This window comes from Dendrobates tinctorius, unplaced genomic scaffold (assembly GCF_039654945.1).
Source record: "Dendrobates tinctorius isolate UK_male_01 unplaced genomic scaffold, ASM3965494v1 ptg000079l, whole genome shotgun sequence".
NCBI lineage: Eukaryota > Metazoa > Chordata > Amphibia > Anura > Dendrobatidae > Dendrobates > Dendrobates tinctorius.
In genome coordinates this window covers 19,333,806-19,405,138 of record NW_027361747.1, presented here as the reverse complement: position 1 = coordinate 19,405,138, position 71,333 = coordinate 19,333,806, and the positions used below count along the sequence as shown (strand labels likewise).

Sequence of the window (71,333 nt, the reverse complement as noted above, 5' to 3'; positions counted from 1 at the left end):
GTGTGGCCCCCGGCCCCGCCACCTGCGTTTGTGTGTGTGTGTCGTCTGGCCCCCGGCCCCGCCCCCTGCGTGTGTGTGTGGCACCCGCCCCCGCCCCCTGCATGTGTGTCGTGTGTTGTGTGGCCCCGGGCCCGCCCCCTGCGTGTGTGTGTGTTGTGTGGCCCCCGGCCCTGCCCCATGCGTGTCTGTGTGTCGTGTGTCCCCCGGCCCCGCCCCCTGCGTGTGTGTGTGTTATGTGGCCCCCGGCCCCTCCCCCTGCATGTGTGTATGTCGTGTGGCCCCCGGCCACGCTCCCTGCGCGTGTGTTTCGTGTGGCCCTCGGCCCCGCCCCCTGCGTTTGTGTGTGTGTGTCGTGTGGTCCCCGGCCCCGCCCCCTGCGTGTGTGTTTGTCGTGTGGCACCCGGCCCCGCCCCCTGCATGTGTGTGTATGTCGTGTGGCCCCCGGCCCCGCCCCCTGTGTGTGTGTGTCGTGTGGCCCCCGGCCCCGCCCCCTGCATGTGTGTGTATGTCGTGTGGCCCCCGGCCCCGCCCCCTGTGTGTGTGTGTGTGGCCCCCGGCCCCGCCCTCTGCGTGTGCCGTGTGTGTCGTATGGCCCCCGGCTCCGCCCCTGCCTTTGTGTGTGTTGTGTGGCCCCCAGCCCCGCCCCCTGCATGTGTATGTCGTCTGGCTCCTGGCCCCACCCCCTGTGTGTGTGTGTGTGGCTCCCGCCCCCGCCCCCTGCGTGTCTGTCGTGTGCCCCCGGCCCCGCCCCCTGCGCGTGTGTGTGTGTCGTGTGGCCCCCGGCCCCTCCCCTTGCATATGTGTATGTCGTGTGGCCCCCGGCCCCGCCCCCTGTGTGTGTCGTGTGGCCCCCGGCCCCGCCCCCTGTGTGTGTCGTGTGTGTTGTGTGGCACCCGGCCCCGCCCCATACATTTGTGCGTGTGGCCTCCAGCCCCGCCCCCTTCATTTGTGTGTGTATGTCGTGTGGCCCCCGTTCCCGTCCCCTGCGTTTGTGTGTGTGTGTCGTGTGGCCCCCGTCCCCGCCCCCTGCGCGTGTGTTTCATGTGGCCCTCGGCCCCGCCCCCTGCGTTTGTGTGTGTGTGTGTGTCGTGTGGCCCCCGGCCCCGCCCCCTGCATGTGTGTATATTGTCTGGCCCCCAGCCCCACCCCCTGTGTGTGTGTGGCACGCGACCCCGCCCCCTGCATGTGTGTCGTGTGCCCCCGGCCCCGCCCCCTGCGTGTGTGTGTCGTGTGGCCCCCGGCCCCTCCCCCTGCATATGTGTGTGTCGTGTGGCCCCCGGCCCCGCCCCCTGCGTTTGTGTGTGTGTCTTGTGGCCCCCGGCCCCGCCCCCTGCGTGTGTGTATGTCATCTGGCCCCCGGCCCTGCCCCCTGCGTGTGTCATGTGTGCTGTGTGGCAAACGGCCCCGCCCCTGCATGTGTGTGTGTGTCGTTTGGCCCCCGGCCCCTCCCCCTGCATATGTGTATGTCGTGTGGCCCCCGGCCCCGTCCCCTGCGTTTGTGTGTGTGTGCCGTGTGGCACCCGGCCCTGCCCCCTGCGTGTGTCATGTGTGCTGTGTGGCAAACGGCCCCGCCCCCTGCATGTGTGTGTGTGTGTCGTGTGGCCCCGGCCCCCTGCGTGTCTGTGTGTCGTGTGGCCCCCGGCCCCGCCCCCTGTGTGTCTCGTGTGGCCCCCAGCCCCGCCCCCTGCGTTTGTGTGTGTGTGTCGTGTGGCCCTCGGCCCCGCCTTCTGTATGTGTCGTGTGTGTCATGTGGCCCCCAGCCATGCCTCCTGCGTTTGTGTGTGTGTGTCGTGTGGCCCTCGGCCCTGCCCCTGTATGTGTCGTGTGGCCCCCAGCCACGCACCCTGCGTTTGTGTGTGTGTGTGTCGTGTGGCCCCCGGCCCCGCCCCCTGCATGTGTGTATGTCGTGTGGCACCCGGCCCCGCCCCCTGTGTGTGTGGCCCCTGGCCCCGCCCCCTGCGTGTGTCGTGTGGGTCGTGTGGCCCCCGGCCCGCCCCCTGCGTTTCTGTGTGTGTGTGTCGTGTGGCCCCCGGCCTCATCCCCTGCTTATGTGTATGTCGTGTGGCCCCCGGCCCCGCCCCCTGTATGTGTCGTGTGTGTCGTGTGGGCCCTAGCCACGCCCCCTGCGTTTGTGTGTGTGTGTGGCCCCCGGCCCCGCCCCCTGCGTGTGTCGTGTGGCCCCCGGCCCCGCCCCCTGCGAGTGTGTTTCGTGTGGCCCTCGGCCCCGCCCCCTGCGTTTGTGTGTGTGTGTGGCCCCCGGCCCCACCCCCTGCATGTTTGTATGTCGTGTGGCACCCGGCCCCGCCCCCTGTGTGTGTGTGGCCCCCGGCCCCGCCCCCTGCGTGTGTCGTGTGTTTCGTGTGGCCCCCGGCCCCGTCCCCTGCGTTTGTGTGTGTGTGTCGTGTGGCCCTCGGCCCCGCCCCCTGCTTGTGTGACGTGTGGCTCCCGGCCCCGCCCCCTGCGTGTGTGTGTCGTGTGGCCCTCAGCCCCGCCCTTTGCGTGTGTCTTGTGTGTCGTGTGGCCCCCGGCCCCGCCCCCTGCATGTGTGTGTGTGTGTTGTGTGGCCCCCGGACCCGCCCCCTGCGCGTGTGTTTCGTGTGGCCCTCGGCCCCGCCCCCTGCGTGTGTGTTGTGTGGCCCCTGCGTTTGTGTGTGTGTGTCGTGTGGCCCTCGGCCCCGCCCCCTGCTTTTGTGTCGTTTGGCTCCCGGCCCCGCCCCCTGCGTGTGTGTGTCGTGTGGCCCTCAGCCCCGCCCTTTGCGTGTGTCTTGTGTGTCGTGTGGCCCCCGGCCCCGCCCCCTGCATGAGTGTGTGTGTGTTGTGTGGCCCCCGGACCCGCCCCATGCGCGTGTGTTTTGTGTGGCCCTCGGCCCCGCCCCCTGCGTTTGTGTGTGTGTGTCGTGTGGCCCCCAACCCCGCCCCCTGCATGTGTGTTGTGTGGCCCCCGGCCCCACCCCCTGCGTTTGTCATGTGGCCCCCAGCCACGCCCCCTGCGTTTTTGTGTGTGTGTCGTGTGGCCCCCCGGCCCCGCCCCCTGCATTTCTGTGTGTGGCCCCCGGCCCTGCCCCCTGCGTGTGTGTGTGTCGTGTGTGGCCCCCAGCCCCTCCCCCTGCTTGTGTGTATGTCATGTGGCCCCCGGCCCCGCCCCCTGTGTCTGTCATGTGGCCCCAGCCCCGCCCCCTGCGTTTGTCATGTGTGGCCCCCGGCCCCGCCCCCTGCATGTGTGGCTTGTGGCCCCCGGCCCCACCCCCTGCATTTGTGTGTGTGTGGCCCCTGTCCCCGCCCACTGCCTGTGTGGCTTGTGGCCCCCGCCCCCGCCCCCTACATTTGTGTGTGTGGCCTCCCAGCCACGCCCCCTGCGTTTGTGTGTGTGTGTCGTGTGGCCCCCAGCCCCGCCCCTGTATGTGTCGTGTGTGTCGTGTGGCCCCCAGCCACGCCCCCTCCATTTGTGTGTGTCATGTGACCCCCGCCCCCGCCCCCTGCGTGTGTGTATGTCGTGTGGCCCCCGGCCCCGCCCCCTGTGTGTGTGTGTGGTCCCTGACCACGCCCCCTGCGTGTGTCGTGTGTGTCGTGTGGCCCCCGGCCCCGCCCCCTGCGTGTGTGTGTGTTGTGTGGCCCTTGGCCCCGCCCCCTGTATGTGTCGTGTGTGTCGTGTGGCCCCCAGCCACGCCCCCTGCGTGTGTGTGTGGCACCCGCCCCCGCCCCCTGCATGTGTGTCGTGTGTTGTGTGGCCCCGGGCCCGCCCCCTGCGTGTGTGTGTGTTGTGTGGCCCCCGGCCCTGCCCCATGCGTGTCTGTGTGTCGTGTGTCCCCCGGCCCCGCCCCCTGCGTGTGTGTGTGTTATGTGGCCCCCGGCCCCTCCCCCTGCATGTGTGTATGTCGTGTGGCCCCCGGCCACGCTCCCTGCGCGTGTGTTTCGTGTGGCCCTCGGCCCCGCCCCCTGCGTTTGTGTGTGTGTGTCGTGTGGCCCCCGGCCCCGCCCCCTGCGTGTGTGTTTGTCGTGTGGCACCCGGCCCCGCCCCCTGCATGTGTGTGTATGTCGTGTGGCCCCCGGCCCCGCCCCCTGTGTGTGTGTGTTGTGTGGCCCTTGGCCCCGCCCCCTGTATGTGTCGTGTGTGTCGTGTGGCCCCCAGCCACGCCCCCTGCGTGTGTGTGTGTCGTGTGGCTCTCCGCCCCGCCCCCTGTATGTATCGTGTGTGTCGTGTGGCCCCCAGCCACGCCCCCTGCGTGTGTATGTCGTGTGGCCCCCGGCCCCGCCCCCTGCGTGTGTGTATGTCGTGTGGCCCCCGGACCCGCCCCCTGTGTGTGTGTGTGGCCCCTGGCCCCGCTCCCTGCGTGTGTCGAGTGTGTCGTGTGGCCCCCAGCCCCGCCCCCTGCGTGTGTGTGTGTTGTGTGGCCCCCGGCCCTGCCCCCTGCGTGTGTCATGTGTGCTGTGAGGCAAACGGCCCCGCCCCCTGCGTGTGTGAGTGTGTGTGTCGTGTGGCCCCGGCCCTGCCCCCTGCGTGTCTGTGTGTCGTGTGGCCCCCGCCCCCGCCCCCTGTGTGTGTGTGTTATGTGGCCCCCGGCCCCTCCCCCTGCATGTGTGTATGTCGTGTAGCCCCCAGCCCTGCCCCCTGTGTGTCTTGTGTGGCCCCCAGCCCCGCCCCCTGCATGCGTGTATGTCGTGTGGCCTCCGGCCCTGCCCTCTGTGTGTGTCGTGTGGCCCCCGGCCCCGCCACCTGCGTTTGTGTGTGTGTGTCGTCTGGCCCCCGGCCCCGCCCCCTGCGTGTGTGTGTGGCACCCGCCCCCGCCCCCTGCATGTGTGTCGTGTGTTGTGTGGCCCCGGCCCCGCCCCCTGCGTGTGTGTGTGTTGTGTGGCCCCCGGCCCTGCCCCATGCGTGTCTGTGTGTCGTGTGTCCCCCGGCCCCGCCCCCTGCGTGTGTGTGTGTTATGTGGCCCCTGGCCCCTCCCCCTGCATGTGTGTATGTCGTGTGGCCCCCGGCCACGCTCCCTGCGCGTGTGTTTCGTGTGGCCCTCGGCCCCGCCCCCTGCGTTTGTGTGTGTGTGTCGTGTGGCCCCCGGCCCCGCCCCCTGCGTGTGTGTATGTCGTGTGGCACCCGGCCCCGCCCCCTGCATGTGTGTGTATGTCGTGTGGCCCCTGGCCCCGCCCCCTGTGTGTGTGTGTCGTGTGGCCCCCGGCCCCGCCCCCTGCATGTGTGTGTATGTCGTGTGGCCCCCGGCCCCGCCCCCTGTGTGTGTGTGTGTGGCCCCCGGCCCCGCCCTCTGTGTGTGCCGTGTGTGTCGTATGGCCCCCGGCTCCGCCCCTGCCTTTGTGTGTGTTGTGTGGCCCCCAGTCCCGCCCCCTGCATGTGTATGTCGTCTGGCTCCTGGCCCCACCCCCTGTGTGTGTGTGTGTGGCTCCCGCCCCCGCCCCCTGCGTGTCTGTCGTGTGCCCCCGGCCCCGCCCCCTGCGCGTGTGTGTGTGTCGTGTGGCCCCCGGCCCCTCCCCTTGCATATGTGTATGTCGTGTGGCCCCCGGCCCCGCCCCCTGTGTGTGTCGTGTGGCCCCCGGCCCCGCCCCCTGTGTGTGTCGTGTGTGTTGTGTGGCACCCGGCCCCGCCCCATACATTTGTGCGTGTGGCCTCCAGCCCCGCCCCCTTCATTTGTGTGTGTATGTCGTGTGGCCCCCGTCCCCGTCCCCTGCGTTTGTGTGTGTGTGTCGTGTGGCCCCCGTCCCCGCCCCCTGCGCGTGTGTTTCATGTGGCCCTCGGCCCCGCCTCCTGCGTTTGTGTGTGTGTCGTGTGGCCCCCGGCCCCGCCCCCTGCATGTGTGTATATTGTCTGGCCCCCAGCCCCGCCCCCTGTGTGTGTGTGTGGCACGCGACCCCGCCCCCTGCATGTGTGTCGTGTGCCCCCGGCCCCGCCCCCTGCGTGTGTGTGTCGTGTGGCCCCCGGCCCCTCCCCCTGCATATGTGTGTGTTGTGTGGCACCCGGCCCCGCCCCCTGCGTGTATGTGTGTCGTGTGTGGCCCCTGGCCCCGCCCACTGCCTGTGTGGCTTGTGGCCCCCGCCCCTGCCCCCTAAATTTGTGTGTGTGGCCCCCAGCCACGCCCCCTGCATTTGTGTGTGTGTCGTGTGGCCCCCAGCCCCGCCCCCTGTATGTGTCGTGTGTGTCGTGTGGCCCCCAGCCACGCCCCCTGCGTTTGTGTGTGTCGTGTGGCCCCCGCCCCCTGCGTGTGTGTATGTTGTGTGGCCCCCGGCCCCGCCCCCTGTGTGTGTGTGGTCCCTGGCCCCGCCCCCTGCGTTTGTGTGTGTGTGTCATGTGGCCCCCGGCCCCGCCCCCTGCATTTGTGTGTGTGGCCCCCGGCCCCACCCCCTGCGTGTGTGTGTGTCGTGTGACCCTCGGACCCGCCCCCTGTATGTGTCGTGTGTGTCGTGTGGCCCCCAGCCACGCCCCCTGCGTGTGTGTGTGTCGTGTGGCCCTCGGCCCCTGCCCCCTGCGTGTGTCATGTGTGCCGTGTGGCAAACGGCCCCGCCCCCTGTGTGTGTGTGTGTGTCGTGTGGCCCCGGCCCTGCCCCCTGCGTGTCTGTGTGTCGTGTGGCCCCCGGCCCCGCCCCCTGCGTGTGTGTGTGTGTCGTGTGGCCCCCGGCCCCTCCCCCTGCATATGTGTATGTCGTGTGGCCCCCGGCCCCGCCCCCTGTATGTGTCGTGTGTGCCGTGTGGCCCCCAGCCCCGCCCCCTGCGTTTGTGTGTGTGTGTCGTGTGGCCCCCGGCCCCCTGCGTGTGTCGTGTGTGTCGTGTGGCCCCCGGCCCCGCCCTCTGCGTTTGTGTGTGTGTGTCGTGTGGCCCTCGGACCCACCCCCTGCGCGTGTGTTTCGTGTGGCCCTCGGCCCCGCCCCCTGCATTTGTGTGTGTGGGTCGTGTCGCCCCCGGCCCCGCCCCCTGCGTGTGTGTATGTCGTCTGGCCCCCGGCCCCACCCCCTGTGTGTGTGTGTGTGGCACCCGACCCCGCCCCCTGCGTGTGTCGTGTGCCCCCAGCCCCGCCCCCTGCGTGAGTGTGTGTCGTGTTGCCCCCGGCCCCGCCCCCTGTGCTTGTGTGTGTGTGTAGTGGCCCCTGGTCCCGCCCCCTGCGTTTGTGTGTGTGTCGTGTGGACCCCAGCCCCGCCCCCTGTTTGTGTCGTGTGGACCCCAGCCACGCCCCCTGCGTGTGTCGTGCGTGTTGTGTGGCCCCCGGCCCCGCCCCCTGCGAGTGTGTGTGTCGCGTGGCCCCCGGACCCTCCCCCTGCGCGTGTGTTTCGTGTGGTCCTCGGCTCCGCCCCCTGCGTTTGTGTGTGTGTTGTGTGGCCCCTGGCACCGCCCTCTGCATGTGTGTGTGTGTTGCGTGGCCCCCGGCACCGCCCCCTGCGTTTGTGTGTATCGTGTGGCCCCGCCCCCTGCGTGTGTGTGTGTCGTGTGTCCCCCGGCCCCGCCCCCTGCATGTGTGTATGTCGTGTGGCCCCCGGCCCCGCCCCCTGTATGTGTCGTGTGGCCCCCAGCCACGCCCCCTGCATTTGTGTGTGTGTGTCGTGTGGCCCCCGGCCCCGCCCCCTGCATGTGTGTATGTCGTGTGGCAACCGGCCCCGCCCCCTGTGTGTGTGTGTGGCCCCCGGCCCCGCCCCCTGCGTGTGTGTGTGTGTCGTGTCGCCCCCGGCCCCGCCCCCTGCGTGTGTGTATGTCGTCTGGCCCCCGGCCCCACCCCCTGTGTGTGTGTGGCACCCGACCCCGCCCCCTGCGTGTGTGTCGTGTGCCCCCAGCCCCGCCCCCTGCGTGAGTGTGTGTCGTGTCGCCCCCGCCCCCTGTGCTTGTGTGTGTGTGTCGTGTGGCCCCCGGTCCCGCCCCCTGCGTTTGTGTGTGTGTCGTGTGGCCCCCGGCCCCACCCCCTGCGTGTGTGTATGTGTCGTGTGGCCCCCGGCCCCGCCCCCTGTGTGTGTCGTGTGGCCCCTGGCCCCGCCCCCTGCGTGTCTGTGTGTTGTGTGGCCCCTGGCCCCACCCCCTGCGTGTGTGTCGTGTGGTCCCCGGCCACACCCCCTGCATGTGTGTGTGTCGTGTGGCCCCCGGCAACGCCCCCTGCATTTGTGTGTGTGTGTCGTGTGGCCCCCGGCCCCGCCCCCTATGTGTGTCATGTGGCCCCCAGCCCCACCCCCTGCGTGTGACGTGTGTGGCCCCCGGCCCCGACCCCTGCATGTGTACCTTGTGGCCACCGGCCCCGCCCCCTGCGTTTGTGTGTGTGTCCCCCAGGCCCCGCCCCCTGTGTGTGTCATGTGTGGCCCCCGGCCCCGCCCGCTGCGTGTGTGGCTTGTGGCCCCCGACCCCGCCCCCTACATTTGTGTGTGTGGCCCCCAGCCACGCCCCCTCCGTTTGTGTGTGTGTCGTGTGTCGTGTGGCCCCCAGCCCCGCCCCCTGTGTGTGTCGTGTGTGTTGTGTTGCACCCGGCCCCGCCCCCTGTGTGTGTCATGTGGCCCCCGCCCCCTGCGTGTGTGTGTCTTGTGGCCCTCGGCCCTGCCCCCTCCTTTTGTGTGTGTGTGTCGTGTGCCCCTCGGCCCCGCTCCCTGCGTGTGTGTGTATCATGTGGCCCTTGGCCCCGCCCCCTGCATTTGTGTGTGTGTCGTGTGGCCCTCGGCCCCGCTCACTGCGTGTGTGTATGTCGTGTGGCCCCCGACCCCGCCCCCGTGTGTGTATGGTGTCCCCCGGCCCCGCCCCTTGTGTGTGTCGTGTGGCCCCCGGCCCCACCCCCTGTGTGTGTCGTGTGGCCCCAAGCCCCACCCCCTGCGTGTGTCGTGTGTGGCCCCCGGCCCCGCCCCCTGCATGTGTGTTGTGTGGCCCCTGGCCCCGCCCCTGTGTGTGTCGTGTGTCTGTGTACCCCGGCCCCGCCCCCTGTGTGTATCGTGTGGCCCCCAGCCCCGCCCCCTGCATGTGTGTGTGTTTCGTGTGGCCCCCGGCCCTGCCTCCTGCGTGTGTGACGTGTGGCCCCCGGCCCCGCCCCCTGCGTGTGTCGTGTGGCCCGTGGCCCATGGCCCCGCCCCCTGCGTGTGTGTGTGTTGTGTGGCCCGGCCCCGCCCCCTGTGTGTGTGTGTGGCCCCCGACCCCTCCCCCTGTGTGTGTCGTGTGGCTCCCGGCCCCACCCCCTGTGTGTGTCGTGTGGCCCCCGGCCCCGCCCCCTGCATGTCGTGTGTGTTGTGTGACCCCCGGCCCCGCCCCGTGTGTGTGTCGTGTGGCCCCCGCCCCCGCCCCCGCCCCGTGTGTGTGTGTCGTGTGGCCCCCGGCCCCACCCCCTGTGTGTGTGGCCCCCCAGGCCCCGCCCCCTGCATATGTGTGTGTGTGGCCCCCGGCCTTGCCCCTGCGTGTCGTGTGGCCCCGGCCCCGCCCCCTGCGTGTATGTGTCGTGTAGCCCCCGGCCCCGCCCCCTGCGTGTGTGTGTGTGTCGTGTGGCCTCCGGCCCCGCCCCCTGTGTGTGTGTGTCGTGTGTCCCTGCGTGTGTGCCCCCCGGCCCCGCGCCCTGCATGTGTCGTGTGTGTCGTGTGGCCCCCGGCCCCGCCCCCTACATGTGTGTGTGTTGTGTGGCCCGGCCCCGCCCCCTGTGTGTGTCGTGTGGCCCCCGGCCCCGCCCCCTGTGTGTGTCATGTGGCCCTCGGCCCTGCCCCCTGTGTGTGTCGTGTGGCCCCTGGCCATGCCCCCTGCATGTGTCGTGTGTGTTGTGTGGCCCCCGGCCTTGCCCCCTGTGTGTGTCGTGTGGCCCCCGGCCCCACCCCCTGTGTGTGTGTGTCGTGTGGCCCCCGGCCACTCCCCCTGTGTGTGTGTATGTGTCGTGTGGGCCCCTCCCCCTGCATGTGTGTGTGTGGCCCCTGGCCCCTCCCCCTGCGTGTGTGTATGTGTGTGTGGCCCCCGGCCCAACCCCCTGCATGTGTGTGTGTGTCGTGTGGCCCCCAGCCCCTCCCCCTGCATGTGTGTATGTCGTGTGGCCCCTGGCCCCGCCCTCTGTGTGTGTCGTGTGGCCCCCAGCCCCGCAGCCTGCGTGTGTCGTTTTCATGTGCCCTGGGCGAAAGAGCGCCCCTTTAACACATACCACAACTCATCATGCTCCGATACGGCAGAGAAATAGCGGTATAGTACAATGAAAAATACTACACTTTTTACATCTCATGACGAGGCCCATCTATTTCTCCATACAGAATCATTGGTCCCATATAATGTTTGAAACAGTATATGATGCGCTCCACATAATGCTACAGTATATGTTGGTCCCCATGGATGAAGCTCCACTGTCTTATGGGCCCAAATAATGCTCCAAACATAATGGGCCCCATTTCTAATGCTCTAGTGTATAATGGGCCCTGTAAATGCTGCTCCAGTGTCTGATGTCCACCTTTGGAATGTTCCAGTGTATGGTGGGCCCCATCTATCATTCTCCAGAGTATAGTGCTCCCCAAAAATTGCTGTCCCAACATTGAAAACAATCAAATAAGTCTCCTCGCTAGGGAATCCCTGTACTAGTCTGGACTCCTCATCATCCCCATCTTCCATCTCACTGCACAGTATTTCAACCTTGCAAGTGCTGTGATCCTGAGCAAGCAGGGGGGGCCCACTCGTTGGCGACGGCACTGGCACAGGGCCCATGATAGTACGGTGGTGTGTCTGATGGCGGGTGGGCCGAACCTGCACTTTCATCTGCAGCTTCCTCTTTGTCACCGTGTAAGATGGAACTGTATATGGGAAGGGTAACCTGAGTTTCATCAGGGTCAGATTCAGGCCGTGTAGCGTGCGAGGGGAATGTAGTGGTCTGGGTCAATGTACCAGCAGATTCATCGAGCAGTGGCTGGGCATCAGTGCACTTGTGTCGCCCCCAGGAGTACGGTCGCCACAGTGGCATTACCTTCCTCCTAGGGAGTGTGATGTCATGCTTGGGAGCAACGAAGGATCTCTCTAGCAGGTTAACTGATTGGGCGGCGTTATTCCCACGAGTCATGACCCTCCAAACAGCGTTCATGAAGGCAAAGTGTTTGTTTTACGTGGGCAGTATGGTTGCAAAGCTGAACCTTAAAGGAATGTCCAGAAGGGCACCACCAGGAGTGGAGCCAATGGCGTAATTTGACTCAACACGGGCAACCTCAACCATGCCAGCTACAGAACAGATGCACACATTGCAAGCTTAATTCCGTTAACGAACGAGACTCCGTCATGCCCCGCGGTCCGAGTCCGGTTTACTAGAGGGACACGTGAGGCTCTGGCACATGAGATTGGCCAATAACTGGTGTGTCATGCCCTTACATGTCCGTGGCTGCATGTGCGCTACACTGAAAAGGCCAGCGTTTGTCGCTTACAGGTGCAGATAACCCGCTGAACAACGTTACTCGCGAACGATGATTTCCCAGTAAGTGCAGGTCAACCGCAGTTCCGGAATTAGGCCTAACCGACATTCCTGAAAAAATGAAAAACTTACGTGTGCAAACCACAGGTGCTGTAGCTTGCTTAACAGCTTGCCAGCCGTTCTCAGGCCCAGTATGGATTACACGTGATTGCACAAAGGTGAGAAAGGGTACCGTATCCCCGGATAACATGTATGGATAGCGTACACATTCAAAATATATGTCTATACATCAGGAGGCAGGCTCAGACGGTGTCAGGCACTGTATGGCTTGCACGTGATTGCACAAAGGTGAGAAAGGGTACCGTATCCCCGGATAACATGTATGGATAGCGTACAGATTCAAAAGATATGTCTATACATCAGGAGGCAGGCTCAGACGGTGTTAGGCCCAGTATGGATTGCACGTGATTGCACAAAGGTGAGAAAGGGTACCGTATCCCCGGATAACATGTATGGATAGCGTACACATTCAAAAGATATGTCTATACATCAGGAGGCAGGCTCAGACGGTGTTAGGCCCAGTATGGCTTGCAAGTGATTGCACAAAGGTGAGAAAGGGTACCGTATCCCTGGATAACATGTATGGATAGCGTACACATTCAAAAGATATGTCTATACATCAGGAGGCAGGCTCAGACGGTGTCAGGCACAGTATGGATTTGACGTCCCAGACTACACAGCGGAGGAGCAGGGAGAGGTAAAGATTGCAAATGCTGGGGCCCTGCCCAAGCAAGGGGGGCCCACTCGTGGGCATCGGTACTGGCACTGGGCCCCTCATAGTACGGCGGTGTGTCTGACGGCGGGTGTGCACCACCACCGTCAGAGACACTTGATTGCACTATGAGGGACCCTGTGCCAGTGCCTGCGCCCAAGAGTCAGCCTACCCACCTGTCCAGGGCAACGGCACTCGCACGGTGTCGTGCGCTAGGTGGTGACCCCCGGCCATGGGGGGGGGGGAGGCTGCACAGTTAGGGAGTTTTAGAAAGTGGCATATGTTGATGTTGGACATTCAGCTGATGCAAAAGGCGAAATAGGTCAAGTCCCAGGAAGAGGTGGACCAAAGCAAGCCATTTTTCTGTCACCCTATGTGTCATCAGGGGAAGGTGGGACAAAATCCTTGGAAACCCATGCATGGTTCATTTTAATGAAGGTTAGATCATCCACATTTTGGGTTGACAGACGGGTCCTTTTTTCTGTCAGGATTGATCCAGCTGCACTGAAGACTCTTTCCGATAGCACACTTGCAGCTGGGCAAGCGAGCTCCTGTAAGGCATATTGTGCCAATTCAGGCCAGGTGTCCAGTTTAGCGGCCCAATAGTCAAAGGGGAATGACCTGTGTGGGAGAACATCGATATGGGAGGAAAAGTAGTTTGTAACCATAGTTGACAACTGCTGTCTCCTGTCACTTTCCATCGATGCTGTATTACCAGTTGTGTGAGCGGTACTTGAAAAATCAGTCCACAACATTGTCATGAAACCTCTGTCTCCAACGCCACTTCTGCTGTGTGCACCATGAACACCTCTGCCAAGCTGCCCCTGGCCCGTACGGCTCGTGTGAGAACCATCACCGCTGCTGTGTGCTGGGAATGCCTCAAGCAACCGATTTACCAGAGTTGCTTGTTTATTAGCCAATATTAGGTCAAGGTTCTCCTGTGGCATGATGTTTTGTAATTTGCCTTTATAGCGTGGATCCAGGATGCTGGCCAACCAGTAGTCGTCATCGTTCATCATTTTGGCAATGCGGGGGTCCCTTTTTAGGATCCGCAAGGCATAATCTGACATGTGGGCCAATGTTCCCGGAGTCAATGATGCACTGCGAGTGCTGGTTGGAGGAGCACTTTCTGGCAAATCCACATCCCTCCAGTCACGCACAAACCCTGTACCAGACCTTGCCACGCCAACATTTTCACTTGCCCCACAAGATGCATCCTCCTCCCCTAAGTAATCATCCCCATCATCATCCTCCTCCTCCTCTTCTTCCTCCAACTCGTCCAGGAGAGGTCCCTGAGCAGACAATGGCTGAATGTCATCAAGGATTCCCTCCACCTCTTCCTCCTCGTCAACATTGGCTGCAGACGCCTGCTCCTTAAGGTGCGTCAAAGTTTGCATGAGCAGACGCATAAGTGGGATGCTCATGCTTAGGATGGCGTCGTCTGCGCTTACCAGCCGTGTGCATTCCTCAAAACACTGAAGGACTTTACAGAGGTCTTTCAGCTTCGACCACTGCACACCTGTCAACTCCATGTCTGCTCTCAAAGTGCCTGGCCGTGTATCCTCCCACAAATGCATTATGGCCTGCCTCTGCTCGCACAGCCGCTCCACCATGTGCAGGGTGGAGTTCCACCTTGTTGCAATGTCGATAATGAGGCGGTGGTTGGGAAGGTGGAGCAATCGCTGCAGCTTCTGCATACGAACGGAGTGTACAGGCGACCGGCGGATGTGCGCGCACAGTCTTCGCACCTTATGGAGCAGGGCTGTTAACTCCGGATAATTTTTGAGGAAGCACTGCACCACCAGGTTCAAGGTGTGAGCCAAGCAAGGTATGTGGCTGAGTTTTGAAAGGGCTATGGCTGCCACAAAATTACGGCCGTTATCACTAACTACCTTGCCTGCCTCAAGATGTACACTGCCCAGCCATGACTCAGTTTGTCGCTTCAAGTACTCGGCCAGCACCTCGGCGGTGTGTCTGTCGCCCAAACACATCATCTGCAACACATCCTGTTGACGCTTTCCACTAGCTGCTCGATAGGGGGACACCTCGTGTGCAACAGTGGCAGCTGCAGATGGATTGCTCGTACGACTGCGCTCTGTGGACGAGCTTTCGCTTCTGGAGGAGGAGGAGGAGGGTGGAACGCCTACAGCCAACTGTTTCCTATACCGTGGGCTAGGCAGCACTGTCCCACCACCGCTGTCTGTGGACCCTGCATCCACCACATTAACCCAGTGCGCAGTGATGGACACGTAACTGCCCTGGCCATGCCGACTGGACCATGCATCAGTTGTGAGGTGCACCTTTCCACTCACTGACTGCTTGAGTGCATGGACAATGCGGTCTTTCACATGATGTTGGAGGGCTGGGATGGCTTTGCGAGAGAAGAAGTGGCGACTGGGTAGGTCATAGCGTGGTACTGCATAGGCCATGAGTTCGCGGAAAGCTGCGCTTTCCACCAACCGATAGGGCATCATCTCAAACGAGATTAGTTTGGCAATGTGGGCGTTCAAACCCAGTGTACGCGGATGAGAGACTGAGTACTTTCTTGACCTACTCATAGTGTCTGGGAGGGTGAGCTGGACTTGAGAGCTGCATATGGTGGAAGTAGCGGTGGACAGGGCGGACTGAGAGAGGGTTGATGATGGTGATTGAGTTGGTGTTCTTTCTGATGGCCTAGATTCAGTATTTCGTTGATATAACAGTGGGATTCCCTGACTGCTGTGGCCTTGCAACGACACCTCAACATTTGCTGCTGTGCTAACCGGTGGGCTTACAGTGGGGGAAACAATGTAGCGTTGCTGACTACCTTCTTTGTGATCAGTTGCACATGTGGCACTTGAGGTTTGGTGTTGTGTCCATGCTTGCAAGTGCATGCTGGTTAAATGTCTAAGCATGCAACTGGTATTCAAATTTTTCAGATTTTTCCCTCGGCTAAAGGTCTTTGCGCACTTCTAAGGGTGGTTTCGCATTAGCGCTTTTTAAGCGCACGCACGGCCGGGGTAGCTCCGCCCCCGAGTCGGCTCTCTGCCCGGCGTGCCCGCCCCTTGCTTGTAGCGCCGCCTCCTAGCGCACAGCGGCGCCTGCGATCGGCGCACCCTATCTTTAGCACAGGGTGCGCAGATCGTGCGCAGGCCGTGCGCTAGTTGCGCTTTGACCTGCGCTGCGCACTTTTGACGGTGCGCCGTGCGCGCCAAAATCCGAAAAGTTTGATTTTGGCGCGCACGGCGCACCGTCAAAAGTGCGCAGCGCAGGTCAAAGCGCAACTAGCGCACGGCCTGCGCACGATCTGCGCACCCTATGCTAAAGATAGGGTGCGCCGATCGCAGGCGCCGCTGTGCGCTAGGAGGCGGCGCTACAAGCAAGGGGCGGGCACGCCGGGCAGAGAGCCGGCTCGGGGGCAGAGCTACCCCCGGCCGTGCGTGCGCTTAAAAAGCGCTAATGTGAAACCACCCTTACAGATAACCTTGGCCTGATCATGAGGATTTTGTTCAAAAAAGTGCCACACTGCACTCTTCCTACTTTGGCAGACATTTTGCGGCCTAGCACGCTGTGATGTTTTGACCCTCTGGACAAGCTGTCCAGCAACTCTTTTGATTTTTGGAACCTGTCTTTGGAGTGCTCCGGGCCTGCCAGATAACAGCTGTTGCGATGTTGATGTCTGCTGTGGATGCTCCTCATCTGAGCTATTGGAAGCAGCACCCTCTCCCCCAATGGATGCCAATCTGGGTCAACAACTGGGTCATCCATCACCTCCTCTTCAATGTCATGTGCACCTTCCTCTGTGTCACCGTGTATGGTGGTATAGTGTGCGGGAAGGGGCACCTGAGTCTCATCAGGGTCAGAATCTGGCTCTGTACACTGCGAGGACAATGTAGTGCTCTGAGTGAATGTACCAGCAGAATCATCTATCAGCGGCTGTGCATCAGTGCACTCCATGTCAGATTCATCTTGGCCTGGGTAATTCACCATTTCACTTGATAATCCAGGCATGGTATGTGAAAACAGCTCCATGGAGTAATCAGTAGTATGGCCTGCGTCATCCTTCAATCTTGGTTGGGGTGAAGGACACAAGGAAAGGTGTGGTTCATGAACATGAGCCTCCAATGATGACTCAGTGCTTTTACTTTTTACAACTTCAGAAGAGGAGGCGATAGAGCTGGAGGCTGAGTCAGCAATGTAAGACAAAACTTTTTCCTGATGCTCTGGCGTTAAAAGCGGTTTGCCAACTCCTAGAAAACTAAGCCTTCGAAGCCTTATGGAGCCAGACGATGACGCAGGCTCAACACCTCCTGCATTCGGTCCTATTTTGCTTTTGCCACTTCCATCAGATCCACCACCAACACCATCATTACCAGCTGCCAACCCCCGCCCAATTCCACGGCCTCTTCCACCAGCCTTCCTCATTTTTGGTAGAAATGTAGACAAAATCCAACAAACTATATAGTAATGTAAAACAAGGTACAAGGTGTCTATAGGACAGGGGAGATTTAGATTTTCTGCAGACACTTGTGGACACTGGACACTTGGATTGTGTGAGGCCCACTGAATATCACAGCGCTATGTCACAGGCTCAATGGCACAGGTGTGAAAAAAGTGACTACAGGATAAGGGAGATTTTGAATTTCTGCAGACACTTGTGGACACTGGACACTTTTGGATTGTGTGAGGCCCACTGAATATCACAGCGCTATGTCACAGGCTCGATGGCACAGGTGTGAAAAAAGTGACTACAGGATAAGGGAGATTTTGAATTTCTGCAGACACTTGTGGACACTGGACACTTTTGGATTGTGTGAGGCCCACTGAATATCACAGCGCTATGTCACAGGCTCGATGGCACAGGTGTGAAAAAAGTGACTACAGGATAAGGGAGATTTTGAATTTCTGCAGACACTTGTGGACACTGGACACTTGGATTGTGTGAGGCCCACTGAATATCACAGCGCTATGTCACAGGCTCGATGGCACAGGTGTGAAAAAAGTGAATTGTAGAATTGGGCAGAATAGGAATCTCCCTAGAGTGTAGGTCTGTAAGAACGGAACAAGTCCTCCACTTATCCTTCCACAGTGACACACAGATAGCTTCACTGTGGCTGTGATAACAGCCGTTACACGGTACTGTGTGAGGAGCGTACACTGCTGTATGGTGTGAATAAATGCACGCTCAGTACCTTAGCAGGACAAAAAAAAAATTGGGATTGCTTTTAAAAAAGCAGTTTGCAGAGCAGTGGGGAAATAGCAATGCAGCTGTCAGGAAGCCTTAGAAGGCAGCCTAACAACCAACACCGCTGATCCACCACAATATAGCCTCCCCTTGCACTGCACACACAGTGACTGGTGTGTTGTACAGGCAAAATCGCTAGCAGCAGAAGCAGTTTTTTTGTCTTCTTCCCTGCCTAACGCTCTCCCTACAGAATCAGCAACCTCTCCCTATGCTAAGATCGGCAGAAGTAAGATGGCGGTCGGCGTGCACGCCCTTTTATAACCCCTGTGACGCCCACCAAAGCAAGCCAATCACTTGCATGCCCTTCTGAAAGATGGTGGTGACCCCTGCCTATGTCATCACATTGCCCACAGTGTTCGTGGATCCTGATTGGCTGAAAAAGAGCGCTAAACAAACTTTTGAAACGCGACTTTGGCGCGTAACTCGCCGACCTCGTGGCCGACCTCATCCTAGGGTCGTGTTTCGTTTCATGAAACCCGACTTTGCCAAAAGTCGGCGACTTTTGAAATTGTTCGACCCGTTTCGCTCAACTCTAGTGGTGACTCTTTAAAGGCAATCCGGTTCCATGAAGAAATGGAGAATTTGGTTGGTGGATCTGTGCCGGGACTTTTAGAAGTTGTCCTCAGTGATACGTTCCTGGACATTCACAGATGCCTTCTTAAATGTACCTCTCCTGTTCTGGAAAAATTACAGGATTACACCAGTGTAACAGACATAGAAAGGCATGAACATCACAGTTTAGATATGAGCGAGAAGCACCCAACAAAGCGAAGATCTGAAGCTCCGAGATCACAGATGGATGCTGCTTCTTTTGTATCCTTGAGCCAAGGCAACAGGCTGTTCATAAATGATGGCTCTGGAGTAGTCAATCAGCAGTGTAAAGTAACACATGGGTTAAGTACAGATCCGGTGTGGAATTTACAAGGGTCTAAACGGACAAAGCAAACTCCATCTTCTGAGAAGCTAATGACCCTACAGGAAAGATGGGCATCAGACACGGGTAAATGTGTAGACGCATCACCTCTCCTTGTTGTATCATCTGACAAAGACTCGGCAAGGACTGTGTACATTGGCTCCCATTCACATAGACTGCAAGCTCTTCAGCTGGACACTGGGGCAATTGTGTGGGAGAGAATCCTTGGAGATCGTATTGAATCTTCGGCCGCTGTGTCTAAATGTGGAAATTTTATCCTTGTAGGTGAGAATAGGATGAAGCTTGCCATTAAGATTAGTCAACACCGGCAGGGTACTTTATTATATTCACAGCTCTGGAATTGAATGTCTGTAGTGTATAAAGCCATTTATTTAATTGTATAGAATTTAAAGGGCATCTGCAGCTTCAGAAAACTTTTCACTTGTCAGAAGTCGTGATCGGTGGAGGATTGGTTGCTGAGACCCCTGCTAGTCGCTAAAGCTAAGGGGCAGAAGCACTCACAATGAGTATTGCCCTCATCCAACACAGAACATGGGCTAATAGAGGAATATATATTACACTGTCTAGAAGGAAAGTCTGTTTTCCCATGATGGCCAAAAAGAGCACAGTAAAGGTTACATGGCGGCCATTTGTCTTTAGATTTTGGACTGGCTTTTAAAGGGGTCCAGTGCTGAGGACCCACTTCTGTATGGATTAATAGGCGATATGGACACAGGTGGTCTTAATGTGATACAATAAAAAGGGCTATCTGTTTCTAAGGAAGTCATGGAGCAGCCAAAATGGGAACCATTAGACACTCCCTTAGGGGTTGTAGTCCAGCTCCCCCTGGTGATACGCCTCCATATTCCTTCAGTTATACAGAAATATCTCTTGTTTCCATTTGACATTCTAGGAAAGAGGAGTGATATTTAGTAAAATCCACATTGGTTGTCCTCTTGTTTTGATGGGAAATAAACTAAAGGTATGTTCACATCACGTTTTAGCCACACATTCATGCCTCCATTGTGGGTTCTGTCTGAACTCCAAAAATCAAGACTCTGATGTGCCCCCAATGAAGCCATAACGTTGTATGTTTTTTCTGTCATGTCCATCTTTAAAGGGGCATTCCCATCTTATACATTAATCACTTCTCCATAGGATATGCCGTGAGTGTAATAGATGCTTCACCACAAGGACCTTCTCCTATCTTCAGGACCTTCCCCTATTGAGGGGTGCTATCAGGTGGTCTGGTTCCCATTCAGTTGAAGCATGTCACGGGCCACCTACTCAAGAAAGACAGGAGAAGGTCCTGATGGTGAGCTCCACATCTATTACACATTCATGTCCTAACCTGTGGACATATCGTTAATGTGTGAGATGTGAATACCCCTTTGAAGGGAGTATCTCTGTGTAATAACCCCTCCCCCAAACTGTTCATATGGTCATGTTTCTTTCTGAAAATTTAGTTTCATTCACTGATGAAATCTGTTGCTCCCTGGCTGCAAAATCATTGTTTTAATTTATTTGTAAATGAGGCTTAAGTGCCCTGGGAGTATGAAAGCACTTCCCAAGGTCCTGCCTCCCTGTTATGTATTTCCCACCCAGGCCCACCTTCCTCTGCTGACTTACCGCTCATATAGCTCTGTAGTCAAGCTCGTGGGCTGTCAGTCAATCAGAGGAAGGAGGTGGGGCTATGTGGGGAATAGAGCTAATGAGGCAGAGGCTTGGGAGGTGCTTTTATATTCCCAGAGCAGTTAAGTCTTATTCGCGTTTGAATTGAAACAACAGCTATTTTAAAATAATATATATATTTTTAGGGCAGATCCGCTTAAAAAAAAAAAAAAAAAAAAGTCACAATAGTCCTCTAAAACACTTGGCGTTTTCCACTATAGGTCTTCAGAAACACAAACTCCTGGTAGAGACAAAGAAAGTGCATATCCCTTCTTTGAAGCAAATCCTGATGTAATCTTCTTCAAGCAAGGCACTGTTCAATCAGAAGGCTGCAAAAAAACCCCACAATTTATGAAAATCTTAAAAAATGGCCAGTTTATAAAGCAATTTCACAAGAAATTGCTTTGAAAATCTGCAACAACTCGTGGAAAAAAATTGCAAGTTTTGACTTTTTCACACTGGCTGCTCCCAGCGGAGCTGGAGTTGGATGAGGATGTGACTCCACGGCTTGTCTAATTCATGACAGGTTCCTGACAGGAGTAAGACTTCTGCCATGGTGAACGGAGCCGCATGCTTCTTAATTACAGTAATCAAGAGTGTTTGACAAATGGCGTGTACCTCCATGTGATATGCCGGAGGTCTTACAGTCAGGGACTGGAGTAGGATTTCTGACATAATTTACGCTACAGCTCATCATGAATTAGACAAGCCGCCTCTTAATGAATCCGGAGCGCCTGACTGACCAACTACTGCCGGTCTTGATACGCAGAGGTCTCTGTCTGCACATAGACTAATATTCCCAGCTGTGACTATATAGGAAATAATGGCTGCTGATACTTTGAGTAGGGGACCGCACCTAAAATGTACAGTTTTTTTCCTACTGGTCTTTTCATGATAATATTACGCGTTTTTATTTTTAAGGAAGAGATGAAGTGTTGGTTATTAGTAAGTAGCTGTGGTCTCTTTGCAGGCTGCTATGACGGCCGTTTCTATGTGCTGAGGAGGAGAACTGGGGACATGCACTGGATCTTTACCACCGGCAATGCTGTGAAGAGCTCCCCTGCCGTAGATCCCACGTCCGGGCTGGCATTTATCGGGTCCCATGATCAGTACTTGTATGCCCTGGACGTTGAGGTAGGGATTGATGAATAGTTCTTCTGAAATAGTTTTATTTAAGTTTAATTATTGTCATGATGACACAAGAGCTGTCCTGTAAGGGATCTGTAGATTTACTGGTTTTTATTCGTATGTGTTGTATACAGTGGATAGCACTGTTGTTTTGCACCACGGTGACTCGCAGGATAGCAGTGAACTCTAGATAGGGCGGCATGGTGGCTCGGTGGTTAGCCCTGTTGTTTTGCAGCATGCTGGCTCAGTGGTTAGCCCTGCCGCTTTGCAGCATGCTAGCTCAGTGGTTAGCCCGGTTGCGTTGAAACATGATGGCTCAGTGGTTAGCCCGGTTGCGTTGAAACAGGGCTGCTTTGTTTTGGGTTTAAGAAAACCCCACAAATGTCAGTGAAATAACTTGCTGCTGCCAAATTTAATTTTCAGTTTTCTGAATATCAATATGTGGGTTTTTCTTGCTTTAACAGAAGGGTGCCAACAATTTTGTCAGTATGTGTAAATATTATCAATACTACTTTGTACTTTATTAGTTATTAAAAATTAATACGCTTAAAAAAAATGTCCTTTTTTTGTTTGTGGCTCAGTGCCTGGGATTCTGGCCACTACTGCATTCTATCATCAGTGGACAGACTCCAAGGAAAGGAGCACAGCGCTTGCAAGATCTTTGCTATAAGCCTTGTAAGTGGAGCTCTCAACCTGCCCTGACCCCTGGATCTCCCCAGCTTAAGTGCCCCCTTCACTCCTCCGATGCTTCAGAGGCAACTGTGCCCTCCTTGAAGCATGGAGAGTATGTAGCTCAGACCAGTGGCTCAACTATACTGCCGGTCCGAACCGTAAATCTTCTGGAACAAGCAGGAGGCAGAGCAGCGGTGGAATCTGGAAGATCAATGATGAGAAAACTCCTGAAAGTGATGACTATGAGTTGTTTTATTGCAGGTAAAGCAGTGTGCCTGGAAAGTTCATTGTGAGGGGGGAGCCGTGTTTTCTTCTCCTTGTCTGAGTACCAAGCCACATCACTTATACGTAGCAACACTCGGAGGACGACTGCTGGCACTTAACGCAGTGAGTACATGATTGTATCTAACATTTTCTTCTGGTTTTCTGGTAGGTGTGGGTAGACAAATTCCCTTACCTGGAAAATTGTGTTTAATTTTGTTCAAACCCAGTTATAAAAGTAATCTTAGTTGTGGCCAACTAGAATGAGAGCGCCCAGATACAGTGGGGAAAATAAGTATTTGAAACTCTGCCGATTTTGCAAGTTTTCCCACCTGCAGAGAATGGAGAGATCTGTAAGAGACCGAATCTAAAAATCAGAAAATCACATAGAATGATTTTTTAATAATTAAATTGCATTTTATTGCATGAAATAAGTATTTGATCACCTACAACCAGCAAGAATTCTGGGTCTCTCAGACCTGTTAGTTTTTCTTTAAGAAGCCTGCTGTGGCCAAGACCAAAGAGCTGTCTCTTTGTAGACTTGCACAAAGCTGGGATGGGCTATGGGACAATAGCAGCTTGGTGAGAGGGCAACAACTGTTGACACAATTATTACATAATTGAAGATACACAAGATGACTGTCAATTTTCCTCAGTCTGGGGCTCCATACAAGATCTCGCCTTGTGGGGTAAGAATGATTCTGATAAAGGCCAGGAATCAGCCCCGAACTACACACAAGGACCTGGTCAACGACTTGAAAAGAGAGACCACAGTCTCAAAGTTTACCGTTACTAAGATATTATGCTGTCATGGATTAAATCCTGCAGGGCACGCAAGGTCCCCCTTGCTCATGCCAGCACATGGCCAGGTCTGTTTGAAGTTCACCATTGACTATCTGAATGATCCAGAGAAGGCATGGGAGAAGGTTATGTGGTCAAAAGAGACCAAAATAAAACTTTTTGGTATTAACTCCTCATGCCGTGTTTTGAGGAAGATGAAGAATGCGTACAACTCCAAGAACTCCATCCCAACTGTGAAGCATGATGGGACAAACATCATACTTTGGGGGTGCTTTTCTGCAAAGGAGACAGGAATACTGCACCGAATTGAAGGGAGGATGGGTGAGTGTTGTGAATTCACTTTCTGGTCTACCTCTGGTTGCTGGTGAGGGTGGTGGTGCTGGTTTTATTGACAGAGGAGTCATGAGTTCTCTTTCCAGGCTCCCTCTGGTGGTTGCAGGAGGTAATGAAGCTGATCTAATTAACAGAGACCTGCCACCTGATAATGAGGACGACGACTGGACATCTGGAGTCTCTGACTGGATTTAAGACAGCCGACTCCCTCTGTCCATGCTGGTGATAGTTCCTGCCTCCTGAGGTTTTAGTTTACAGTTCAGTCCCTGCATTCTCAAGCTAAGTGTTCTTTGCTATTGTTCACATTTGATTTGGTTTTGTCTATTCAGTTTTGTGCGCTCAGCCAGCCCCGGCTGGGGCTGTGCTGAATTTCCATCTTTATGTTACTGTTTGTGCCAGGTTGCTTTTTGTCCCTTATTAGATTGGCCTCTTTTTGCTCTGTTTTCAGAATATGCCAGAGTGCTGATATAGTGGGTGAAGTCTAGTGACTTCAGGGTTTTTTTTGCTATCAGAAGTGTTGGACATTTTTGCAGGGTTTTTTGGCATGATTGCAAACAGCATCTTTCTTTTCCTGTCCTTTCTAGTTAGTGTGGGCCCCATCGTTTGCTCAGCCTATTTTCCTACCTGTGTTCGTGTTTTCATGTTGTCTCACCGACAATATATGTTTGGGGGCTGTCTATTCCTTTGGGGTCTGCTCTTGGGCAGTTTAGATTTCCCCTTTTCTTGCTTTAGGCTTATTTAGTCCTCCGGCTGTGTCGAGGTGTCTAGAATCATCGTAGGTACGCTCCACGGCTACTGCTAGTTGTGTGGATAGGATCAGGGGTCTGCAATCCGCTTAGTTACCAACCTCTCTGGCTTTCTGTGGCTTAGCTTGGTCTTGTTTTCCTCCTCGGTGACCCAATCATAACAGAATCACCAATCTAAACCGCAGACTCTAGGGTACTCAAAAGCAAGAAAGAATTGTAAAAAAAAAACAAAAAGTGTCAGAATTTTTATTTTTTTTATATATATGTATTTTTTCCTCTTTTTCTCTGGGGCCGTAAGAGGATTTTTTCTTTAATGGAGATTAAGCAATTGTCTGATCGTGTTGAGCAGCTTGCTGCTGAAGTGCGGGGAATTTCCGCCTATCTCGCGCAATCATCTGCTGTTGAACCAAAAATCCCTACTCCTGATGTGTTTTCTGGGGATCGGTCTAAATTTTTGAATTTTAAGAATAATTGTAAATTATTTCTTGCCTTGAAGCCTAACACATCGGGGAGCTCTGTGCAGCAGGTTAAAATTGTCATCTCCTTGCTGCGCGGCGATCCCCAGGATTAGGCTTTTTCTCTGACACCTGAAAATCTTAGTCTGACTAATGTGGACGCATTTTTTCAAGCCTTGGGGTTGTTGTATGATGAACCTAATGCTATTGATCAAGCTGAGAAAACCCTATTGGCATTGAACCAGGGTCAGGATTCTGCAGAGGTACACTGTCAAAAATTCCGAAAGTAGGCAGTCCTTACTACATGGAATTGATGGTGCCTTGGCAGCTCTCTTTCGGAAGGGTTTTTCAGAAACCGTAAAAGATGTTATGGTGGGATTTCCTGTTCCCTCTGGTCTTGATGATTCTATGTCATTAGCCATTCAAGTTGATAGGCGTTTACGTGAACGTAAAACTACACGAGAGGTGTTGCCGCCTTTTAAACAAACGTCTGAACCCATGCAATGTGATAGGGTTTTGTCTAGGGCGCAACATCAGGAGTTTAGAAGGCGTAATAAGCTGTGTTTTTTCTGTGGAGACGCTTCTCATATTATTTCTGTCTGCCCTAACCAAGAGAAACGTTTTGCACACACATTTGCTGTGGGCAGTGTATAACCTAAGTTCCTTTTGGCAATTACTCTGATCTGCTCCTTATCCACATTTTCCGCTAAGGCTTTTGTAGATTCAGGAGCAGCTTTGAATCTGATGGATTTGGATTTTGCTAAACATTGTGGTTTTTCCATGATATCTCTGTGGAAGCCTATTCCTTTGAGGAGTATTGATGCTACTCCTTTGGCGGAGAATAAACCTCAGTTTTGGACCCAGGTGATAATGCGGGTCGCCCCAGACCACCAAGAAAATTGTAAATTTTTGGTGCTGCACAATTTGCATGATACTAATGTTCTGGGTTTTCCCTGGTTGCAAACTCATAATCCAGTTTTGGATTGGAAATCTGTGTCTGTGGTGAGTTAGGGTTGTCAGTGTGTTCTTAGTGACACTCCTGTTTTCTCCACCTCTCCTCAGTCTCATGATATTCCTGATTATTTGGCTGATTTTTCTGATGTATTTAGTGAGAGTAAGTCTGCGTCTTTGCCTCCTCATAGGAGTTATGACTGTGCAATTGAGTTGATGCCCGGGTGTAAATTTCCCAAGGGTCGGCTTTTCAACTTCAATCGGTACCCGAACATGATGCTATGCGATCTTATATCAAGGAGTCGTTGGAGAAGGGTCATATTAGACCATCCTCTTCACCCTTAGGTGCTGTTTTTTTTTTTTGTGACCAAGAATGATGGTTCATTAAGGCCTTGTATTAACTATTGTTCCCTTAACAAAATTACGGTTAAATATCAGTACCTGTTACCCCTGATTTCTGATTAATTTTCCAGAGGTAAAAGTGCCTGCTGGTTTACCAAGCTTGACCTCGGGGGCGTATAATCTTATTCACATCAAGCACGCGGATGAATGGAAGACGGCGTTTAATACTCCGGAGGGACATTTTGAGTACCTGGTGATGCCTTTTGGGCTCACTAATGCCCCTTCTGTCTTTCAATCCTTTATGAATATTTTCCAGGACTTTGTGGATAAGTTTTTGATCATCTATCAGGATGATATTTTGATCTTTTCCAGTGATTGGGATTCTCATGTGGAACATGTCCGGACTGTGTTCCGGATTTTGAGGGAAAATTCCCTGTAAAGGGATCGAAATGCCTCTTTAGTGTACAGAGGATTTCATTTTTGGGATTTATTTTGTCTCCGTCGGCTATTGAAATGGACCCATGCAAGGTACAGGCCATTTATGATTGGGTTCAGCCCACTTCTTTGAAGGCTCTCCAGAAGTTTTTGGGTTTTGCTAATTTTTATCATAAATTTATAGGTAATTTTTCTAGTATTGTCAAACCACTGACTGATCTGACCAAGAAGGGCGCTGATGTGCTGAATTGGTCTCCAGATGCTGTCTCAGCATTTCAGGAGCTTAAGCGGAGATTCACTTCTGCTCCGATTCTGCGGCAGCCTGATGTCTCACTTCCATTTCAGGTGGAGGTAGATGCTTCTGTGATTGGTGCAGGAGCTGTTTTGCCCCAAAAAGATCCGGTGACTTCTAAAATGAATCCCTGTGCCTTCTTTTCTGGAAAATTCTCCCCATCTGAACGTAACTATGACGTGGGGAATCGGGAATTGTTGGCCATGAAATGGGCATTTGAAGAGTGGAGACACTGGTTGGCGGGAGCTAGACATCAAGTTGTGGTCCTCACCGACCACAAGAATTTGATTATCTTGAATCGGCCAAACGCTTGAATAGTAGACAGGCTAGGTGGACCTTGTTTTTCACGCTTTTTAATTTTGTGGTCTCTTTTCTTCCGGGCACTAAGAATGTTAAGGCAGACGCTCTTTCTAGGAGTTTCTTTGCTGATTCTCTTATTGTGACCGAGCCTACTGCCATCCTAGGTGAGGGGGTAGTTCTTTCTGCCATCTCGCCCGATTTGAGGCGCGCCCTGGAGGAATTTCAGGAGGACAAACCTGAGCGTTGTCCTATGGGAAAGTTGTATGTTCCTGACCAGTGGAGGAAGAGAGTGATGTCTGAAGTTCATTGCTCCGCATTGGCTAATCATCCAGGTATTTTTGGTACCAGAGATTTGGTGAGTCTGTCTTTTTGGTGGCCTGCCTTATCTCGTGATGTCAGGAATTTTGTGCAGTCCTGTGGGACTTGTTCTCGGTCTAAACCCTGTTCTTCTAGTGGGTTGTTGATGCCCCTGCCGGTGCTCAAGAGGCCATGGACCCATATCTCAATGGATTTTATTTCTGATCTTCCTGTCTCTCAGAGAATGACTGTTATCTGGGTGATTTGTGATAGATTTTCTAAGATGGTCCATCTTGTACCACTCCCAAAGTTGCCATCTTCTTCAGAGTTGGTGTCCTTGTTTTTACAACAGGTGGTTCGGTTGCTTGGGATTCTTGAGAACATTGTGTCGGACAGAGGAGTCCAGTTTGTTTCCAGATTCTGGAAAGCTTTTTGTTCCAATCTGGGAATTCAGTTATCTTTCTCCTCTGCGTTTCATCCTCAGACCAATGGGCAGACTTGGCCGAATTCGCGCTAAACAATAGAGCTAGTTCTGCCACTTTGATGTCGCTCTTTTTCTGTAACTTTGGGTTTCATCCTCGATTTTCTTCAGGGCAAGTGGAATCTTCAGCCTGCCCAGGTGTGGACACTGTGGTAGAGAGAATGCAGCAGATTTGGGACCAAGTGGTGGATAAGTTGTCCCTCTCTCAGGAAAAGGCCCAGCGGTTTTCCAACCGGCATAGGACCATTGGTCCCCAGTTTAAAGTGGGTGATATGGTTTGGTTGTCGTCAAAGAATATTTCTATGAAGGTGGCGTCTCCAAAGTTCAAACCAAGATTTATTGGACCTTATAAGATTTTGGAGATTCTTAATCCTTTTTCTTTTCGATTGGCTCTTCCAGTTACATTTAAGATCCATAACGTGTTTCAGAAATCTCTGTTGAAGAGGTTTGTTGAGCCAGTAGTTCCTATGGCGGCACCTCCTGACCCTGTATTGGTTAAAGGCAATGTGGAATATGAGGTAGAGAAAATATTGGATTCTCGTTTGGCTAGACGGAGACTCCAGTACTTGGTCAAATGGAAGGGTTATGGCCAGGAAGATAATTCTTGGGTCTCTGCTTCTGACATTCATGCCGATAGATTGGTTTGTGCTTTTCACCGGGCCCATCCTGATCTGCCTGGTGGCGTGGATGAGGGTTCGGTGACCCCTCCTCAAGGGGGGGTACTGTTGTGAATTCACTTTCTGGTCTACCTCTTGATGCTGGTGAGGGTGGTGGAGCTGGTTGTATTGACAGAGGAGTCGCGAGTTCTCTTTCCGGGCTCCCTCTGGTGGTTGCAGGAGGTAATGAAGCTGATCTAATTAACAGAGACCTGCCACCTGATAATGAGGACGACGAATGGACATCTGGAGTCTCTGACTGGATTTAAGACAGCCGACTCCCTCTGTCCATGCTGGTGATTTTTCCTGCCTCCTGAGGTCTTAGTTTCCAGTTCAGTCACTGCATTCTCAAGCTAAGTGTTCTTTGCTATTGTTCACATTTGATTTGGTTTTGTCTATTCAGTTTTGTGTGCTCAGCCAGCCCCGGCTGGGGCTGTGCTGAATTTCCGTCTTTATGTTACTGTTTGTGCCAGGTTGCTTTTTGTCCCTTATTAGATTGGCTTCTTTTTGCTCTGTTTTCAGAATATGCCAGAGTGCTGATAAAGTGGGTGAAGTCTAGTGACTTCAGGGTTTTTTTTGCTATCAGAAGTGTTGGATATTTTTGCAGGGTTTTTTCGCGTGATTGCAGACAGCATCTTTCCTTTCCTGTCCTTTCTAGTTAGTGTGGGCCCCATCGTTTGCTCGGCCTATTTTCCTACATGTGTTCGTGTTTTCATGTTGTCTCACCGACAATATATGTTTGGGGGCTGTCTATTCCTTTGGGGTCTGCTCTTGGGCAGTTTAGATTTCCCCTTTTCTTGCTTTAGGCTTATTTAGTCCTCCGGCTGTGTCGAGGCGTCTAGAATCATCGTAGGTACACTCCACGGCTACTGATAGTTGTGTGGATAGGATCAGGGGTCTGCAATCCGCTTAGTTACCAACCTCTCTGGTTTTCTGTGGCTTAGCTTGGTCTTGTTTTCCTCCTCGGTGACCCAATCATAACAGGTGAGGTCATGCATTGTGAGATTCTGTCAAGCAACCTCCTTCCCTCAGTAAGAGCATTGAAGATGGGTCGTGGTTGGGTCGTCCAGCAGGACAATGACTAAAAACACAGCCAGGATAACTAAGGAGTGGCTCCATAAAAAACATTGCGAGGTCCTGGAGTGGCCTAGCCAGTCTCCAGACCTGAACCCAATAGAAAATCTTTGGAGGGAGCTGAAACTCAATGTTGCCCAGTGACGGTCCAGAACCCTGAAAGGTCTGGAAAAGATCTGTATGGAGGAGGGGGCCAAAATCCCTGCTGCAGAGTGTGCAAACTTGCTCAAGAACTACAGAAAAGTCTGATCTCTAATTTCAAACAAAGGTTTCTGTGCCAAATATTAAGTTCTATTTTTCTATTGTATCAAATACTTATTTCATGCAATAAAATGCAAATTAATTCTATAAAAAATCATACAATGTAATTTTCTGGATTTTTTTAAGATTCTGTCTCTCACAGTTCTAGTGTACCTGTGATAACAATTACTGACCTCTCCATTCTTTGTAGGTGGGAAAACTGGCAAAATCTGCAGTGTATCAAATACTACTTTTTCTCACTGTAAGTATTTGATGCAAATACAGATTCTACTTTCTGTCCTCCTCCTCACCCGCCCAGCTACCCCGGAGCACCGCAGAGGCATCTGTCCTTTCACTAGTGCACTACTCTTCACACAGCATGTTTTATCATTCTCCGCTGCATCTTCCCCCATAAATCACTGTAAGAGAGGGGAACATGGTTTTGTGGACCCTACTGTGCTCTGCATTTTCAGCATTACAAGCAGGTCGTAAAAGGAATGGATCAATGGTCAGCACTGTTGCGTTGTAGCGACCACTGGGTCCTGGGTTCAAATCCCACCAAGGAAAACATCTGAAAGGAATTTGTATGTTCTTCCTGTGTTTTCATGGGTTTCCTCCCACACTGCAAAGACATGACAGTGAAAATAATGTAAAGCGCTGTGGAATATGATGGCTCTATAGATGCAAGTACGATAAAATAAAAAAGCACTTAAGAAACTCACCAATAGCATGTTATAACTTGACCCTCTGAAGTGCACTGACAAATCTAGGTCTTCCCGTAACAAAGCAGCACATATGCGTTCAGCTGGCTGTAGAAATACTGTACAAATTTTAATAAGAATATTATTTTTATTTCTATGGCACTTACATTAATGTGGGTGAACCATGCAGGGGAGCATATATAAAGCTTCACGTGTCATCCACTGGTTATTACTCACTCTACTAAGGCACAGATGATGCTTCACTCACAAGAAGAACTGTTCCAAAAATATTCACAATGATGTTAGTTCAGTAATACACACTCTCATATTTGTATGAGGGTGTATATGTATATACAGTCATGTCCGAAAGTGTTGGCACCCTTGAAATTGTTCCAGAAGATTAATTTTCTCCTTCGCCTCATTGGGGGACACAGACCATGTGGTGTTAGGCTGCTGCCACCAGGAGGCTGACACTAAGTAATGCAAAGAAAGTTAGCTCCTCCTCTGCAGTATACACCCTCATGCTGGCTCCCAGAGAACCAGTTCTTGCTTAGTGTCCGTAGGAGGCACACGGGTCTGGTCTTCAGACCAAAAGCTCTTTTTAACATCATTTTTCAGTTTTCAACCGTTTACATTTTGCTTTTGATTTTTTCCATCAGACGAATGGGGCGATGGATGTTTTCAAGGGTTCGATCTCCCTGAACCATCAACAGGCGAGCACGGGGAGTGTCACCTTCCCGTAATCTTTCCTGCGACGTGGGATGCCATGCCTGGGCTTCTTTTTAGGGGTGACGGGTCCCTTAAAGGGCACCAATCTCCCCACACCCTTAATGGACGAGCACATGGAGTGTCGCCTCCACGTAACCTCTTCCGCAGCCAGGCCTAATGCCGGACAATCAGCCCTGTCCCATCCTAGGGGATTTAACAAACCCCTTGGATGTACAGAGACCCCCTTTTGGCGTCCACTGCAAAAATGGGAAAGGGGAATGGATTTGTGCTCACCAAAAATAGTCCTGTAAGCCGGTCGTGCCGATGGATCAAATGGCTGACCACCATGTGTAGCAAATGTAAGAAGAGAAGGAAGATCCGGCACTGAAGACTTGATAAAATCCACAGGAAACTGCACCACCACTGTTAAAGCCGATGATGCAAGGAGGCGGACAGCGAGGGCGCACGTTTGGAATCTTTTTGCATCGACGCCGAAAAAATTTAGCCCCCAACTTCGCCCACTGTGTAGGCTGCAACCCAGAAGCCGCACCCACACTATGGCGGCTCCGCCCACTTTTCTGGCGCTTCTCGGTCCCCCTCCCCTGGGTAACGCTCCCACTGGCTGCAAAGATTTAGGCCCCGGCTTGGGCCTATTCATGGAACAATCCAAGAGGCTTTGCCCACTAGATGACATCATGGCCGTGGCCCCCCCTGAACTGGCGCCTCTCACTCATTGCGAGACTTCGCCGCCCCAGCCCTCCCGGTGGCCATCTTGGTCCACCCGGCCGGCTTACACAGGGGCGACGGCCTTGCACATGACGCGGCACCAGGCAGTACCGGTGGCGTTTTTTTAAAGGGACACAACGAATCTGCAGAAGCGGCTGCTACATAAAGATAGCGATAATACAATGCGGCCTCCAGGAACCTCAGGGTCCGGGTAAGGAAGTTCTGCTCCCTTCCCCCTACAGTATCCCCCTGTAGTATTCCCCGGTCTTAAAGGCGCCATGACACCATGTCCCGGTCCAAGCTCCCAAAGGGTCTAATAAGACTATTAGTCTTCTTTACTTTGCAATGCCCGTGACCCCAAATGCGCTCATGAGCCCTCTGCCGCCACCAGTCCCAGTGTACCTAATTCCCCTGAGTGGGCTTCATCACTGTAGTAATACATGGCTTCTCTGGCCAAAGAGATTGAATCCCTCTGTGATCCCTCTGTGAATCGGAGCGTTAGCAGGACTGATATAAACGGATCCTCTCCTACACGGGAGTCATCGGCTAGCAGGGGCCGCAAGTATTCTAGAAACGTACAGGCATCTAGAAATAGGATCCGTAGTAGATTCCCAAAGCAATCATGTGACGTGGAGTCCATGAGCTATGTGTTTCTTGGATTTGGAATCGCAGAGTTCCAGGAAACGATGGATTATTGAGACTGTCAACCAGACTCTGAAGGTTGACGAGAGTCCCGGTTCTGTCCTGGATCATGCAGTGTCCTTCAAAAGGACTGGACGCCCTCATACAGCGTTTGCCATCCACCCAGAGATCCGGGTTATAGTTAAGCGGCACAGGGAACAGTCGGATAAACGCCTTACAGGTCAGAATCCTCTTGAGGCGAGGCACGCCTTTTTTTCAGCTGATCTGCAGAAAGATAGGGCTGAATTTCCTGCTGTAGACCCACTAATATATCGCCTTGCAGAGACCTCGAGTTCAGCACTCTATCCATCCAAGCTAAAGCAATGGTCTCCTGCACCCCTCTTTGGATGCGGCTAGCTGCACTGCGCTATCAGAAGTAAATGCTATCAAGGGGCATTATGGCTTAGAGAGTGGAAAACGGACTCTGCGTCCAAAAAAAAACAAAAAACTTTGATATCTCTCCCTTACCAGAATGGCCATTTATTTGGAGAAAAGCTGAATCAGCTCATCTTGGTTGCTATGGGAAGAAGGAGCAAATTTCTTCACCAGCATCCTTTTTTCGGCAAAATCTGTTTTTGATCCTTGCGCACCTATCCGGGCTGGTCCACTATCATTCCGGATCAGGGCATTCCCCTCGTAGGGTCGAAGGATTCCAGGTCTCCTGTAGACCCAGCCAGCATTGGAAGTGTCACCCCAATCAGTCTGGATCTAAGAGATCTAGGTACCAGAGATTTTCCGCTCAGTGTCTTCTGGCGTTACCTGGTGGACACCAATATAGTAGGTGGCCACCTATTTCTGTTACCTCAGGACTGTTTTTTTTTTTTTTTTCTGCCATTTACATAGAATGGGTTAGAGACCTCAAAAAAAAAAAATCACAGGCAAGAGCAAGGTTTTTTTCCAGAGACATACATTCACTGCTTCAAAACGGAATCATTGTTCTGTTCCCAGAAAAATAAGGGTTCGAGGGGTTCTACTCGAACACGTTTGTGGTCCTAAAAAAGGACGCAACTGTTAGAATCATACTGGATTGGTGTTTTTTCGTTTGGTCATTACTTAAAAAAAAAAAAAAAAAAGGGGAGTTTCTAGTATCCATCGACGCCCGATCCTTACCTCCATTTTCAGATTTTCCCCCTTTACTAGAAATTCCTGCACTTCGCCATTAGCGAACAGCATTTTCATTTCACGATTTTACACTTCCTACTTGGACGACCTTCTAATCAAGGGTCCGACTTTCCAGGACTACGTGGAGTGTGTTTGTATCACTTGCAATATTGTTTCTTTCCTGGGCTGCCTGAAAAATCGTAAAGCAAGTCTTCCCCCGTTCCAGCCCAGCGGATGTCCTTTCTAGAAATGACCCTGGACACCTTCCGACGGGGTATTGCTGCCTTGAGACAACGTCCTAGCCGTTCATCAGAGAGGCCGCGCACTTTGACACTCATCCTATCCTTCCATCCAGTTTGCCAGGACAGTACTAAGAAGAATGGTGAAAGCAATGGAAGCAGTTCCCTTCGCTCAGCTGCATCTCCGTCCCCTGCAGCAGACTTTTCTGGCAGCTTGGGATAGGAACCCGTTCTCTCTCGACCGCCGGTGCTCTTGCCCCTGCGAGTCAGGCAGCCTCTCAGGTGGGGACATTTTTCCCCTGGATGAGGGAAGACATCCGTTCTCCCGGTTCAATGTTTAGTGGGGAGCACTCCTTCGTCGCCACACTGCTCAGGGGCGTTGGTCAACTAGGGTGTCGAGCCCCCTGATGACCGGCTACCTCTGCAGCAGTTCCATTATTCCTAGCAGGTCACTCCATCCGATTTCAATCGGACAAAGCCACGGCCGTGGTATATATTAATCATCAAAGGGGTACCCGCAGCAGGTCAGCCATGCGCAAGGTAGCCCATATTCTCAGTTGGGCAGAGAGAGGAACCTCTCGGTATTTTCAACAGTTAGATCTGTATTCGTTTAAGGACTCAGGATGGGTTCTGTTGGTTTCAAGATTGAACGCCAAGATATTTCACTTCAGAGCTCTATCTCGGGATCCCAAGACCATCGAGGTGGATGTACGGGTCTCTCCGTGTCATCAGTTTTGTCTTCCGTATGTGTTTTCTTTCCATCCGACGGTCATCAGGAAGATCAAGGCGGAAGGGACTCCAGTTATCCTAGTCACCCCGGTTTGGCCACGCTGGGTGTGGTATGCAGAGTTCGTGCAGATCGTCGCTTATCTCCCGTTCTGACTGCCGGATCGTCCAGTTCTGCTCTGCCAACGTCTGATTTGTCATGGAATCTCAGGGGCCCTGTGTTTAACGGCTTGGCCGTTGAAGCCTGGGTGCTATCTAAAGCTGGGTTCTCTCATCTCTCTCAAAGGCCAGATCTCGGCCTTTTCTGTTTTATCCCAGTATTGCTTCCAGTCTGCGAGTGAGGACTTTCCTTCAGGGGGTCTCCCATGTGGTATCCCCCTATAGAATGCGGTCAGAGGCCTGGGGACCTTATTTTGGTCCTTGGTGCTCTTCATCAGATGCCTTTCAAACCGTTGCAGGACGTCTCATTGCCAGTTCTGTCTCAGAAAGTCGCCTTTCTTGTCGCTGTGACGTCACAGTGTCGTCTAGCAAGCCAAGTCTCGGAGCTGGCCACTCTGTCCTGTCGAGTTCCTTTTCTGATTTTCCACCAGGACACGGTGGTAATTGAACCATGTCCATTCTTTTTTGTTCAAGGTGGTCTTGTCTTTCCGCCTTAACGAGGACATTTGTCCTCTTCTCTCCTTTTGTCCAGCACCAGGACATCGGGAAGAATGAGCTCTTTACACTCTGGATGTAGTGAAGACTCTCAGAAAGTACGTCTCGAAGATGGCACTCTTTCGTAGGTCGGACACCCTATTCGTTTTTCCTGCGGGTCTCTGGCAAGGTTTATCCGCTTTAGGGCCACAATAGCCAATGGATTCACTCGGCTATTCAGAATTCCTACCACATCAGAGGCACGCCTATCCCAGCGGGGATTAAGGCACACTCTACTCAGGCAGTGGACGCTTCTTGGGCCATTCGGCATCGGGCATCGGCAGAACAGGTCTCTAAGACTGCAACTTTGTACAGCCTACGCTCTCAGACTTCTGCACATGCGGCCCTTCACAGACGTATTCTGCAAGCGGTGGAAACCAACCTTAGTCAGTTGGTACATGGGGTTCAATCTTTTATGTGGCTCCCCACCAAGGCACTGCTTTGGGACGTCCTTTGGTCTGTGTCCCCCAATGAGGCGAAGGAGAAATAGGAATTTTTGTGTACTCATCGTAAAATCCTTTTCTCTGAGCCAATCATTGGGGGGCACAGCATCCACCCTGTTAATGGCTTTGTGCTTGTTCTGTAATTTGACATGTTATACTCTTATATGTTGTTAATTATCTCCTGCTGCTTTTGCACTAAACTGGTTCTCTGGGAGCCAGCCTGATGGTGTATACTGCAGAGGAGGAGCTAACTTTCTTTTGTATTACTTAGTGTCAGCCTTCTGGTGGCAGCAGCATAACACCCCATGGTCTGTGTACCCCAATGAGGCGAAGGAGAAAATTCATTTTCTGGTACAATTTCAGTACATAAAATTCCTTATATTTCTCCTAGAAAATTATTACAGTTACACGATTCATGTTACACACACGTTTATTTCCTTTGTGTGCATTGGAACAACACAAAAAGAAACAGAATAAATGGCAAATTGGACATAATTTCATGCAAAACCCCCAAAATCGACCCTACAAAATTATAGAATCATAGAATCATAGAATCGTAGAGTTGGAAGGGACCTCCTGGGCCATCTGGTCCAACCCCCTGCTCAAAGCAGGATTCGCTAAATCTTCCCAGTCAGATGTCTGTCCAGCCTCTGTTTGAAGACTTCCATTGAAGGAGAACTCACCACTTCTCGTGTCAGCCTGTTCCACTCATTGATCACTCTAACTGTCAAAAAGTTTTTTCTAATATCTAATCTGTGTCTCCTCCCATTCAGTTTCAACCCATTGCTTCTAGTCTTTCCTTGTGCAAATGAGAATAAAGTTGATCCTTCTACAATGTGACAGCCCTTTAGATATTTGTAGACAGCTATTAAGTCTCCTCTCAGTCTTCTCTTTTGCAAACTAAACATTCACAAATCCTGCAACCTTTCCTCATAAGACAGGGTTTGCAGACCGGTCACCATTCTGGTCGCTCTTTTCTGAACTTGCTCCAGTTTGTTGATGTCTTTTTTAAAATGTGGTGCCCAAAACTGGACACAATATTCCAGATGAGGTCTGACCAAAGAGGAGTAGAGGGAAATAATGACTTCACGTGATCTAGACTGTATGCTTCTGTTAATACATCCTAGAATTGCATTTGCCTTTTTTTCTGCTGCATCACACTGTTGACTCATATTCAGTCTGTGATCTATTAGTATACCCAAGTCTTTTTCACACGTGCTGTCACTTAGCCCTATTCCTCCCATTCTACATATGCTTTTTTCATTTTTATTGCCCAGATGTAGTACTTTGCATTTCTCCCTGTTAAAAACCATTCTGTTAGTTGCTGCCCACTTCTCCAGTTTATTTAAATCTTTTTGAATCCTCTCTCTCTCTTCTCTAGTATTAGTTATCCCTCCTAGCTTTGTGTCATCAGCAAATTTAATCAGTTTACCCTCAATTCCTTCATCTAAATCGTTGATAAAGATGTTGAACAATACAGGGCCCAGGACAGAGCCCTGTGGTACCCCACTTGAGACATTCTTCCAACTGGATGTGCAGCCATTTACGACCACTCTTTGGGTCCGATCACTAAGCCAGTTATGAATCCACCTAACAGTTGCCTTGTCCATTCCATACTTAGTCATTTTTTCAATAAGGATTGTATGAGAGACTTTGTCAAATGCTTTGCTGAAGTCAAGATATACTATATCTACAGCATTTCCTTGATCCACCCAATCGGTGATTCCGTCATAGAAGGAAATTAAGTTAGTCTGACATGACTTATTAGTTACAAACCCATGCTGACTCTGTTTAATCACTTCATTCTTATCCAGGTATTGACATACATGTTGTTTAATAATTTGTTCAAAGATCTTTCCTGGTATAGAAGTCAGACTCACCGGCCTATAGTTGCCTGGGTCCACCTTCTTCCCCTTTTTGAAGATAGGAACAACATTTGCTCTTCTCCAGTCTTCTGGCACTTCTCCTGTTCTCCAAGAATTTTCAAAGATTATGGAGAGGGGTTCAAAAATTTCTTCTGCTATCTCCTTCAGTACTCTGGGGTGTAATTCATCTGGACCTGGAGACTTGAATTCATTTAGGTTAGCTAAGTGTTTCCTCACTATCTTTCTGTTTATAGATATCCTGGATTCTTCTATTCCCTTAATAGGACAGTGAATAACAGTTGATGTTACATTTCCTTTCTGAGAGAAAACAGATGCAAAATAGGAATTTAAAAGTTCAGCCTTCTCAACATCCTGTCTTACCATTTCATCATTTTCATCCTGTTAAAATCCTATAGCATCTTTGACTTTTCTGTTACTTTTGACATATCCCCAAAATCCTTTATTATTGCTTTTGACATCTCTTGCAAGCCTCAATTCATTTTCAGCTTTAGATAATCTGATTTGTGCCCTGCAGGTTCTGCAGACAGCATTATATTCTTCTTTAGATATGCCTCCCTCTTTCCATTTTCTAAACATTTTTTTCTTCCTTTTTAGCATGTGCTTAAGTTCTGTGTTCATCCATCCTGGTTTCCTTAAATACTTCCTATTCTTCCCTCTTTTCGGAATTGTTAACAACTGTGCTTTGAGAATTTCATTTTTCAAGATTTCCCATCCTTCCTGGACATTTTTGTCTTTAAGGATATCCAGCCATTGGATCCCTCCAATTCTCTTTCTGAATCCCTTAAAATCTCCCTTTCTGAAATCTAACCTTGACGTCTGAGTCTTCACAGGTCTTCCGCCTCTAGTTATCCAAAATTCTAAAATAGCATGGTCGCTACCTCCTAGGGTCCCAGCCACTTTTACCTCCTCAACCATTTCCTCCCTGTTTATAAGGATTAGATCCAAGGTAGCAGTTCCCCTTGTTTTCTCCCTTACCTTTTGGAAGATAAAGTTGTCAGCAAGAGAGGATAAGAATTTCCTTGACCTGTTAGTTTTGCCTGACAGAGATTCCCAACAAATGTCTGGATAGTTGAAATCTCCCATGACAACTATGTCATATTTTTTGGAGAACTTGGCCATTTGATGCATAAAGAGTTCATCCATATCTTCAGCTTGCACAGGCGGCCTGTAGTAAATTCCTACAATGGTGTCCTTTCCATTGTTCTGTCCTTGTATTCTTACCCAAACAGTTTCCACAGAACTCCCAGTCTCTGAAGCTTCAATCTCTGTGCAGATATACGCGTTTCTAACATACAATGCGACACCCCTCCTCGTTTCTCAAGTCTGTTTCTTGCAAATAAGTTGTATCCTTCTAGTCTTGTATTCCAATCATGTGTATTGTCCCACCAAGTTTCAGTGATTCCAATGACATCATATTTCTTTTCCTGTGTTAGTAGTTCCAATTCTCCTTGTTTGTTGCCCATGCTTTGTGCATTAGTATAGAAACATTTTAGTTTGTGATTGGTTTCTCTTTCTCCAATATTTTTATTAATTAGATTCTTTCGTCTTTGTTCTTCCTTTCCACTTCTAATAGCAGAGTTCTCAATAGCATTTGTCAGGTGTATGGCTCTTTCTGGTCTTTTGCTTCCCTTCCCATGTTGTTCTAGTTTAAAGCTCTCCTTACAAGTGTAGCAAGGCGACTTCCAAATACATGCTTTCCAGTCTTCGTAAGGTGCACCCCATCTCTAGCAAGTAGTCCATTGTATAAGTAGTTCACTCCGTGATCCAGAAATCCAAATCGTTGCTGACGGCACCATCGACGTAGCCAGTTGTTCGCCTGCAGAATCTTATTCCACCTCCTTGTTCCATGGCCATCCACTGGGAGGATGGAAGAGAAGACCACCTGCGCTCCCAGTTCTTTCACTTTCTTGCCTAAGTCTTCAAAGTCTCTGCAGATGGTTTCCAGGTCGTTTCTTGCGGTGTCATTTGTCCCCACATGTAGTAGCAGGAATGGGTAGTCATCTGTAGGTCTGAAGAGTCCTGATATCCTGTCAAACACATCTTTAATTTTTGCACCTGGAAGACAGCACATTTCTCTTGCAGTTATATCCGGTCTGCAGATAGCGGCCTCTGTTCCTCTCAACAGGGAATCCCCCATGACCACCACTCTCCGTTTCTTCTTCACAACATTTTTCTTTCTCCATCCAAGAGGACTCTGAAGGCGTACAAGGTTGCTGTTTGTTGGCAAAGTCTTATCCTGATGTATTTCTTCATCGTTTTCCTGCGTGAGAGCCTGGTACTGGTTTCTGAGCAGTATGGGTGCTGACTGCCTCCTGATCCTCCTGCTTCTCTGGGTCACATGTCTCCATTCCTCTGTTTCTTCAGGTGCACTTCGAATTTCTTCTCTTTCTGTAACATGAAGAGATAATTCTGCTCTGTCCAAGAACTCTTCACCTTCCTTAATGATCTTCAACGTAGCTAACCTCTCTTCGAGATTTTGCAACTTTTCCTCCAACAGGGACACAAGCTTGCATTTGTGGCATGTGAAGTTTGGCTTTTCCACTGGTAAATCTGTGAACATGTAGCAAGAAATGCAGCTCACCAAATGGCCTCTTCCATCTTGAGATTTCTTAAAAACGATGAAAGATGAGCCAAATGTCGGCGCGCGGTTTTTCTGATTTCCTCTTTTCAGCTGCAACGGCCAAAACCCAGTGATCGTTGAGCTCGTGGAGACTCTTCACTTATCCCAGAAGGCACTGGGAATATGCAAATGATCTCCTCAAGACTCTTCCCCTGGTTGGCACCTTTCCAAAAATGTGGGTAAAAAACTTTGTTTCAAGCATGTGATGCTCATTCAAACTCACCTGTGGCAAGTAACAGGTGTGGGCAATATGAAAATCACACAACAAGACAAAGGTGGTTATACCGCACCAGCAAGTTCTCTCCCAGGCAAAGATTGTAAAGCAGACTGGGGTTTCAATGGGCTGTTCTTGCTCGCTTGATGAAGCATCAATAAATGGATAACAGTGAGGATTGTAGACCCATTTCTCTGTCAAGGGAATTTTTTGAAAGACACATTATACTTACTACCTTTTGATATTGAAAGATGTCCACCAGTGCCATCAGGTCAGAACTACCAATAACCAGTGGAAATCGGCTACACCCATCTACTGTTCAGAGAAATCTGTCCAGAAGTGGTCTTCATGGAAGAATTGCACATGGAATTAAGGCTCAGTTATGCATGAAAACATAAGAAATGAAGTGGAGAAAAATGGCTGCAGGTGCTCTAGACCATTGAGTCAAAATCTGAACTATCTGGCTGTAACAAAAGGCATTTGTTCAGCAGTGAGCTTGAGACTGGCTCAATAATGGGGGTCTGCATGCCACAGTGAAGCATGGTTGAGAATCCTTGCACATTTTTGGCTACTTTTCAGCAAATGGAGGTGGGAATTTGGTCAGGAATAAATGAGCTGTCCACTACTTTGACAACCTCTTCTCATTCCCCATGTTTGGTCCCCAATAAAATAAAAACACCTGTACTCACTTTCTGTGCCTTGCCATTACAGCGATGTCTGCACTCATCTTTCCGGGGCTCAAATGCTGCTGTTTTGACACGTGAGCCCGACGCCCAATCAGTGCTGGCATCCCTGTCCCCGCCTTCCGATGTATTCGTAATCAAGAAGAAGTGAGTTAGTGGCCGGCTCTCATCCCTCATGATTAGGTATACGTTCGAAGGAAGAGACAGCGAGACCTGGGAACACAAGTGCAGGAACGGCATTGGCACGAGAAGTGAGCATAGCTTTATCAAAGATCACAGCTGTCGGGGTCAGGCTGAACCACCACGCTGTTACCTTTTTGTCACTAACAACTCTCTGCTGCACTCAGTTGTTAGGATAATTACTCAATTGACTGACGATTAACTGAGGAGGCCGCAGGCTGTTTCCACTAATAGACTTGTTATTGGGATACGAACAGTTTGCGTATTGTATATACATCTCTTATTCCAATGCATGTAATATATGTATATACCCCCATTACAGTCACTAACGCCACAATAAAGGCCCCTTTACATTTAGCGATGCATCAGCGATCCTGACCACAATACGACCCGTTCAGGATCGCTGGTGCATCGCTAAATGGTCGCTAGTGAGCTGCCAAACAGGCAGATCTCACTAGCGATGTAGAGATGCTCGGTGGTCGTACTTACCTTTCAGACACGGCGATGATCACCGTCTTCCGCCCGCGTCCATGTCTCGCTCGTCGGCGCCAGCAGGAAGCCGACGATGAGAAATGGACCAGGCCGATCTCGCGCGACCAGAGATAACCAGCGGGGGAGCCGGTCGGTGGTAAGTATCACACTTAGCGATATCGCTAGCAATATCACTGCTGCGTTACAAAATCGGTGACGCTTTAGCAATATCGCTAGCGATATCGCTATGTGTAAAGCCCCCTTAACCCAAGAAAGATTTATTAGCTGCTGCCATCAATCGTTTAGGCCGATTGGAAGCATTGTTCCAGGTTACGTATGGCTTTCTGGCTTAAATATTATATTTTAATCCTGTGAAAGTCAGTTTTTATTAAAAAAAAATAGAAAAATAAAAGATTTGACGAAGGTGACAAAACAATACAGCATACACAATTACATGAAATAGACAGGATTAACAAAAGACTTACGAAACGCTGGTCACACAGATGGCTCAGCTTAGTGGATGGACACAATCCAATTGAAAAACGTCTGGTTAACGTGCATCAGGCCTACACTGGTCATGAGATGTGGCTCCAGTTTCAGAAAATTATGCGATTCCAAACATTCACGATATCTTCACTCCTGACACTCACAAGCATTCAATATCAACGTCCTACCTTATCATGATTTACCTTTTCATAGCTGACAACAGCCATGCTATGTTGCCTATCTGGACACTATTTGGGGCTGATTGGCATGTCTCACAGTTATGAAAAATATGCATGTTCTTCCCCTATTTGTCCAGAAGTTGAAAATGTCCCATCAATATCGAGTCAATACTAACCCCAACTGTCATAACTGTACATTGGAGACAAAGTCTGGGGAAGTTCTTTCATCATACCAGCTTATCCCGTAAAAAAGCCTGTTTCCCCTCCTTTTATCAAACAAACCCCAGACTTCATGTATTTTCCCAGAAAATATACCAGTCTTTTTTTTTTTTTTTTTTTAAAGTAAAGTAATTTTTATTGAGATTTTCAATACAAAAGGAAAAAAAAGAAAACAACCACCTGCAATAGAGGTACATAAACTTCTAACCCCACTCTCCCCTTCCCCACAATTTACAATCCCCATGCAAACAATATTTATATGATAAAATGGTATGGCTGATTACATATAGTGCCGCTCCCAAAATTGTTACAATAGTACAATGGAAGATTACAAAAACAGGTAATATAAGTCTCAGTTAAAGAGCTGCATATCTGAAGTCTCCTTGTTGTATGCCAGATCAAATTACAATATAATAATCTCTGTCGGAGTCGAATCCTGTTCCACCCCTATGCCATCGTATTAACCCCTTAATGACCACCAATACGTCTTGTAACTGACCTGAGATATAAGAGAATAGCATCCCCATACAGAGGACTATCCAGCAGCTGTTGGCTGTACACTCTAGCTGACAACTTGCTCCATCAGCCACTATCAGTGTTTTCAACATCCAAATCTGTTTAACCCCTTAGATGCTGCTGTCAATAGTGACTACATCATATAAATGGTTAACAGAGTGTGGCTTCTCGCTCTTTATCCCCATCGGCACCCTGATATCATGATTGTGTGGTCCTAATGTTTGCTATGGCAATTTATGACCAAATAGTGGCCTTCAAGTCCGATGGCTGTTGTAACCTGTTCAGAAGTTAGCGTCATTTTGGTGGTAAAAATACACATTTTCATTCCTGACATGCAACTTTGCATTAATTCCTGAAAATCACCAGAAGGGTTATAAACTAGCTGACTGCAGTTTTCAATATGTCAGGAGGTGCTGTTTTTAAAATGGTATCACTTTTGGGGTTTTCCAATATATAGGACCCCTAAAGTCACTTCAAACATGGATAGGTCCCTTAAAAAAAAAAAAAAATTTTGTAAATTTCCTTGAAAAAATGAAAAATTACTGCTACATTTTTAAACCTTTTAAAAGGCAAATAAAATAACATTTTACATATGTTATTTATTAATGTTTTTCTATGGTATGACTATCTTGATTGAAGGGATAATCATTCAAAGTTTGAAAATGGCTAATTTTTTAACATTTTTCTCAAATTTCTGATATTTTTTATAAATAAACACAAAAACATATCAACCTAAATTTACCATTATCATAGAGTATAATGTGTCACGAAAAAAAACCCTCAATCACTGGGATTTGTTGAAGCGTTCCAGAGTTATTACCAGATAAATTGAGACTGGTCAGATTTAAAAAATTTGGCTCCGTCACTAAGGGGTTAAGATAGACCCAACCTGAACCTGGTGAGTTCTCTTGATGCAAGACCAGAATGATCAATTCAACATGCCCATATTTTTTCAAATTTGAGAATAGAATTTCTCTTGCGATATATACCTTTTTCTAAATTGACTAGCCAGTTAATTTTGGTAACATACAGTTGTGGCCAAAAGTATTGACACCCCTGCAATTCTGTCGGATAATACGCAGTTTCTTCCTGAAAATGATTGCAAACACAAATTCTTTGGTATTATCTTCATTTAATTTGTCTTAAATGAAAAAACACAAAAGAGAATAAAGCAAAAAGCAAAACATTGATCATTTTGCACAAAACTCCAAAAATGGGCCAGACAAAAGTATTGGCACCCTCAGCCTAATACTTGGTTGCACAACCTTTAGCCAAAATAACTGCGAACAACCGCTTCCGGTAACCATCAATGAGTTTCTTACAATGCTCTCCTGGAATTTTAGACCATTCTTCTTTGGCAAACTGCTCCAGGTCCCTGATATTTGAAGGGTGCCTTCTCCAAACTGCCATTTTTAGATCTCTCCACAGGTGTTCTATGGGATTCATGTCTGGACTCATTGCTGGCCACCTTAGAAGTCTCCAGTGCTTTCTCTGAAACCATTTTCTAGTGCTTTTTGAAGTGTGTTTTGGGTCATTGTCCTGCTGGAAGACCCATGACCTATGAGGGAGACCCAGCTTTCTCACACTGGGCCGTAAATTATGCTGCAAAATTTGTTGGTAGTCTTCAGACTTAATAATGCCATGCACACGGTCAAGCAGTCCAGTGCCAGAAGCAGCAAAGCAACCCCAAAACATAAGGGAACCTCCGCCATGTTTGACTGTAGGGACCGTGTTCTTTTCTTTGAATGCCTCTTTTTTTCTCCTGTAAACTCTATGTTGATGCCTTTGCCCAAAAAGCTCTACTTTTGTCTCATCTGACCAGAGAACATTCTTCCAAAACATTTTAGGCTTTTTCAGGTAAGTTTTGGCAAACTCCAGCCTGGCTTTTTTATGTCTCGGGGTAAGAAGTGGGGTCTTCCTGGGTCTCCTACCATACAGTCCCTTTTCATTCAGACGCCGACGGATAGTATGGGTTGACACTGTTGTACCCTCGGACTGCAGGGCAGCTTGAACTTGTTTGGATGTTAGTCGAGGTTCTTTATCCAACATCCGCACAATCTTGCGTTGAAATCTCTTGTCAATTTTTCTTTTCCGTCCACATCTAGGGAGGTTAGCCACAGTGCCATGAGCTTTAAACTTCTTGATGACACTGCGCACGGTAGACACAGGGATATTCTGGTCTTTGGAGATGGACTTGTTGCCTTGAGATTGCTCATGCTTCCTCACAATTTGGTTTCTCAAGTCCTCAGACAGTTCTTTGGTCTTCTTTCTTTTCTCCATGCTCAATGTGGTACACACAAGGACACAGGACAGGGGTTGAGTCAACTTTAATCCATGTCAACTGGCTGCAAGTGTGATTTAGTTATTGCCAACACCTGTTAGGTGCCACAGGTAAGTTACAGGTGCTGTTAATTACACAAATTAGAGAAGCATCACTATTTTTTGAACAGTGCCAATACTTTTGTCCACCCTCTTTTTTATGTTTGGTGTGGAATTATATCCAATTTGGCTTTAGGACAATTCTTTTTGTGTTTTTTCATTTAAGACAAATTAAATGAAGATAATAATACCAAAGAATTTGTGTTTGCAATTATTTTCAGGAAGAAACTGAGTATTATCTGACAAAATTGCAGGGGTGTCAATACTTTTGGCCACATCTGTAGAAGTATACTGAGACACCCCATAAATATCCTGCATTTTTTTAACTTTCTCCCATAATTTATGTATTAATAGCAGAGTAGGGAATCCATGTGTTTTTGTACCAAAACCCCCGACTCTAACACTTCGTACAGACTATCTGAGTCGAAGTATTGTTGCAAGAGTTGTCGCTGGGCTCCCCCTCCCCCTGGATCATCCCAACCGCGTATGTGTTGTAACTGTGCTGCCGTGTAGTAAACCCATGGGTTAGGGACAGCCAAACCCCCATTGCATTTTTCTCTTTGCAGAAGTTCCAATATGATCCGTGGAGGTCCTTTACCCCATATTAGCTTTGTAAATAATGAGTTTATCTTATGGAAAAATCTCTGCGAAATCCATTGTGGTGAATTGTGTAGCATATATAGTAATTGAGGCATCCAAATCATTTTGACTAGGTTAGTTCATCCCACCACCGATAAAGGCAAACGTAGCCAGATATCTTTCTTAAGTTTAAACTTAGAAAGAATGTGGAGGAGATTGAGGCTCTCAGTCACTGACCCGTCGGGTAATCTGTACCCCCAAATATTTAATTTGTGAGACCACCCGTAGACCTGAAAAATCACAATTGGATGTATTAGCCGTATTCTCCACCGGTAGAAGTGCTGATTTGTCCCAATTGATTCTCAACCCTGAATATTGCCCAAATTCCTCATGGCCTCTAGCAGCGCATTAAATGCATTAGCCAGAAAAAGCAGTGTGTCGTCGGCATATAAGGCAATCTTTTCCTCTAGTCCCCCTCGTTGAAACCCAGTTATTTTTCGATTGGATCTAATCATTGCTGCCATGGGTTCAATGGCCATAGCGAATAATAGTGGGGATAAGGGGCATCCCTGTCGGGTACCTCTGCCCAAGTGAAACAGTGTAGTGAGATGGCCATGAACTTTAATTCTTGCTTTAGGAGAGCAATATAGGAGCTTTACCCAAGAAATAAATGAATCCCCCAGCCCAAATTTATGTAGCACAGCCCAAAGAAACTCCCACTCAATAGAATCAAAGGCCTTAGCGGCATCAAGAGAGCAAACTACTCTATCTCCTGAGTTGTCGGCCGGTAATTGTATATTAAGATATAACTGTCGAATATTTACTGCTGTTGATCTGGAGGGCATAAATCCTAATTGATCTGTATGGATTAGGGAAGATATTACTCTGTTCAGTCTGGTGGCTAATACCTTGGCAATAATTTTAATATCTGTAGGCAATAGAGAGATAGATCTGTAAGAATCAGGCAATAAAGGATCTTTGTCTGGTTTAAGGATAACTACAACTAGAGCCCCCCTGAAAGGTCTTAATTTGCTGGGGAAGTAAGAAATTTCCAAACTTTTTATAAATTTTCGCAGGTATGCCATCTGAACCCGGTGATTTATTATTGTGCATAGAGGCGACCGCGTCTTGTAATTTTTCCAACTGTAATGGACTATTTAAATAAATCCTGTCCGTGTCTGAAAGTGTGGGCAGTGAAATACCATCTATGTATGACATTATTTGTTCTTTATTACACTGCAACTTAGAGCTGTAAAGCTTTTTATAAAATTCTGAGAAAATTGTTAAAATTTTGTCTGGACTATTAACTAGTGCTCCATTTTGATCCTTGAGTGCTCCAATAAATGTATTCCCCCTCTGTGCCCTAGAAATTACTGCTAAGAGGTGGCCTGCCTTCTCCCCTTCAAAAAATCTGTGCTGTGATAATAGTCTCTTGTTATTAGCCCTTTCTTTAATGTGAGAGTCATACGCCTTTTGTGCCTCCTTCCACTCCAGTAAATCTCGTGATTCCCCTGTAGATATGTATTTATGCTCTGTCGCCAGGACTCATTCCCTAAAAAATACTCCAAACTGATTAGACTTAGTCTGGATCTGCTGACCACCTGAATTAAAGTCCCTCTCAAACAGTCTTTCATAGCATCCCATATCATATTAAGCGATACTTCACCAGTACTATTTTCTTGAAAACAGTGTTTGAGGGCAAGCGAGATCGGCTCTATGTCTACAATCTGTAACCAAAATGGGTTGAACGACCATAAATTACAAGAGAGACCCAAACCCGTTAGGAGGTTAAGACTAGTTAGTATGGGAGAGTGATTAGATAGTACTCTGGGTAAGTATACAATTATGTCCATCATGTGCAATATTTCTTCCAAGCCCAGGGCCAAGTCTATTCTAGATAAAGTATTATGCATTTTTGAATAGCATGAGAACTGCTTAGACTTAGGATTTTTAATTCTCCACAGATCTAACAAGAGTTAAGCCACCATCTCCTCAAATTTAGAAATAGGGTGATGTTCTAAGCTTGCATCCACATTGTGCTTATCCAGGTATGGGTGAATGATATTATTGAAATTCCCCATTCACATCACCGGGACCCCAGGAGTTTTCCCAATAATACCGGCTATTATATTCATGATAGTATTGTTGAAAGTGGAGGAATATATACTATTATCAATAACAATTCCTTATTGAAAACTTTACAATGAATACATACATATCTACCCTCTTGGTCTATTGTAGATGCAATCAATTCAAAAGGGAGAGACCTATGGACCAAAATACTGACTCCTCTACATTAGAATACCGCATATATGTTGAGTGATACCCATAGCTCATCCATGCACGATTCATGAATGATATTTTATCTTGTTCTAGATGAGTCTCCTGTAGGCACACAATTGCAGGAAAATGGGGTCTAATATAATCCATAACTGCCGCCCTTTTAGTAGCATCCCCCAGACCACGAACGTTCTATGAAAGAAAGTTGATTTTGCCCGTCATTACTGTGAGACATATAAATGATGTAAGAAAATATAACTATCAGGTGGATCCCACCTGTTCCTGTCATCTGAGAGCAGCACTAAGATCAGCAGCACATAGAAGTTATAAAAGAAAAACCCAGTTGGAACAACAACCACCATACCCCTTCCCACCCCTACCCACCCTACAAACTGCAACCGCAACATGACAAAAAAGTCAAAGTGAGAGCACCAGTCCATCCTGAAGCCGCAGAACGGAGCCGAGCCTACAGTTCTGAAAACAGGAAATGAAGCAATATGAATTTAAAGAGATCCACCGGGACCAAGTAATGAATAGCAAAGTAGACAGTCCACTGGACCATAGTGGTTATGTTATAATGTCAATGGCCAAACTGATGATCGTAGATGACATATGCCATAACAAATATATTTCAGCGTCGCTGTTCTTGTCTAAGCCGTTGTTGATTCATGTCCAGCCAATGTAAAGTATCTTTAGGCTTTTCAAAAAAGAATGTTTTATTCCAAGCTGCCACTCTGAGCCTAGCCGGATACAGCATAGCGTATGAAACTTGCAAATTCCTCCGGTGCCTTTTCACATACATAAATTGAGCTCTCCTTTTGGATATTTCAACGGACTAATCAGGAAAAAATGATATTCTGTGGCCAGCTACCATTATAGAATCTTTATTTCTGGTCGCCCTCAGGATGGCATCCCGGTCTTTGTAGTGGAGTAATTTCATTAAAACTGGTCGTGGGGGAGCTCCCGGCGGGAGGGATCTGGTAGGAACCCTATGGGCTCATTCCACAGCATAAAGAGAGGACAGGACCTCAGCACCAAAAATTTGGTGAATGCATTTCACAAAGAATTCAGTCGGATTAGTTCCTTCTGTTTTCTCTGGCACCCCGATGACTCTTACATTATTTCTTCTTAGCTTGTTTTCTAGGTCATCAGCCTTGTTAAATAGAGCTGACAGTTGCTGCTCGGGAAACTTGCGATATCTGTGGCATTTTATCTTCAAGGTCACTAATCCTCCCTTCTGAGGCTGCCATGTGATCATTACCTTTCTGGAGGCCCTGCCTCATGCCAGAGATTTCCTCTTTAATTTGGCCCATTTGAGTACTGAAGGATGACATGACTGTGCCATAATGATTTACAGCAGTTAGGATGTCCTTCAGTGTATGCTCTGTACTCTGTTGGAATGTGGTTGAGATTGCAGGATTGACCTGTGTACAAGAATGCAGTGGATGGGAGCTAGCACTACTCCCCTCATTCTCCCTTATGGCATCTTGGGAGTTAATCTGTGTGGAGTCGGATATCTCCTGCAGCTGTTTGTATGGGGCCTGGAAGATCTTATCTGATCCCCTGGCGTACTCTGCCAGCTTCCCTGCTGCGTGTATGGCCACCGCCCTCCCTTTCTGGGTACCTGGAGTGGACGCCGCAACGCCATCTTGGAAGTCTCCTTGTTTTCCCACCGCTGCCACTTTTGACTTTTTGCTTGCTCCCCCCCGCCATGAGACCGCCTTCTGTGGGTACCGATGCGAGCAGGATAAACTCCGGAGGTAATGTGGCTGTAAATTAACTCCGTTATGGCCCAGTGGAGTTCAGGATGAATTATAGGTCCAAGAGCGCTCCCTCCCTGCATCTGCTCACATCCTCAGCCAGGCCACGCCCCCCAAAAATATACCAGTCTTAATTACCTATCCACACCAGGGAATCTGGGCTTCAAACGAAGTTTTAAATAGTTTTACTACTTCTTACAGTAGCTACCATTTTCTTTTACCCCATTTGTCAACTGTGTAATTCTACTTCAAGTAGTATCGTGGATTGTAAGTTCTTTCTCCTACTGGACTTTGTGTGAGATAGGGGGTAAATGCCCCCTCACTGGAGAGCCCTTATCAATTTAAACTTTTTTCTATGACCATGGTGTGTTATTTTATCGTGGGTCAAACATTGGGAGTGAGAAGGGGATGTCCTAGTAGTGGACAACCCCTTTTAATGGTGTCCTCAATCCTGAGAAATACAGATACCTCTCCATCATGGAATACAATCCAGGAGGCATCTGAACGGCTCCAAATTTATTCTACGGCAAGACATCGACCCCTAACATACATCCAATGCCATTAAGAACTATTTTCAGGATCAAAAAAATGAGTCATGGAAGTGATAATATGGCCCCCACAGAGCTCTGATCTCAACATCAACAAGTTTGTGTGGGATTACAGGAAGATGTATGCAAGCCTACATCCAGAGAAGATCAGTGGTTAGTTCTCCATGATGTTTTTAACAACTTCCCTACCGAATTCCTTCAAAATCTATGTGTAAGTGTATCTAGAAGAATTGATGCTGTTTTGAAGCGTAGTCACACCAAATATTGATTTGATTTAGATTTCTCTGTTTATTCACTTTGCTTTTTGGTAATTGATAAAAAAACTGTTAATGCTATATTTGTTTATATCTTTGTAGCTTTTTTTTTCCCCACATTTGCCTAAAACATTGCACATTAATGTATATATGAGAGTCCAGCTGATGGTTAGCAGAAAAAAATGTTGGGAGTCATTAAGATTTCTATTGTAAAATATTTAAAGAAAATGCGGCACTCACCAAGTTGAAAATAAATTCATTAGTCCTTTATTCCACAATTCAGGACATGGATGGCAAATTGGACATGCGGGTTATAAAGGCATGTGGGAAGAAAGAGTGGACTACGGTCGTTTCCCGTGTAATCGCTTCAACGGGTCCAGGTGAGTAATTTCCTTCGTGAGGGTTTGACCATATAAAATATGCATAATGAAGCACATGTGATAAATACTGTGAAACAACATTAGTTTTGTGCATGCAACATTATTTATAATTACATTCTATTGCAGATGCCAACAAAATTATTATAGAAAAATAGATCTAATCTGTCATTTAATTTAATGGGACCTTGCGCATTGGTTTTCGTGATCCACTTAGCTTCATGCCTAAGTAAACTTTTATTGTGGTCACCACCTTGAGATGGACAGTTAAACACTTCAAGACCCGCAAAGAGGTTATCCGTTATCTGTGTTGAATGAAGCACATAATCGAGTGGCTAATCCCAAGTGGAATTTTTTTATAAAAATCAAAAAAATAATAAAATTAAAAATTAATCTGCAAAAGAACCACATAAGTTCATTTTCAACTTAAAACACAGTCCAATAGAAAAAAATATCCATTCTGTTAATCAAAAAAACTGAAATTTTTGCAAAGAATTGGTTCCTTAGAGCCTCAATTCTCGTATCGGAGAAACCAGAATATAGGAAATATATTAGTTCACAACTGACTACTGCCCATTGAAAATCATTGGCTAGAAGTAAACGGTTCAAAAGGGAATTTTAAGTGCAGATATTGTCCAAGTTCCCATCTGCATATTACTACCAACCTATTACGTATTGGATTTATTTTACATCAAATCTCAGATTTTATATCTTGCAAAACCAAATTTCTAGTATATATTTTATTCTGTCCTTTTTTTCTACATAGAAAAAACAAGAAGACCTTTAAAAACTAGATTTCGAGAGCATTATTGGTCAATCATCTCAGGAATGGGTCCACTAAGACTTATAAGTGTATGTGCACATGTTGTGGATTCTGCTGCGGATTTTTCCGCTGGGATTTTGCGAAATCCGCAGGTAAAATGACTTGTTTTACCTGCGGATTTAGTGCAGATTTACTGCGAATTTTCTGCAGTTTTTGTGTGGATTTCACCTGCGGATTCCTATAATGGAAGAGGTGAAATAACGCTTCGGAATCCGCACAAAGAATTGACATGCTGCGGATTCAAAACCGCAGCAAATCTGGGCGGAAAAATCATGTGCATAGTGTTTTTTATTTTACATTGACTATAATGGTGCTGTACACCGCAGGAGAATCTGCTGCGGATCCGCAACGTGTGCACAGACCCTTAGACATGTGCAAGAAAAACATAATTCTGATCCCAAGACCTTGCGATTTGAGGGTTTTGAAGTGGTTAACGGTCCACTGTAATTACTAAAATAATGTTGTATGCACAAAATTAATGTTTTACAGTATTTATCACGTGTTTAATTATGCATTTTTTGTATGGTCAAATCCTTATAAAGGAAATTACTCACCTGGACCCGTTGAAGCGATTACATGCGAAATGGCCGTAGTCCACTCTTTCTCCCCTCATGCCTCCATAACCTGCACGTTCGATTTGCCATCCATATTCCGAATTGTGGAATAAAGGACTTATGAATTTCTTCTCAATATGGTGAGTGCCGCATTTTACTGTTAGGGTAGTGAGAATCTGGAATTCCTAGCCTGAGGAGGTGGTGATGGCGAACTCAGTCGAGGGGTTCAAGAGAGGCCTGGATGTCTTCCTGGAGCGTAACAATATTGTATCTTACGGTTATTAGGTTCTTTAGAAGGACGTAGATCTGGGGAATTATACTGATGGAATATAGGCTGAACTGGATGGACAAATGTCTTTTCTTTATCGCTTCATTGGGGGACACAGGTAACCATGGGTGTATGCTGCTGTCGCTTGGAGGCTGACACTAGGCAAAAACAGGAAAAATATCTCCTCCTCTGCAGTATACACCCACCGACAGGCACAAATTACCCCAGTTTAAGCTTAGTTGTCTGTAGGAGGCGGACTTGGATTTGCTTCTAGATCTGCATTTTCCCTTGCAGGTTCCTTGTTTGTGTTTATTAATCTTTTTCCTTTTGTCTTTCAGATTCATCTTTCTAGGGTAACAGGGAGTAATTTCTCACCCTGTTTTCCCATATGTATGCGACCGAGAGAGCAGTGTGGTGTCACCCACATTGCCCACTCTCGGACCTGCATGCACGACTTTTTCCCCTGTCACCCTTGCGGGTGTTTCAGGGTGATTCCCGGTGTTCAGTCCTTGTCTTTTCCCCTCCTCACCCCTTTCCTCGGAGAGAACTAAGAGGAAGACGGTGGTCACCAGCGGTATCCTCCCCCCTTCTTGTAAGGGGTTGATGCTGTCTTCTGCACCGTCTAGAGATGGTGCGGGAAGGAGGATACCCAATGCCAGTGATCCTCTCACACCCGAGGGCTCCTGATGTGATCCTCATTTGTGAAGAGGAATCGTGGACCAACCTGCCAGGGATGTATGTATCCTCCCCCGCAGCGGCACAGGCAGTACCCGTTACATTCTTGTCCCTTAACTGGGACAGGGCGCTTTTAGCAACCATGGCCTTTCTCAACTATTCCCCTTCTTCCCTGGCAGCGCAGGCAGAACCCCTTTAATTTTTTGTTCCTTAACAGGGACCGGGTGCCTTTAAAGGGAATCTGTCACCTTTTTTTGGCCTATGAGCTGCTGGCACCGCCATCATGGGCTTATCTGCAGCATTCTGTAATGCTGTAGATAAGCCCCCGATGTAACCTGAAAGATAAGAAAAAAGTTAGATTATACTCACCCCGGCGTCCAGTCCGGCGCCTCCCATCTTCATACGATGCCGTCCTCTTCTTTCCTTCCTGTCGCAGAGCCTGCGCAGGCGCACTGCTCTGCCCTGTTGAGGGCAGAGCAGAATACTGCAGTGCGCAGGTGCCTAACCTCTCCCTGCGCCTGCGCACTGCAGGACTCTGCTCTGCCCTCAATAGGGCAGAGCAGTGCGCCAGCGCAGGAGCCACGCTAGGAAGGAAAGAAGAGGACAGCATCGTATGAAGATGGGAGGCACCGGACGGTGACACCCATCCGTTTCAGGCCTTCCCTGTTACACACGGGTAATCATACCTGTTCCCCGGAACGAACGGGTTTTAGGGTTCTACTCCAATTTTTTTCTTAGTCCCGAAGAAAGTTAGATTGCTCTGTTTGTTTTTGGACCTCAAGCGATTCAACTGTCACGTTCAGATCTGTCTTTTCAGGATGGAGTCCCTACATTTGGTAATCACCTCCATGGAACCGGGAGAGTTTTTGTTCTGTAGACGTTCCGGATACTTATCTTCACATTCCTGTTTGTGTAAAGCATCAGAGATTCTTACAGTTTGCAACCCAGGAGGATCACTATCAGTTCTCAGCTCTTCCCTTCAGCCTGACCTCAGACACCAGAATATTCTCTAAAATCAGGGCAGTGGTCATGGCCATCCTTCGCTCCAAAGAATTCCTTACTTGGACGATCTTCTGATCAATAGGCCGTCCTGCCAAGACTGCGACCTGAGTCTTCAGACCACCTTGGACTCTCTGGTCTGCCTTGGTTGGATTGTCAGCAGAGAGAAGTTCTCCCTGACCCCAGCTCAGCACCTAGTGTTTCTGGGCTTGAGGTTCGACACGGCCTAAACCCGCACTCTAAAGCGACCGGCTTATCTTCCCCTGCGGTCCTGCATGAGAGGTCTGGGGAAGATGATTGCCACCATGGAACCGGTGCCTTTTGACCAGTTCCATACCTATCCTCTTCAGCTGGCTCTCTTGTCGGCTTGGGACAAGAGGTTCGTCTCTCTAGACCGACCTGTGCTTCTGCCTCTCAAGGTGATGCATTTTTTACCTGGTGAACACTATCAGCATCAGTCCTACGAGGCAAGTCCTTCCTTCCCTCCGATGGCAGTTCATCACCTCTGACGCCAGTCTTCACGGGTGGGGAGCAGTCTTTCTTCATCAGCGTGGGGTCGCTGGAGCGCCCAAGTAGCCGCTCTCCCCATCAATCTCCTGGAGATCAGGGCAATTTTTCTTTGCCCTTCGCCGCTGGTAGACCCTCCTCGCAGGCCAGCCGGTCCTCATACAGTCGGACAACGCCACTGCCGTGGTTTTCATGAACTGTCAAGGTGGGACTTGAAGCAAGCAGGTTATGGTACAGGTAACCAGGATTCTGCAACGGGCAGCCAATTCTTTGAGCCGTCATTCGGCCCTGTCACTTTCTCCAGATATGCCAGAAATGGGCACACCGGATGTTGTCCTAATGGCGTCTCAGATGAGCCATATGCTTCCTCAGTACGTAACCATGTCCTGGGATCCTTAGCCATTGGTTGCGATGCTCTGGTACTCCCGTAGTTACATTTCCAATTGCCTTTTCTTTTTCTGTCCCTCCCCTTGATTCTGAGAATCTTGAAAAAGTTAAAGGGAGAAGGGATTCCAGTAATCCTGATGGCTCCAAACTGGCCAAGACAGGCCTGGTTCCCAGAGCTGGTGAACATGCTCATGGATGCTCCCTGGAGGCTTCCAGACCATCCTGATCTTCTTTCGCAAGGCCCTCTCTTCCACCAGAGGTCATAGTCTCTAAGTTTAACGACATGGCTGTTGAGGCCTAGTTCTGAGAGAGGCTGTTTTTTTTTCCCATCAGGTCATTCAGACCATGATTTGGACGAGAAAGCCGGCATCCTCGCGTATCTACCACATATACTGGAAGACCTTCTTCCGGTGGTGTGAGGACAACTATTTGGTTCCTATGTCCTTTTCCCTTCCTTCCATCCTTGGTTTTTCGACAACGGGTCTTGACTCGGGTCTATCTCTCAGTACTCTTAAGGGGCAATTTTCCGCTCTGTCAATTCTTTCCCAATGGGATCTGGTGTCTTGTGCCCAGGTAAAGACCTTTCTTCAAGGAATCTCCCACCTTGCACCTCCTTATCATTCCCCTATAGATCCATGGGATCTTAACTCCAGCGCGCTCCTTTTTTTGAGCCCATTCAGGACATTCCATTTTATCTTCTTAGTTACTGTTACGGCCATCAGGGGATTTTCTGTGTTGGTGGCATTATCCTGCCGTTCTCCGTTCCTGATTCTACATCAGGACAAGGTAGTTATCAGACCTGTTCGTTCCTTTGTACCTAAGGTGGTCTTTTCATTTCACATTAATGCAGACATTGTCCTTCCTTCTTGGGCAGTTTGTCACCAGGCCTCGGCTTTACAGATTGTAAGGCCGCGACCTGGTCATCTTTGCACACCTTCGGGAGGTTTTACGGAGTTCATACTCATGCCTTGTCCGATGCAGGCCTAGGAAGGTAAGGTGCTGCAGGCAGCGGTTACGCACCGGCCGACCTAAGTCTGTTTCTTTAATTGCATTCTTTCTGTTCCCACCCTTGGGAACTGCTTTAGGACGTCCCATGGTTACCTGTGTCCCCCCAATGAAGCGATAACTAAAGAAGGATTTTTTTGTACTCATCGTAAAATCTCTTTCTTGGAGCCTTCATTGGGGGACACAGCACCCTCCCTAATTGCTTATACCATTATTAGACCGAAGTGTCTTTGTTCTTGGGTTGGTCCATATGTTGAGTTTTGGTTTCTTCTCCTACTGCTTTAGCACTAACTGAGGTACTTTGTGCCTGTCGGTGGGTGTATACTGCAGAGAGGGAGTATGAGTAAGGACCCTCTAGTCCGAAACGCGTAAGCGTCTGTCACATTGGTGAACCATATGTTTTTTATGCATCTATTCTGTTTTTAATCAATTTTTTTTGGAATAAAGTCTTTTGATTTTAACCATCCTTTGGTCGAAGTTGCTGGAACATCTCCCAAGTATTGCAGAGAGGGAGGCTATTCCTTTTTTTGCCTAGTGTCAGCCTCCTAGCAACAGCAGCATACACCCATGGTTACCTGTGTCACCCAATGAAGGCTCCACCAGTCGATGAACTGCTATACTTCAGAAACACAGGTTCTATTATCTCCACGTGTGATTTAGGTTTTCTGCTAGTGCTGCTCTCCCCCTTTTTTCTTTGCTTGATAAGGTTTATATTGTATCTTGGTAAAAATTAAATATTAGCGAATGGGACCATAGATAAATGTGAACCCTCAAAGACATGAAAGATGTAAGAAATTAGACCCCCATGGATACGCGCATTGTATTTTAGTTGTGATTGACTTAGTTCCATAGTCCTTTGTAATATATTACTAATTACATCAATGATTCACAATTTGGTAATGGAGTATAGACTGAGAGTAATTGTAGTATTTCTCCTTGTCCTGAGTTACTGTATATTGTATTGTTATAGGTCAAAGGAACAACTGTATGGAAGGCTGACATAGGAAAACCCTTGTTTTCGTCACCATTATGTAACCAGAATCAGGTTTTCCTTGGCTGTGTGGATGCAGATTTCTACAGCTTCAGTCACATGGGTGAAAAGGTGAGAAACACAGTGATGAGGGATACAAGAGAAGATATGGATTCCAGGCATGCTAATGAAAGCCAACAGGGCAACAATGAATGTATGTAACATGAATCATCAGGTATTTGTCTGTGTAGGGAAAACAGTAAGGATTCATCAAGTGTTAACCACACCCCCCTCAAAAAACAAATCCCTTTATTGTAAAAAGGGAATTGCCAGAATTTTCATAAAATAAAAATTGTGAATTCTCGGTAGTGGCACCTTTTCAATGACTACGTGGAAAAATATACCTACTGGCTAATACCAAGCAAAGGTATTTTTTCCAGTAGCAGAATTTTCATAATACCCAGTGTCTGTACGCCCCATGTTATTTTAAAGGAGTTGTTTTACCATGGATAACCACTTTGCTGCATTATCTGGCACCTCTGGAAAAGAGGTAATCAATTGATAACGCGAGTGACTCTCCGTTCTATCTCATAGAGTAGCGGGATGCCACTATGGCAGCCATAACCCTCCAATAGGGCAATTTGACAGGGATTAACAAGACAGCCCTTTTAATAAATTGTGGTTTTTAATTTCTGAAACACTGTAAAAAAGATGTTAGTGAATTTGAGAAAGTGAATTCCAGTTTTCCATGTCCTATTCACTCCCCTCGAATAGGTTTCCTGAGGTGTCCATGTTAGTAAACCCCTCCATTCCCAATGAAATAACATTATGGGAGTAGCGATCCCCTCTTTAAAATAGAGGCATAGACCCCGCTTTTGCCAAAAACCAACGTACCTACTTTATATCCAAGGCAATCGAGCCACCACTTGTCTTGACTGGCAAAAGGCTTGATTTAATAGACCTAGGGCTCCATTAGAGGCTTTGGACAGATAATCTATATGCTCTCCTTAAGAGATGATGTGAATCAATTTAAGAGGCCTTCATCCATTACATCAGTAATCTGCTGGCCTGTCATCACACCATCTATGGGTCATGCCACAGCATTGATGTAATGCCAGGCCAGAAAATCCTAAGAGGAGCTAGAGATGAGGTAGGAGACAGCTCTCAGGGATTCCGTCCAGTGGCTACACATTACTGACGTGGCCACTGGATCAGGACCTGCTAATCAATTTGTGCCATCTATAGAGGAAGAAATGAAATTAAAAGTAATTTGTAATAAAATGCTAATTTCGTACTATGATCTTTTTTTCAGCTTTGGAAGATCTCTACTGAAGGGCCTATTTTCTCCTCTCCTTGTGTCTCCACCCTCTCCGAGCACATCACATTTGGCTCACATGATGGCTACATCTATTGCTGTAGTGCTGAGGCTGAATTATTATGGAGATTCAAAACCAGCTCTCGAGTATATGCAACACCATTTACATTTCCCAACCCACACTCTGGAAACACTGAGTTGCTGGCGGTCGCTTCTACAGATGGGAATTTGTGGATTTTAGATGCTGACTCTGGACTTCTCATCAGTCAGCATGCACTGGCAGGAGAGATATTTTCTTCCCCGGTGGTGTATGGCTGCCAGCTGGTTATTGGATGCAGGAACAATTATGTTTACTGTTTTGATCTGATCTGAAATGCAAAATGATTTGTAAAGATTTAGGTTTGAGCTTCACATGGATCGCCTGTGTATGTTTGGCTAGTTCCCTTTGCAAAAGAAAGTTGCAAACATCTTTCACAAGATATTGTATGATTTTTTTCTCCTTCGTCTCTTTGGGGGACACAGATACTGTGGGTGTATGCTTCTGCCGCTAGGAGGCTGACACTAAGTGAAAAAAAGAGGTTAGCTCCTCCTCCGCCGTATACACCCTCGCCGCTATTGCGGGCGGAAATCAGTTCAGTGCCAAAGCAGTAGGAGGACAACAAAATCGGCGTTAATACAGGTACAACATGTCCAAAACACCACCCTTACATCAAATTAGTAAATGCATATAAATTTAAACAAAACAAGAGCCAACTGGCTAATAGGGTGGGTGCTGTGTCCCCCAATGAGCGTCTCGGAGAAAAGGATTTTACGGAGAGTTATCACAAAAATCCATGTTTCTCCTTCGCCTCATTGGGGGGACACAGATACTGTGGGACGTCCTAAAGCAGTCCCTGGGTGGGAGATTGACTCACCGATCCAAGCTACATGCACCTCTTGTTTAAAGGTGCGCCACTGCTGCTTGGAGAATCCTTCTACCCAGGCTCGCATCCGCCGAGGCCTGATCATGGATATTATAATGTTTGGCAAATGTGTGCATGCTGGACCAGGTTGCTGCCTTGCACCGTCGAAGCCTGGTGCCGAAGCGCCCAAGAGGCGCCCACTGCCCAAATAGAGTGCGCTATGATCCCTGCTGGAATCGGCGTGCCTCTAATGCGGTAGGACTCCTGAATAGTCAAACGAATCCATCTGGCTATGATCGGGGAGCATGAACAGCGTGTCCGTCTGACGAAAGGGTGCCATCCTCGACCCGTACCTCCGGAGGGCTCTTACCAGGTCTAACGTGTGAAGAGCCTTTTCCACACGGTGCGTCGGTGCTGGACAACCTCTTCATTAATGTGAAAAGAGGACACGACTTTCGGCAGAAAAGGAGGGGCTAGTCTGAGCACCACCTTATCCTTATGGAAAATGAGGAACGGGGCTTGGCAGGATAGGGCTGCCAGTTCTGAAACCCGCCTGATAAAAGTGATGGCCACTAGGAACACCTCTTTCCAGGAATGGTACCTCAAGGAGATATCCTGAAGCGGTTCAAATGGAGCTTCCTGCAGAACACTTAGGACCAGGTTAAGGTCCCAAGCGTCCATAGGCGCCTTATAGGGAGGTACCAAGTGGGAGACTCCCTGGATGAAAGTTTTCACCTGCAGATTGGTAGCAATTCTGCTCTGGAACAGGACGAATAATGCCGATATTTGTCTCCTGAGGGAACTTGGGGCCAAGCCCGAGTCTAGGCCCGACTGGCGAAAACTCAAGATGTTGGAATCTCAGCGGAGAAACACCGCGGCCTTGACACCAAGCAAAGAACACCTTCCAGGTGTGGTAAATTCGTGCTGAAGCAGGCTTCCGGGTGCTAATCATTGTAGCGACCACCTTCCTCCCGAACCCTGCCTGGGTTAGAATCCAAGATTCAACGGCCATGCCGTCAAACACAGGGCCCCTGAGTTCGGGTGGCAAATCGGCCCTTGAGAAAGTACATCTGGGCGCTCTGGCAAGCGCCAAGGAACGTCGGCGAGCAGCTACATTAGATCTGTGTACCACGCTCGACGGGGCCAGTCTGGGGCCAGCAGAATCGCCGGGACCCCTTCCGTCTTGATCTTCTTGATGACCCTCGGAAGTAGTGGCAGCGGGGGAAATAGATATGCGAGGCAAAACTGGTTCCATGGCAGAACCAACGCGTCCACAGCGATTGCCTGCGGGTCCCTGGCCCGAGCGACATATGTGGACGTGTAATTCTGCACATAGCACTCATACTTGATGCTCAAGAAATTGAGATATTTTTACATTTTAGTTACCATTTTTTCATCATTGGAATATTATTTATTGACATGTCTATTCAGCCAGTGATTTCCATAATTCCATCACTTTTCCTTCTGGTTGTTACACGCCTCAACATTGAAGTTGCATTTATCGCGTCTCTTTTTAAAGGGAATCTGTTGCCCCCTGGATGAGTTTGATCTATTGCTTTGGGCATATGGTCCCTTAAAAAACCTTTTAATGATCAATGTTAAAAAACACACCTTCCCAGTGAAAAAAATGGCAAATGCCAAAACATAAAGAAAAGACCTATTCTGACATGCTGCCCTAATCTAGGACACAGAAAAAACACACAGTATGTGCATGAATACTCTGTTGTAAAATATATGTAACAATAAGCAGCAAGTGCTAGTAAAAGATAACAAAAACAGGGTATTTAGTTGATACGTTTTTTGCAAAAAATGTATACCAAGCCACTCCACCAACGTCATGGTATACTCTCCTCGGAGCAGTCCTAGCTAATCTAGGCCTATCTGATCTCTGCCTTTCTGTGGAGGTTGGCACCCTAAACAGCGATTTTTTTTTTAAAAATTTTTTTATTATTTTTTTTGTGCCCCCACTCAACGAGACTGTCCCTCGCTCCCCTACCAATCCCTATTCTCATAGGCAGAAAAACAATTTCATGATAATGCAGAGATAAAAAAATATCAGAATGCCCTATAACCAATGCATGCAATCCCAGAAAAACATTCATATAATAAAAACCACATAAATCCACATCATAATTAGTAAGGACCAAAAACATGGCTGGTAATTATATTTGCCACATGTCCCAAAGAAGGGCCCATTGATACATAAATAAGAGAAAGGCTTAAGGTATGGTCACTTATCATGAGCAGATACACCCCAACGCGTTTCCCTGCCGTAACGGTTCATCAGGAGGTATTAGAGATGCCATAGATGTCCAGAATGCCGGATGCCATAATGTTGAATGATGGTGCCGGTGGTCATTCTGGCTGGACTTAAATAACCACCAGTTGATCTCATACTATAATAAGCTCCACCTACCCAGTCCTGGGCGTTTTTTTCACATAGTTGATTAATTTTTAGCCTTCTCCATAGCAACGATACAAAAAATCATCCCCCCGGTGTACAATGAACTCACATGAATGAAGCCGGAAGTGTAAACCTCATGGCTCCTGCAGCCAGGACTCGGCGTGCGCTCCATACTGGAATGCACACATACTAGCCATAGACCTTCCGGCGCTCCAACACTTCACTTCTGGTATATTGCGTTCCAAAGTGGAACGCAAACAAACACACATGAGGCACGTCACTTCCGATGCACCTCGTTCCACCCTGCAACGCAGGAGACGTCACACCCGGTAGAGACCGATAAGGCTAGTTTCACATTTGCGTCTTTGTGCGCAGCGCGTCGTGTGCAAGTAGAAACGCATGCAAAAACGCATCATGCGTTTTGCATGCGTTTGCGTTTTTATGCGCATTCATTCTCTACGTGTTAAACCTGTTTCTACACATGCTTACTTGTAAAACGCATGCGTACGCATGTCCATGTGCACGCCTGCGTTTCCATAGACTGTAATGCGTTATGACGCATTCCGTGCGCAAGCGAATGCATGCGGTTTTTTTACACCTTTGGACGGACCCAAAAATGCAACAGGTTGCGTCTGGCACGTCTAGACGAACACCTTGAAAAACGCATGTGCACGAAAACGCAGACGAACGCATGCAAACCATGCAAGACCATGCGTATGCCATGTTAAACATAGGTATGCATGATGGATGCGCTGCGCAAAAAAACGCAAATGTGAAACTAGCCTAACACTTCCTACCACCAGCGTCCCATATCACGCAGCGCCCAATTACTGCATCATCACATCTACACTGTGTTCCAAATTATTATGCAAAAAGAGTTTAGGAGTGATAAGGTTAGAATTTTTTTGTTTGTCATTTAAATTCATTGATGGTGATGTGTGTCAGGGCTCTTTATATCACTGAAAGCAATTGCAGACACCTGTGCAAATTAGTTTGGCAGGTGTGTCCAAATAAATGCAAGACTACTTAAGAAGGCTGTTCCACATTATTAAGCAGCCTACATTTTTTGCCAAAATGGGAAAGAAAAAGGATGTGTCGGCTGCTGAGAAGCAACAAATTGTGGAGTATTTAGGTCAAGGCATGACTACAATCAACATTGCCAAGACACTTCATCGTGATCATCGCGCAATCAAGAAGTATGTAGCTGATTCCCAGCACACATGTGTGCGTGCTGATAAGGAAAAATTGAGGACTCTTTCCAACAGGCAATTGCATCAGGTTAAAAGAGCAGCTGCAAAAATGCCTTGTCATAGCAGCAGACAAGTTTTTCAAGCTGCTGGTGCCTCCAACGTCCCCCGAACAACAAGATGCAAGGTCCTTCAGAGGTTTGCAGCTGTGCGTAAGCCATCCTGTCGACCACCTCTATCCACTGCACACAAGCATAAACGGCTCCAGTGGGCCAAACGATACATGAAGACTGACTTCCAAACTGTTTTGTTCACCGATGAGTGCCGTGCAACGCTCGATGGTCCAGACGGATGGAGTGGAGGATGGCTAGTTGATGTACACCCCATGAAAACACGGTTAAGGCGCCAACAAGGAGGAGGTGGAGTAATGTTTTGGGCTGGAATCATGGGGAGAGAGATTGTCGGCCCCTTTAGGATCCCTGAAGGGGTAAAGATGAACTCCATAATCTATGTTGAATTTCTAAAACAGCACTTCCTGCCATGGTTCAAGAGGAAGGACCGTGCTTTCCGCAGCAAGATCATTTTCATGCATGATAATGCACCGTCTCCTGCTGCAAATAACACATCTGCCTCTCTGGCTGCTATGGGCATAAAAGAGGACAAACTTATGGTGTGGCCACCATCTTCCCCTGACCTCAACCCCATTGAGAACCTCTGGAGCATCATCAAAAGGAGTGTCTATGATGGCTGGAGGCAGTTCACATCTAAGCAACAGCTCTGGGAGGGTATTCTGTCCACATGCAAAACAATTGAAGCACAAACCATCCAAAAACTGACAAATTCAATGGACGAGACAGTTCAGAAGCTTCTTTCGAACAAGGGGTCCTATGTGCAAATGTAACATCACCTGGAATAAAGTTTTGACTTGAAAACTGTTTGATTTCATTTTGTAATAAGCTGATAATGCTTATAATTTCACAATTGACCATTTTTTTGTTCAAAATAAAAAGGTTGAAAACTCTGCTGTGCATAATAATTTGGAACATGCATTTTGAGTGTTTATTATTTTTAAAAATATACTGCTTTCATAGGCAGTTTGTTCAAAAACATTGCAATTATACTAGAATATTAGATGACTGGAAAATAACAATGACTGCAATTCATATAGGCAATTTAGAGAAAATATGAGGAAATATTTTTTGCATAATAATTTGGAACACAGTGTATAACAATCAGATTAGGTGGAAAAAGCATATTTGTAACTATATTTTCTTTGTTTTGGCATTTGCCAGTGTTTTTCACTGGGAAGGTGTGTTTTTTAACATTGATCAGTGAAAGTTTTTTTAAAGGATTATATGTTCACCTCTGTATGTTGATTCCTATTTGATTATAGTTCCTTTTCGGATACTATGGGCATATAGGTAATTGGTTAAACCAGTCTTACCTTTGTCTCATAGTTGTGGTGTAGACAATGAGAATTTGATTTATGAACCGCCTTGGTTCATTATATTATCACTCCCATCAGCATCATACTGACCTGGTTGGCGCTGTAATCCCGTGCATGCACTGCACAATCACGTGGTTACACAAACCTGTCTACCCTTGTATGAGCAGTGTCTGAATTGATCTTCGGCGTAGGCGCCCGCGAATTGAGCAGGAAGTGATTTCTTCCAGGCACCACACGCCCCAGAGCCTGGAAGAAATCATTAACATTAAATCAATTTCTCAATGTCTACACTACAGCTGTAAGGCATATAGGTAAGACTGGTATAACAATTCAATTACCTGTATGCCCATAGTAATAGATAAAAATTGTCCAGGGGGTGACAGATTCCCTTAAGTGGTGCTCTTGTTCTAACTTTATTGTGGCTGACCAAAAATCACCTTGGAGTCAGTGCCATAATCAGAGTCCGATGGGCCCCTGCATGTTGGTCTGATGTATTGGGCCTTGTTGCGTTCTAAATCCTATAAAGACATAAGTGTTGTCACCCCCTTCCCCGCTTCATTATGAAGTAACGTCCCCCATCCTGGGCCATTCATGGTATATACAGTATGTCCTTCATCCTGGAACCCTTCATGGTATACAGTCATGGCGGAAGGTGGTGGCTCCCTTTTAAATTGTTCTAGAAAATGAAGTATTTGTCCCCCTGAAAATTATTGTAATTACACATCTTTTGTTATGCACATGCTTATTTCCTTTGTGTGTATTGGAACAGAACAAAACAAAAAAAAACAAAGGCAAGGTGGTCATAATTTCACAAAAATTTTTTGGCACCCTCAACTAAATATTTGGTTGCACATACTTTTGAATAAATAACTGTAGTCGATCACTTCCTATAACCATCAACAAGCTTATTACACCTCTCAACTGGAATTTTGGAGCACTCATCTTTTGCAAACTGCTCCAAGTTTCTAATATTTGAAGGATGCATTCTCCCAAAAGCAATTTTAACCCCTTCCTGACATCCGACGTACTATCCCGTCCATGGGACCCGGGACCCTATGCCCATGGACGGGATAGTACGTCTACCGCGATCAGCGGCGCCCACGTGGTGAGTGCCGCTGATCGCGGCCGGGTGTCAGCTGACTATCACAGCTGACACCCGGCACAATGTGTCAGGGGCGGTCACGGACCGCCCCCGACACGTTAACCCCTTGCACACCGCGATCAAACATGATTGCGGTGTACCGGGGGTTAAAGGGAAGCATCGGCAGGGAGGGGGCTCCCTCCGTGCTTCCCTGAGCCCCCCACGGCAGCGCAATGTGCAGCGCTGCTGCGGGGGGCTCCTTTCCTGCAGGCCCCCGAATCCAAGATGGCGACGGGGGCCTGCAGGAAGCTGGCTTCCTCAGTGCCTGCAAAGCGCAGGCATGAGGAAGCCTTCTGCACTGCCTGTGACAGATCGCTGATCTGTCACAGTGATCTGTGATGTGACAGATCAGCGATCTGTCACAGGACAGTGATGTCCCACCTGGGACTATTTAATAGTTAAAAAAAAAATTAAAAAAAGTGTTAAAATTAAAAAAAAATCTCCAAATAAATTAGAAAAAAAAAAAAAATCCCCCAAATAAATCCATTTTTTTTAAATAAAAGAAAAAAACAATAAAAGTACACATATTAGGTATCGCCGCGTCCGTAACGACCCGCACTACAAAACTGTCCCATTAGTTAACCCCTTTAGCGAATCCCTTAAAAAATAAAAATAAAAAACGAAACAAAAAATAATGATTTATCATCATACCGCCAAACAAAAAGTGTAATAACACGCGATCAAAAAGACGCATATAAATATCCATGGTACCGCTGAAAACGTCATCTTGTCCCGCAAAAAACGAGCCACCACACAGCATCATAAGCGAAAAAATAAAAAAGTTATAGCTCACAGAATAAAGCGATGCAAAAATAATTATTTTTTATATAAAATAGTTTTCATTGCATAAAACCGACAAAAACATAAAAAACGACCTAAATGAGGTATCGCTGTAACTGTACTGACCCGAAGAATAAAACCGCTTTATCAATTTTACCGCACGCGGAACGGTGTAAACGCACCCCCCCAAAAGAAATTCATGAAACGCTGGTTTTTGTTCATTCTGCGTCCCAAAAATCGGAATAAAAAGCGATCAAAAAATGTCACGTGCCCGAAAATGGTACCAATAAAAACGTCAACTCGTCCCGCAAAAAATAAGACCTCACATAACTCGGTGGGTCAAAATACGCAAAAAATTATAGCTCTCAATATGTGGTGATGCAAAAACTATTTTTACAATAAAAAGCGTCTTTTAGCGTGCAACAGCTACCAAATATAAAAACCGCCATAAATAGTAAATCAAACCCCCCGTTATCACCCCCTTAGTTAGGGAAAAATAATAAAATAAAAAAAATGTATTTATTTCCATTTTTCCATTAGGGTTAGGGCTAGGTTTAGGGCTAGCGTTAGGGCTAGGGTTAGGGCTGAGATTAGGGTTAGGGGTGTGTTGGGGTTCGGGTTGGAGTTAGAATTGGGGGTTTCCACTGTTTGGGCACATCAGGGGCTCTCCAAATGCAACATGGCGTCTGATCTCAATTCCAGCCAATTCTGAGTTGAAAAAGTCAAATGGTGCTCCTTCCCTTCCAAGCTCTGCCATGCGCCCAAACAGTGTTTTACCCCCACATGTAGGGTATCAGCCTGCTCAGGTCAAATTGCAAAACAATTTTTGGGGTCCAATTTCTCCTGTTACCCTTAGGAAAATAAAAAATTGGGGGCAAAAATATCATTTTTGTGGAAAAAAATGATTTTTTTATTTTCACGTCCGAGCGTTATAAACTTCTGTGAAGCACTTGGGGGTTCAAAGTGCTCACCACACATTCCAAAACGTCACTACTTCCCTTCCGAGCCCCGACGTGTGTCCATACAGTAGTTTTCTCCCACATATGGGGCGTCAGCGTACTCAGGACAAATTGGACAACAACTTTTGGGGTTCAATTTCTCCTGTTACCCTTGGGAAAATAAAAAAATTGGGCACTAATTGATCATGTTTGTGGAAAAAATACTATTTTTTTATTTTCATGCCCGGGCATTATAAACTTCTGTGAAGCCCTTGGGGGTTCAAAGTGCTCACCACACATCTAGATAAGTTCCTTAGGGGGTCTCGTTTCCAAAATGGGGTCATTTGTGGGGATTTCCACTGTTTAGGTACATTATGGGCTCTCCAAAGGCAACATGACACCCGCAGACCATTCCATCAAAGTCTGCATTCCAAAACGTCACTACTTCCCTTCCGAGCCCTGACGTGTGTCCATACAGTAGTTTTCTCCCACATATGGGGTGTCAGCGTACTCAGGACAAATTGGACAACAACTTTTGGGGTTAAATTTCTCCTGTTACCCTTGGGAAAATAAAAAAAATTGGTGACTAATTGATCATGCTTGTGGAAAAAATACGATTTTTTTATTTTCATGCCCTGGCATTCTAAACTTCTGTGAAGCCTTTGGGGGTTCAAAGTGCTCACCCACATCTAGATAAGTTCCTTAGGGGGTCTAGTTTTCAAAATGGGGTAATTTGTGGGGGGTTTCCACTGTTTAGGTACATTAGGGGCTCTCCAAAGGCAACATGACACCCGCAGACCATTCCATCAAAGTCTGCATTCCAAAACGTCACTACTTCCCTTCCGAGCCCCGACGTGTGCCCATACAGTAGTTTTCTCCCACATATGGGGTATCAGCATACTCAGGACAAATTGGACAACAACTTTTGGGGTCCAATTTCTCCTGGTACCCTTGGGAAAATAAAAAAATGGTGACTAAAAGATCATGTTTGTGGAAAAAATACGAATCTTTTATTTTCACGCCCGGGCGTTATAAACTTCTGTGAAGCACTGGGGAGTTCAAAGTGCTCACCACACATCTAGATAAGTTCCTTGGGGGGGTCTAGTTTACAAAATGGTGTCATTTGTGGGGGGTTTCCACTGTTTAGGTACATCAGGGGTTTTCCAATCGCGACATGGTGTCCGATCTCAATTCCAGCCAAAAACGTCAAATGGCGCTGCTTCCCTTCCGAGCTCTGCCATGCGCCCAAATAGTGGTTTACCCCCACATGTGGGGTATCAGCGTACTCAGGACAAATTGCACAATAACTTTTAGGGTCCTGTTACCCTTGGAAAAATAAGAATTGAGGGTGAAAAGATCATTTTTGTGGAAAAAATATGATTTTTTAATTGTACCGCTGTACGTTATAAACTTCTGTAAAGCCCTTGTGGGTTCAAAGTTCTCACCACATATCTAGATAAGTTCCTTGGGGGGTCTAGTCTCCAAAATGAGGTCACTTGTAGGGGGTTTCCACTGTTTAGGTGCATCAGGGACTCTCCAAATGTGACATAGCGTCCGATCTGAATTCCAGCCAATTTTGCATTGAAAAAGTCAAACGGCACTCCTTCCATTCTGAGCTCTGCAATGCGCCGAAACAGTCGTTCCCCCCCCCCCCATATCAGGTATCAGCCTACTCAGGACAAATTGCACAATAACTTTTGCAGTCCAATTTCTCCTGTTACCCTTGGTAAAATAAAAAAAATTGAACCTGAAGTATTTTTTTTGTGAAAAAAAGTTAGATGTTCATTTTTTTTTTAAATATTAAAAAAAATTCCTGTGACGCACCTAAAGGGTTAATAAACTTCTTGAATGTGGTTTTGAGCACCTTAAGGGGTGCAGTTTTTAGAATGGTGTCACTTTTGGGTATTTTCTATCATATAGACCCCTCAAAGTGGCTTCAAATGTGATGTGGGCCTAAAAATAAAATGGTGTTGTAAAAATGAGAAATCGCTGGTCAACTTTTAACCCTTATAACTTCCTAACAAAAAAAAATTTTGGTTCCAAAATTGTGCTGATGTAAAGTAAACATGTGGGAAATGGTAGTTATCAAGTTTTTTGTGTGCCGTATCTCTGATTTAAGGACATAAAAATTCAAAGTTGGAAAATGGCGAAATTTTCAAAATTTTTGCCAAATTTCCGTTTTTCTCACAAATAAACGCAAGTTATTTGAATGAAATTTTTACCACTAACGTGAAGTACAATATGTCACGAGAAAACAATGTCAGAATCACCGGGATCCATGGAAGTGTTCCAGAGTTATGACCTCATAAAGGTACAGTGGTCAGAATTGTAAAAATTGGCCCGGTCATGAACGTGCAAACCACCCTTGGGGGTGAAGGGGTTAAGATCACTTCACACAGCCCCTTCTTGAAGTACTAGTGTTAGAAAGGGAAGCAGGCTGGTTGCAATGAATAAATAGCCATCGGTAAGAGGCCTGCCTGTTCTTGGATCTTTAACTTGTGCAAGTCCAACAAAAAAGCCTAAAGAGGTACTGCGGGGAGATAAAAAAATTTATACTGTCCCTGCCCTCATAAACTATAAAGATGCGCAGTTCTATTATCTTTATAACACTTGTAATTCACGGTGGTAGCAGCTGCTCCTCATTGCTCCCTCTCCCATCTGAGACATTTCACATATATCCCATCATGCATTAGGCAGAAGCAGTATTCTATTAAGAGACCCTATCCATAAGGTCTTCTCAATCCATTTTTCTGGATCCATGTAAAAGTGTCATATTGGGTAAGTGAACAATAGTATCCATTGAATTATTCAGAACTTAGTTTCAGGTGAATAACACAACCTGAGACATAGTTACATAGATAGAAAAAGACCTAGGTCCATCAAGTTCATCCTTTCTCCACCAATTATACATTTTTTGTCACTAAATTATCTACAACTCCCAATGTTATGTGTACTGAGGAAATCATCCAGTCCTTTTCTAAAAAGCTGTTTCTCCTTCGCCTCATTGGGGGATACAGAACCATGGGTGTTATGCTGCTGCCACTAGGAGGACACTAAGCAAATACACAAAGAAATTAATTCCTCCGCAGTATACACCCTCTGCTGGCTCTATCCTGAACCAGTTCTTGCTTAGTGTCTGTAGGAGGCACTAGGGACTGGCTTCAAACCCCAACTTTATTTTATTTTTTAATTTTTTACTTTTTTCCTATCAAGGTTCTGATCTCCTGAAACCATCAACAGGCGGGAAAGTGGAGTGTCGTCTCCCTGTACCCCATCCTGCACCATCTCTATGCCATGCCTGGGCTCTCCTTAGGGGTGACAGATCCCTTTAATGGGCCCGCTCTCCCCACACCGACAATGAATGGGAACATTTGGTGTCGCCCCCACCTACCCCCTTCCAGAGCCAAGCCTTCAGCCGGACAAATTGCCCTGCCCTTCCCAAAGGATTTACCTGAGGTACCCTGCAGAGGCTCCCAGGCGTCCGTGCGGCCCCACTGCACGACCACTGTCAGAAAGCGGCTGGTGTCAGGAGGCAAATGACCCCTTTCCACCTCCCAATCAAAGGTATGGTGGATTGAGAATGATGTCCGCTGACAAAATTTCCAGCTGTGGCCACCCCGCAGGAGGCAAGGTCCGGCGCTGCTTTATTTGGACGTGAGTAAGCACAGCGTCTGTTTCCAGCAGAGGGGCTCTTTCCCAGTGGTCCTGTGTAAATGTCCGGCCCCCAATATTCTGTGCCACTGCCGCCACAGCTGCAAATTTAGTCCCCGGCTTCTGGCCGGGATAGGCCTAGCTCCGCCCACCCAGGGAGTGCCACCCACTTTTCAGGCACCTCTCTGAGCGAGAAGCACTCCGCCCACTGTCTCTGGCACTTCTCATTCCTCACGAGAAGCGCCCACTTGCTCTCGGACTTCACTTCTGGTCACCGTGCATCTAACCTACAGGCTGGGGACGCCATCTTCCTGCATCACCGCACGTGTGATTTCAGACTTACAGCAGCACAGACTACTTCTCTGGGGG

The 71,333-nt window shown here is 48.4% G+C and overlaps 1 protein-coding gene across 1 annotated transcript; it reads left to right on the top strand.

Moving 5' to 3' along the window:
• The first annotated feature begins 17,855 nt into the window (after positions 1–17,855).
• LOC141096775 (beta-alanine-activating enzyme-like) lies at positions 17,856–58,993 on the top strand. The gene is made up of 5 exons (XM_073583580.1): positions 17,856–18,512; positions 20,869–21,032; positions 21,960–22,085; positions 57,200–57,331; positions 58,512–58,993. Exons 1-5 carry the CDS (start codon positions 17,888–17,890, stop codon positions 58,884–58,886), a joined length of 1,422 nt encoding a protein of 473 aa, XP_073439681.1. The 5' UTR covers positions 17,856–17,887; the 3' UTR covers positions 58,887–58,993.
• The last annotated feature ends 12,340 nt before the right edge of the window (positions 58,994–71,333 follow it).

What these genes read in the sequence shown, in the direction of transcription:
- LOC141096775 (XM_073583580.1), top strand. Translation starts at nt 17,888, where the DNA reads ATGGAGAATTTGGTTGGTGGATCTGTGCCGGGACTTTTAGAAGTTGTC. An exon ending in TGGAAATTTTATCCTTGTAG is followed by an intron (nt 18,513 to 20,868) that starts GTGAGAATAGGA and finishes GTCTCTTTGCAG; the next exon opens with GCTGCTATGACGGCCGTTTC. An exon ending in TCAGTCACATGGGTGAAAAG is followed by an intron (nt 57,332 to 58,511) that starts GTGAGAAACACA and finishes TCTTTTTTTCAG; the next exon opens with CTTTGGAAGATCTCTACTGA.